Source organism: Nicotiana sylvestris, chromosome 7 (genome assembly GCF_000393655.2).
Source record: "Nicotiana sylvestris chromosome 7, ASM39365v2, whole genome shotgun sequence".
Classification (NCBI taxonomy): Eukaryota; Viridiplantae; Streptophyta; class Magnoliopsida; order Solanales; family Solanaceae; genus Nicotiana; species Nicotiana sylvestris.
This window is the reverse complement of record NC_091063.1, coordinates 39,207,317-39,279,405: the sequence shown is the minus strand read 5'-3', so window position 1 is coordinate 39,279,405 and position 72,089 is coordinate 39,207,317. Positions and strand designations below refer to the sequence as shown.

Sequence of the window (72,089 nt, the reverse complement as noted above, 5' to 3'; positions counted from 1 at the left end):
GAGACTTATCCTCCTCGTTGAAACCCATATATTCGTTGAGCGACTTCCCGTCAAACAACACCTTGAGGTTCCGAACCTTGGTCACTTTGGAGCCCTTTAAGATATGGACTACATTACAATAGAACTCTTTAACCAAGTATTCGTTGGCATCCACACAGGCATCTAAGAAGTGTTCCCAAACTATTCTAGTTTTGAACTATCTCTGCACGTTAGGGTTATGGAGTAAAAGATCTCTATCAATGAAACTCCGCTCCGGTATAAATTTTTTCACCGGCCACCACTCCCTAAATATGTGGTATGCCACCTGGCTCACGAACCTATCCTCCCAAACTTCGGGTTTCCTAGTTTGGGCAATGCCCCTAACCTGAGGCTCACCTCCCCTCAAATACCTCCTCATCCCCTTGCACTTCATCCTCACCTCCGTCTGTACCCTCCCCAGATAATGAAGCTGTGGGGGAGGTGGAGTATTCACCACTGCTGGCTATTGAGCCCTCAGACGACTCAGTAGCAGCATGCCCTGGTGCTTGGGCAGTGGGTGATGAGGGAGGGGTGTCTCCATGTCTGGACCTCACCGGATATGGGATGTATTCTTGGACTGAGTTCGAAGAGATCTCCCGAGAGGTCTCGTACTCACTCCATGACATGCCAATGGCTCTGTCAGCCGCTTTTATGGCCTTCCTCATGTTCTTTATGTTTTGACGAGCCTGGGGAGTGAGTTTAACCATTTTTTGTTTTCTACCCCAGGAAGATTCACCTCTGTCGGGTTGTTTGGAGGTCTTTGTTTAACCATTATCTGCAAACACAATCATCTTACATTGTTAGTATCAATAGAAGCAGAGAGCAACATTTATGCAGAAAGAATTGCAGACAGAATTGAAAAGTTGCAGCCAGGTTACAGAAACAACCCAATGTGGACCGCACAAAATGGAGTGCAGCCGCACAGGGACCACCGTGGACCGCACAATAACGACCGCGGTCCACACATGGATGGGGTTCAGACTACCCTTCCTTTGAATCTGACCAGTGCAGCCTGCATAAAATGGTACCACGGCCGCACTGGGTCAGTGCGGACCGCACAATTAGTAGTGCGGCCGTACTGACCAAGAGTAATCTTTCTGAAGTTTTTCAACGCGGTCCGCACAAAGTGGTACTGCGGACCGTACTAGGTCACCGTGGACCGCACAAAAGTGACTGCGGTTCGCATAGAGTGCCTAGCAGTGGCACTGAGTTAGGGTTCTTAGATTTTTCTTTTAAGTTCAACTTTTACTAATTTATGTCCCTACATATTTACCCAATCCATAAAACTCATTAAGTCCTCATGAATCAACATTACAACCAATCTAACCCAGCTAGCGAACTAATTATGGGAGGAACAAGAATTATAAGCTAAGAAAAATTGAAAATAAAATGAAAATGACAGAATTGAAATAAGAAAATGGAAAATTATGTTACCAGTTGTTATATGAAGTGAGGACTGATCGATGTAAGTAGTTAATTACAAGAAGAAAGGAAGATGACCAGTGCTCTATGCTTCTAAGAGTTAAAATTGTGAAAAGGGTAAAAGGGGGTCCCCAGGGTCTATATATAGAAAAGCCCCTGGGGCCCAATCTCACCTACCAGTGTGGACCGCACAAAATGGAACGTGATCCGCACTGGGCTGTAATGATCAAGCTTGGCCCAGTATCCCACTGCGGTCCGCACAAAATAGATCGCGACCGCAGTGGTCCACCCCGGACCGCACAAAGTGTAGTGTGGTCACAGTGGCAAACTTCAGAGAGGTATCATTTTGGCCTTCACCAGTGCGGACCGCACAAAGTGTAGTACGGTCGCACTGGCAACTTCAGAGACTGAACATTTTCTTCACTATGTCACTGCATCAACACAATCTCTGCAACATCTCGCAACCAGTTAGCCCAAAAATCAATCCTACACTACAAAGAAAATCAAAGAAAACAAGAAGAAAAACACATGGGTTGCCTCTCAAGAAGTGCCTGATTTAACGTCGCAACACGATGCATGTTACCACCACATCACTTGAGATGAAGGAGTGCCACCACGTGGCTGTCATCAAACTTTCCAAGATAATGCTTTACCCGGTGTCCATTAACTCTAAAGACTTCACCATTTTTGTTTTTCAAATCAAAAGCACCAAAAGGGGTCACAAACACAACTTCAAACAGTTCACTCCATTTGGATTTGAGCTTTCCCGGAAACAGACGTAACCAGGAGTTGAACAAGAGGACCAAATCACCTACGTTGAACTCCTTTCCACGAACATATTTGTCATGAAGGTAATTCATCTTGTCCTTATACAAGGACGAACTGGAGTAGGCATGAAATCTAAATTCATCGAGTTCATTGAGTTGTTCAACACGAAGATTAGCTGCAACATCCCATTCAAGATTCAACTTCCTCAAAGCCCACATGGCCTTGTCCTCTAACTCAACCGGAAGATGGCATGCTTTACCAAACACCAACCGATATGGAGACATCCCAATCGGAGTTTTGTAAGCCGTCCGATAAGCCTATATAGTGTCATCCAACCTTTTCGACCAATCGGTACTGTTTGCATTGATCGTCTTTGATAAGATACTTTTGATTTCTCTGTTGGAGACTTCCACTTGACCACTAGCTTGAGGAGGATAAGGGGTCAAAACCTTATGATTGACACCGTACTTGGAAAGCAATGTGTCAAAAGCTTTATTGCAAAAGTAAGACCCCCATCACTAATAATCGCATAAGGAGTGCAAAACCTTGTGAAAATGCTCTTTTTAAGAAATTCAACAACACTACGGGCTTCATTGTTAGGCAAAGCTACGGCTTCAACCCATTTTGAGACATAGTCAATTGCCACGAGAAAGTAAGCATTCCCACAAGAGCTAACAAATGGACCCATGAAATCGATGCCCCAAACATCAAAGATATCCACTTCAAGAATGGTATTGAGAGACATCTCATCCCTTTTTGAAATTCCAACCGCTCTTTGGCAATCGTCAAACCTCTTCACAAAATCACCCACATCTTTGAACAAGGTGGGCCAATAGAATCCACAAATAAGAACTTTCGAGGTGGTCCTCACCCCACCATGGTGGCCACCATAGGGTGAAGAATGGAAAGCCTCTAAGATACTCAATTATTCTTCCTCCGGGACACATCTACGAATCACACCATCCGTCCAAATCTTGAACAAGTATGACTCATCCCAATAAAAATCCAAACTATCCCGCTTGAGCTTCTTTCTTTAGTTAGAAGAGAGCTCACACGAAATTACTCCAGTCATAAGGTAATTGGCAACATCGGCAAACCATGGCATATCATTCATTGACACCGCAAGGAGTTGCTCATCGGAAGATGAATCATCGATCTCAAGGCCATCACAAGGCCTCCCCTCCTCCTCCAAACGGGACAAGTGGTCTGCCACTTGGTTCTCACTACTATTCCGGTCCATAATTTCTAGATCAAACTATTGAAGTAGTAACACCCATCACATCAATCTTGCCTTGGAGTCTTTCTTTGTTATCAAGTACCTAAGAGCGGCATGATCGGTGTGCACTATGACCTTGGCCCCCATAAGATACGGCCGAAACTTTTCCATTGCAAATACTATAGCCAACAACTCTTTCTTGGTGACTGTATATTTACTTTGAACCTCATTCATGGTCTTGCTTGCGTAGTACATCGGATGAAACATCTTGTTAATCCTTTGGCCTAAAACAACCCCAACCACAACATCACTTACGTCACACATGAGCTCGAAAGGCAAACTCCAATTTGGTGCGGTAATGATAGGGGTAGTGGTCAACTTAAGCTTGAGAAGCTCGAATGCTTGCATACATCCCTCATCGAACACAAACTTTGCATCCTTTTCTAGCAACTTGCACAAGGGGTGTACCACTTTTGAAAAATCTTTTATAAACCTCCGGTAAAAACCCACGTGCCCAAGAAAACTCCTCACCCCTTTGACAAAAGTAGGGGGAGGAAGCCTTGAAATCATCTCTATCTTGGCTTTGCCAACTTCAATCCCTTATTTTGAAATATTGTGACCCAACACTATACCCTCTTCAACCATGAAATGACATTTTTCCCAATTGAGTAAGAGGTTTGTGTCTTCACACCGGGCCAACACTCTATCCAAATTACCCAAACACTCTTCAAAGGAATCACCAACCACATTGAAATCATCCATGAAGACCTCCAATATATCCTCCACCATGTCGGTGAAAATAGCCATCATGCATCTTTGGAATGTCGCCGGAGCATTACATAATCCGAACAGCATCCGAGAGAAAGCGAAGGTTCCATACAGACAAGTAAAAGTGGTCTTCTCTTGGTCCTCCGGGGCAATTAAATTGATTATACCCTGAGTACCCATCCAAAAAGCAATAAAAAAAGCATGCCCCACGAGACGATCAAGCATTTGGTCAAGGAATGGCAATGGGAAATGGTCCTTCGGGTCACCTTGTTTAGCTTCCGGTAGTCCATGCAAACCCTCCAACCTGTGACTGTCCGAGTAGGAATAAGTTCATTGTTGTCATTGGTCACCACAGTCATACCACCCTTCTACGGTACACATTACACCGGAGAAGTCCTTGAGCTATCAGAAATGGGGTACACAACCCCGACATCCAACCATTTGATCACTTCTTTCTTCACCACTTCTTGAATAGCCTCGTCCAATATTCTTTGATGCTCCAATGAAGGCTTTGTATCATCCTCCAAGATAATTTTGTGCATACAAAATGCGGGCCTTATTCCCCGAATGTTAGGTAGAGTCCATCCAATTACCCCTTTTTGCTTTTGAAGCACCGCCAAAGTGGCCTCAACCTGCACGTTAGTAAGGCATGTAAGTAAGGATCCTCCACATTGATCATAGCACTAGTATCATCCACAATCACAGCTGTGACAAGGTCTACAAATGAGCACACCTCGGTGCTATTGGGTTGCTTCATAGACTTGCAAACATGGAAAATGACCTTTTCATCTCCCACTCGAAGTGAGCTCACCTGCTTCAACATCAACCAATGTCTTCCCCGTTGCAAGGAAAAGTCTACCCAAGATAATAGGAACCTCATAGACCACTTTACAATCCAAAATGGCTAAGTCGGCCTGCAAAATGAATTTGTCCACCCGGACAAGCACATCATCAATAATGTCGAAAGGTCGCTTCATCGATCGATCCTCCATTTGAAGTCTAATTGAGGTTAGCCTAGGTTTCCCGATACCCAAAGTTTTGAAAATCGAGTAGGCCATTAAATTGATACTAGCTCCCAAGTCACATAGAGCCTTGGCGAAATCCGCACTCCCAATGGTGCAAGGAATGGTGAAAGAACTGGGATCTTCAAGCTTCGGGACCATTGAATGCACTATAGCACTAACTTGGTGAGTCATCTTTATAGTTTCACAATCCATAGAACGCTTCTTTGTAACCAAGTATTTCATGAATTTTGCATAACCCGGCTTTTGTTCAAGTGCCTCCACCAAAAGCACATTAATAGATAAGCTCTTCATCATGTCAATGAACTTTTTAAACTGATTATCATTCTCCTACTTCGCTAGCCTTTGAGGATAAGGTGGAGGTGGCCTTGGCAAAGGAGCCTTGGCTTTTGGCACAACCGGCTCCGGCATGCTAATTATGTGTTCCCTAGACGGGTTCACATTTTCATCAACCACATCTTCAACCACACCTTAGAGAAGTTCATATCACCGCCTCTCCCACTTCTTGTTGTGACCGCCATAACATGGTTGTTCCCACTCTTTGGGTTCACTACCGTATCACTTGGTAGATCACCCTTCGGGGTATTCAATGACTGAGAGATTTGGCCTAATTGCACATCCAAGTTTTGGATAGAGGTGTTGTGAGAAGCTAACTGTGCATCAGAATCTGCATTACTCTTCATCATCTTCTCGAACATCATTTCAATTCTACCCATATCATTACCAGAAGAACTAGGACCTTGAGAAGGGAAAAGAGGTAGATTGTTCGGTTGTTGGTACATTGGGAGCCTTTGAAAGCCTTGCCCCCGGTTGCCTTGGTTTCCATTATTGTTCCACCCGCCTTGATTGCTGTTGTCGCCCCAATTGTTTTTATTTCCATTCCAATTGCCTTAGTTGTTGTTTTTATTACCCTAATTGTTGTTTTTGTTGTTGTTGTTCCAATTGCCACCACCTTGTTGTTGATTGCCCCAATTTCCTTTGGGTCACTATTGTTGGTTTGAAGAGTTACCTCTATTGCCTTGATAGTCGTTGACATATTGTACCTCTTCACTTTGATCATCATAACCATCATTTTGACACCCATCATATTCATCAACAAATTGCTCAGAATTTCCTTGATTTTGTTGCCTCCTTTGCCTTCTCTTGTTGACAAGCATACTAACACCCTCCTTGGCATTCACTTGCGAGGATTCTGAACTTGTTGCAACTATGCCTTATCCAATTGGTTCATAGTAGTAGTAATATCAGTTATCGCTTGCCCGTGGTCGTGCAACTCCTTATGCAAATGGATAACCGTAGGGTCACCTTAAGGCACATTTGCTCTACTCTGCCATGCTGAAAAAGTGTCCGCCATTTCATCAAGTACTTAACATGCCTCATCATAAGAAAGCTTCATAAAATTGCCCCCGCCCAATTGGTTAACAATGCATTGATTTGTAGTATTTATGCCCCGGTAGAAGGTTTGTTGGATCATGGCCTCAGTCATATCATTATTTGGGCACTCCTTCACCATCGTTCTATACTGCTCCTAAATCTCATGCAAAGGTTCCGTTTACTCTTGCTTGAAGGCTAATATTTCATCTCGAAGTGCCGCCATATGACTAGGAGAGAAGAATTTGGCAATAAACTTATCCGCCAACTCATCCCAAATTGTGATAGAATGGTTGGGGAGTCTCTCGAGCCAGTCTAATGCCTTCCCTCGAAGTGAGAACGGTAAAAGTCTCAGTTTCAGCACATCCTCGGATACATTCATCTGCTTGCTCCCCCAACATGTATCTACGAACCCCTTGAGATGTTTGTAGGCATTTTGATTCGCAGCGCCCGTGAAGTATCCACACTGCTCAAGTAAGGTCAACATCACATTGGTTATTTGAAAGTTGCCCGCCCAGATTCTGGGTGGGACAATAGCACTTGCATAACCCTGGTTCAGAAGTATTCTGGGATCCACTCTTGGAGGTGGCGGAGGAGGGTCTAGAATAATGTCATTTGGATTCGCATTGGCATTGCGGCCTCTACGTTGTCCTTGAGGTGCAAGAGGCACCTCATTTTGCTCAAGATCATCTACCTCCTCCCCCGCTATCACGTTTCCAAGAGCGTCATTAGCGTTGTTTAAAGCCATGTTGGTACTTGAGTAGTGACACAAACAAGTAAGTAACAAAGAAGGAAAGAAGAACAATACACAAAACTAACTAAATAGATAGCCAAAACCGTTAGCTCACCGGCAACGACGCCAAAAAGTTGATCGCAACCTACTCCATACTACTAAAAAGTAGGAAGAGAGGGTCGCAATAGCTTTTACCCGATTTGTGGGTCGGGATCGATTTCCACTGGGAGCTAGGAATGGAGTCGAGTATCTATTTAGAGTGAAATTGTGTATTTGTTCCAAATATCACTTCCAATCATTTTTTGTTTTTCTTTAACAAACTACTATTATCAACTACTAATTATAAATGCAACTAGATTATGCTAAACGAGAATTGCTAAAAGTTGTATCTAATGGATAAAAATGCACTAGGGTAGTGACTTTTACCTAGGTGGCTAATTGACGGGTAATTGCTTCTAAGGCACGATTGACATGATTGGAGAAATATACTATAACCGCTGCACAATTTTACCCACTCTCACACCTCTCGGTAGAGAGAGTGATTTTGCCCAATTGACTTTCTCAAGACCAAATGGGTAGGCAAATTTGCTCAAGCAACTAGGGTTCAAGTCAGGTAATTACTCTTTCGAGGTTTAACCATTTAATTGGGACTATCAATTCTCTTGAGTCCATCCCAATTCCTTGTTGGGTCAATTTCAGAGAATTAGGCTCTCTTTCTCAAGAAGATCCAAGTCAACTTAGCACAAACCAGTGTTTCCAACCACCAATTCATAAATTAAACCATAAAATTGACCCAAATAACAAACACCCATAGTCAATCTATCCCTAAATCACAGTACCCATCAATTACCCACACTAGGGTTGAGCCACAATCCTAGCTAATGGGTTTAGCTACTCATGCTTGAAGAGAAAAACAGAGAAATAGATGAAGATAAAGACATATTAATTAAACACTAAAGTAAATACATAGATTTTATCGTTAAAACTAAGTTAAAATGCCCAAAATGGATACAAATGGTCTTCTCACGAGTGCAGCTCAGTTCAGAAAATAGCTGATACCCTAAAAATGGAAAAAGGTTCTATTTATACTAAGCTAGAAAAACCGGACAAAAATGCTCCGGCGTGGTCAGTGCGGACTGCACAAAATGGTGTGCGGCCGTACTAGGCTCTTAACTCTGAAAAATCAACTCTCTGAACCCAGGCTCCGCGGACCGCACAGAATGGACCGTGGCTGCGGAGGCTTCCAATGCGATCCCCGCAGAATGGACTGCGGACCGCACAGGCTTGAACCTTGGCACTTGACATATCTCTGAAGTTTGCTTCTGCGGACCGCATAAAATGCTAGTGCGGCCGCGGTGTCTTCATTGCGGACCACACAATATGTATTGCGGCCGCACTGCTTTGATGCCTTCAAAACTAGCTCTCTGAATCTCCTTAGTGCGGACCGCATAAAGTGTAGTGCGGCCACTTTGTTGATCAAACCTGCAATCAAGCACAACTTATGAGCCTTTTGGGACTATTTTGTAAGAATTTATAATCAGAGCATAAGCAAGAAGGAGCATGAAACACGTCAAAATCCCTAGTTATCACTCAGCATGGTAGATTTTGATATTATCTTGGGCATGGACTGGTTGTCACCCCATTATGCTATTCTTGATTATCACGCCAAAACCTTGACGCTGGCTATGCTAGGTGTACCGCATGTTAAGTGGAGGGGTACTTTAGATCACACTCCCAATAGAGTTATTTTTTTCTTAAAGCTTAGCGTATGGTTGAGAAGGGGTGTGATACGTATTTAGCTTATGTGAGAGATATCAGTATTGATACCCCTTCAGTTGATTCAGTCCCAGTAGTACGGAATTTTGTGTTTCCAGCTGACCTTCCAGGCATGTCGCCTGATAGAGATATTGATTTTGGCATTGATATGTTGCCGGGCACTCAGCCCATTTCTATTCCTCCGTATCGTATGGCTCCTCCTGAGTTGAAGGAGTTGAAGGATCAGTTACTGGAATTGCTTGATAAGGGTTTTATTCCACCCAGTGTATCACCTTGGGGTGCTCCTGTCTTGTTTATGAACAAAAAGGATGGTTCTATGCGTATGTGTATTGATTATCGCCAGTTGAACAAAGTGACAGTTAAAAACTGTTATCCTTTGCCTCATATTGATGATCTGTTTGACCATCTTCAGAGTGCACGGGTGTTTTCTAAGATTGATTTGCGCTCAGGTTACAATCAGTTGAAGATTCGGGAGCTAGATATCCCGGAGACTGCTTTCAGGACTCGGTATGGTCATTACTTGTTCCTTGTTATGTCATTTGTCAATGCCTCAGCAGCCTTTATGCATTTGATACACAGTGTGCTCCGGCCATATCTTGACTCATTCGTCTTTGTTGATGATATTCTGGTGTATTCTCGGAGTCGGGAAGATCATGAGCAACACCTGAGGACTATGCTTCAAACTCTAAGAGAGAAGACGTTATATGCTAAGTTCTCAAAATGTGAGTTTTGGTTGGATTCAGTGGCATTCTTAGGCCACGTGGTATCGAGTGGGGGTATTTAGGTGGATCCAAAGAAGATAGAGGCCGTGCAGAGTTGGACCAGGACATTCTCAGCTACCGAGATATGTAGTTTCCTTGGTTTGGCGGGCTACTACTGTTGTTTTGTAGAGGGGTTTTCATCGATTGCGGCCCCTATGACTAGGTTGACCTAGAAGGATGCTCTGTTCCAGTGGACGAAAGAGTGTAAGGCGAGCTTTCAGAAGCTCAAGACACCTTTGACCACAACCCCAATTTTGATACTGCCTGCAGGTTCGGGGTCTTATACGGTCTATTGTGATGCCTCGAGGATTGGCCTTGGAGCGGTGTTGATGCAGGACGGTAGGGTGATTGCCTACGCGTCCAGACAGTTAAAGATACATGAGAAGAATTACCCTGTTCACGACCTTGAGTTAGCTGCCATTGTTCACGCCCTGAAGATTTGGCGCCATTATTTATACGGGGTTCTATGTGAGATTTATACTGATCATCGGAGCTTGCATTACTTATTCAAGCAAAATGACCTAAATTTGCGCCAGATGAGGTGGTTGGAGTTGTTAAAGGATTATGACATCACTATTTTGTATCACCGGGGCAAGGCCAATATGGTGGCCGATGCTTTGAGTCGCCGAGTAGAGAGTTTGGCTTATTTACCAGCATCGGAGAGGCCTATGGCGATGGATGTTCAGGCCTTAGCCAGCCAGTTTGTGAGATTGAATCGTTCGGAGACTAGTCGGGTTTTAGCTTGCGTGGTTTCTCGGTCTTCCTTATTTGATCGTATCAGGGAGCGGCAGTATGATGGCCCTCATTTGCTTGTCCTCAAGGACAAGGTTCAACACGGTGATGCTAGAGATGTGACTATAGGCGATGATGGGGTATTAAGGATGCAGGGTCGAATTTGTGTACTCAATGTTGATGGGTGATCGCAGCCTACTCCACACTACTAAAAAGTAGGAAGAGAGGGTCGCAATAGCTTTTACCCGATTTGTGGGTTGGGATCAATTTCCACAGAGAGCTAGGAATGGAGTCGAGTATCTATTTAGGTTGGAATTGCGTATTTGTTCCAAATATCACTTCTAATCATTTTTGGGTTTTCTTTATATTCTACTATTATCAAACTACAAATTACAATTGCTACTAGATTAACTATGAGTAAATTGCTACAAGTTGTATCTAATAGATTAAAAGGCACTAGGGTAATGGCATCCTCCTAGGTGGCCAATTGACGGGTAATTGAACCTAAGGCACGATTGACATGATTGGGGAACATGCTATAACCATTGCACAATTTTACCCACTCTCACACTTCTCGGTAGAGAGACTGATTTTGCCCAATTGACTTTCTCAAGACCAATAGGGTAGGCAAATTTGCTCAAGCAACTAGGGTTCAAATCGGGTATTACTCTCTCGAGGTTTAAACCTTTAATTGGGACTATCAATTCTCTTGAGTCCATCCCAATTCCTTGTTAGGTCAATTTCGGAGACTTAGGTTCTCTTTCTCAAGAAGAACCCAAGTCAACTTAACACAAACTAGTGTTTGCAACCACTAATTCATAGATTAAACCATGAAACTGACCCAAATAACAAACACCCATAGTCAATCTAACCTTAAATCACAACACCCATCAATTACCCGCACTAGGGTTGAGCCACAACCCTAGCTAATGGGTCTAGCTACTCATGTTTGAAGAGAAAAATAGAGAAATAGATGAAGATAAAGACATATTAATTAATTGCTAAGGTAAATACAAAGATTCAATGATAAAACTAAGTCAAAATGCCCAAAAGGATAAGAAAAGTCTTCTCACGAGCGCAGCTAATGTTTGATAATATCTAATACCCTATAAATTGAAAAAGGTTCTATTTATACTAAGCTGGAAAAACTGGACAAAAATGCTCCTGCGGGGTCAGTGCGGACCGCATAAAATGGTGTGCGGCCGCACTAGGCTCTTGACTATGCAAATTCAACTCTCTGAACCCAGGCTTCGCGGACCACACAGAATGGACTGCGCCCACGGAGGCATCTAGTGCGGTCCGCACAAACATGACCGCGGACCGCATAGGCTTGATCTTCAGAACTTGGCATCTCTCTGAACTTTGGTTCTGCAGACCGCACAGACTGGTAGTGCAGCCGTGGTGACTTCAGTGCGGGTCGTACACTATCTACTAAAGGCACATTGCTTTAATGCTTGAAAATCCAACTCTCTAAATTTCCCTAGTGCGGACAACACAAAGTGTAGTGCAGCCGCACTAGGCTTGTTTCTCCTGAGTTTTGTCTTGTCTTTGGTACTTGTGCTGGTTTCACTCCTTTTTGAGCTGATCTTTGACATTTCGTCACTTTGTTGATCAAACCTACAATCAAGCACAACTTATGAGCCTTTTGGGACTATTTTATATGAATTTATAATCAAAGCGTAAGCAAGAATGAGCATGAAATGCGTCAAAATCCCTAGTTATCAACTCCCCCAAACATAAGCTTTTGCTTGTCCTCAAGCAAAAAAAATAAGACACACCCCTTAAGGGAAAATCCAAGAATTTTCAGCTATCCTAAAGTAACCTCAACTAGCGTCAATTGGGACCAACAATTGCCCTCAATACAAATGAATCATTAACAACATTTAACTTTTGAAAAACCATGGATCAAGTGTGACACAAGAGCATCAAGAGTTGACTCAACACATCAAAGAACTCTCTCAATTTTTTTTGTCATTGTGGAACCCAAACTCACACATCCTCAACTCTCCCTAGGAAAACCTCACCTTTTTGAATAATGGCACACAAACCGAGGTTAATGGAAATTCACTCATCTCTCTCAAGAAAAAGTCTCAAGTCCCGCTCTAAGTACCATATGCTTTCCCTTTATGTAAGTATCCACTAATGTAAGCTTCATTCAACTCAAGATCATATAGGGCTTTTGTGGAGTCATTGTGAAGGCTTTATGTTCAGGGTAGGAAATATCTTGATCTAAGTGGGTTCCATCTTCCTTTAAACACTTCTTTTGATTCATTTGGCACACTTTTTTTGACTCTTTCAGTCATCTCACTTCTTTCTAAGGGGTTAGAGAGACACGTTGTCACTCTTTCTTATGCAACTCAAACCGTTTCTCCTTTTCACCTTCCACACCTTTCATTCTTTGTTTTTCTTGAATCCCTTTTTATTCTTTTTCACATTGAACATTCTTTTTGTCTTTTGCTTTTTTTTTTCATTGCCTTTCCTTTTCTTCATTTTCGTGTCTTTTACCACTTTGTTGACATCCTCGTCTCTCCCCCCAAATTTATACTTTTGTCATGTTCTCAAGGAAAGATTGGGTGCCAAGAGAGGGTATCTTGTAGAATGGTTATAGGCTTGTATCATGGTTCTTGAAAGAAAAAGGTCTAAGGCTCAAAAGGGTTAAGTAGAGATCATATCATTGGTAGGCAATGGAATTTTTTAAACTATCATTTGGATCAAGGAGAGCCTATAATCACTTCTCAAGTCAAATTTCACTTAATATTTCGCCTCAACAAACATTCAGGGCAAGTTCTAGACCAGTGGCTCAGGACTTGGACTCGCAATTCGATTTCTCACCACACAAGCTAAAGGATCGCTAAAGACATAGAGTCGGGGGCCCATGACAACCTTAGATACGATTTGAGAACACAATGGTACCGAAAAACCACTTGATGATTATCGGTCAACACAAGAGTCTCAAGGTCACGACTTTCACCATCCTAAACACAACATTTTGTCTTTGACCATGGGATCAAAGGCAAATGTGCTAGGCCCAAGTGAAGCTTTGCTTGAGGTATCCTTAACTACAAACTACTAAAAACAAAAACAAAAACAAAAACGGACTCAAACCCTTAAGAACGTTGTCACGCCATCCATCATTGGAAAGAGCCACCCAGTTCACACAACACTCTACCTTTGGAAAAAACTGTGGCATTAAGAAACCAAAGTTTATTAAAAACGTCCAAAACAAAACAAAAAACTACGAACATAAATAAGAAGCTATAAATGAAATTTTTTTGCGGAAAAAAAGAATGAATATATACAATAAGGAGTTTGAATATACAACGGGGGATGAATATATACAATATGATGTAGCTTTATATACAAATCCAAGGAAAGATAAAAAAAATTCGATAAAAGTAACTAAATATAAAATTATATACAGACCAAATGAAAAATCAAGAAAGCATAAAGATATCAATATATACAGTCATCCATAAATGTGTAGGGCTCACCCCCTCAAATAAAATTTGGCATTGTCCCCAATGCCAACTAGTCTAAATAAGCACCAAAAATAATAGAAAAAGGATATAGAAGACTCACTAAGCCGTGTCTGTCTGCATAGGATCATGGATAGTCCCCGGGTCCTCAATGTGCTCGGAAACCTTAGACTGGTTCCCGGTGGTCTTCTCTACTGCTACTGAAACTTGGGCTTAGACCTCGACAGGCTGTGGAACTGGTAAATCCTATGATTGACTGGAGGAAGCCTCCAGTGGGTCCGCCAACTGGATGATGGCATTATCTGCTCTAGGGATCTTCCTCCTATTCGGAGGCCTCTGGGTCTGCTCCGGCTGTGGATGAGCTGTTGGGACTGGATCATCAAGTAACAGGTCCAAAGGCAGCTGGTCTGCCTTCAGTCTATCTACATCTGCCCATAGCTCTTTCACAGACTCCTTAGAGGCCCGTGTCTTTCTAAGCTTCTTGTGCTCCCAAGCAAGCTCCTTGAGAGCTTTGCTGTGTGAATCAACTGCCTTGATCAGTGTCGCCTGAGTAGTGAGGATTTTCTTCTGGTTCTCAAGTATCTCTTTCAAATCATCCTCTATCGACTGGGGAACCTGAGGGGCTGGATGAGCTGACTGAGCCTCTACCGTGGTAGTCAATGTGGACAACTTGGATGAGGCAATCTGCATCCAGTTGTTTATACTCAGCAAGGCCTGGCTCAGCCAGTGGGCAGTGATGGGATGGGCCCGGGTAGATGGGATCTCCGGGCCTGCTGATGTGGAAGGGCCAGGAGGAATGGCTGAAGATGTGGAGGTCCCAGGAGGCATGTCAGCAGAAATGGAGGTAGGCTCAGCAGGGACCTCTACCACAACTGGCTCTTCAGACTAGCCAATTGGGGCAGAAGCAGAGGCTTTGTAGTTCTTGTCCTTGGGGTTGTCATTCCCCTTCAAGCTATACCAGGAAAATGGGGTTGTCACCTTGACCTTGATGTCATATGGCCTCGGCTCCACCTCTAGATATGTGAAGTACTCAATGAAGAAGCTGGGGAAAGGGTAGTTCCGGTCATGCTCTGCTCCCACAATGGTGATAACTCTGGACATCACATTCCCCATATTGATAGGGTATCCCGCCATAATGGAAGCAACCAAAATAGCCGGTGGAGAGGAAGGGTCTGGTCATGAGTGATCAGGTCCAATTGGCTGCAAACAAAGGTCTCCCAACCCCTCCCCTCAAAGTTTAAGGTCCTCCGCAATATTTTGACCCCCACAGTCAACCAATCAGGAACGGTACTCGAGATTGCCAGGTACTGAGCTAACCATAGATGGACCTCCTCGCCCATCTCCATCTTTTCCATATATAGAGTCTCACCCTCCTCATTGAAACCCAAATATTCGTTTATTGACTTCCCATCGAACAAAACTTTTAAATTACAAACTTTGGTCACTTTGGAGCACTTTTTGATGTGATCTACATTGCAATAAAACTCTTTGACCAAATGCTCGTTGGCATCGACACAATCATCTAAGAAGTGTTCCCAACCCACTCGAGTTCTGAATTGTCTTTGCACGTTAGGGTTGAGGGGTAATAGATCTCTGTCAATGAAACTCCGCTCCGGTATCAACTTTCTCATCGACCACCACTCCCTAAACTTGTGGTATGCCACCTGGCTCACAAACATACCTCCCAACATCGGGCTTTCTAGTTCGGGCAATGCCTCCAACCTGAGGCTCACCACCCTCAGCTACCTCCTCATCCCCCTGTACCTCCTTCTCACCGCAGCCTGCACCCTCCCTGGATAATAAAGTAGTTGGGGAGGTGGAGTATTCACCACTGCCGGCTGCTGAGCCCTCAAACAACTCAGTAGAAATATGCCCTTGTGCTTGGGTAGTGGGTGATGAGGGAGGGGTGTCTTTATGTCTGGCCCTCTTCGGATACGGGATGTATTATGGGATTGAGTCCGAAGAGATCTCCCGAGAGGGATCGTACTCACTCCTCGACATGTCAATGGCTTTATCAGCCACTTTTATGGCCTTCCTCATGATCTTGATATTTTGCCTAGCTTGGGGAGTGAGTCTGACCATTTTCAGTTTTTCACCCCGTGAAGATTCACTTCTTCCGAGTTGTTTTGACCCCTTGCCTCGTTGTTTAACCATTATCTACAAACACAATCATCTAGCATTGTTAGTATCAACAGAAGCAGTGGGAACATTGGTGTAGAAAGAATTGCAGAACAGACTTAAAATATTGCAGACATGTTGCAGGAATTGCCAGTGCGGACCGCACAAAATGGAGTGCGGCCGCACAGAGGCTAGTGCGGTCCACACAAAAACTACTGCGTCCGCACTGGGATTGGGTTCAGACTACCCATCCTCTGAATTTGAGCAGTGTGGCCCGCACAAAGTGGTACTGCGGCCACACTAGGCTAGTGTGGATCACACAAAGTGTAGTGCAGCCGCACTGCCCAAGAGTTATCTTTCAGAAGTTCATCAGTGCGGTCCACACAAAATGGCACTGCGGACCGCATTAGGGCACCGCGGATCGCACAAAAACAACTGCGGTCCGCACTACATGCCTAAATTTGGAACTGAGTTAGGGTTCATCATTTTTTGCTTTTAAGTCCTAATTTGTCCCTAATTTATGTCCCTACATGTTTACCCAGTCCAGTACACTAACTAAGTAGATAAGAATCAAAAATCTAACTACCCTAACCTAACAAATTAAGACATTACGGGAGAAGGAAGAAACAAAAACTAAGAAAAAATGAAAATTAAATGCAAGTGACAAAATTAAACAAGTAAAGAGGAAGATTAAAGTACCAGATTGTGAGGTGAATTGAATCAAATGAGTTTCAACAAGTAATTACGTGCAAGTGAGAAGATGAATAGTGTTTAATTTCTTAGAGGTTTCAAATTTGCGAAAAATGGTAACAGGGGGTCCTCAGGGTCTATTTATAGAAAAGCCCCTAGGGCCCAGCCTCACCTACCAGTACGGACCACACAAAATGGACCGCGGTCCGCACTGCCTTTTTTAGCACAAGTTTGAGAAGGCAACCTTCTACGGTCCGCAAAAACAAACTGCGGCTGTAGAGGTCCACCGCGGACCACACAAAATGTAGTGCGGCCGCGGTGGCAAACTTCAGAGAAGCTTCATCATACCCATGCCAGTGCGGTCCGCACAGAATGTACTGCGGCCGTACTGGAAACTTCAGAGACCTGCACATTTGTCCATCATGCCTTACACTGCATCAACATAACCTTGCAATATCTAATAACCAATTAGCCCAAAAATCAATCCTATACTACAAAGAAAATCAAAGAAAATGACAAGAAGAAAAAGACATGGGTTGCCTCCCAAGAAGCGCCTGATTTAACGTCGCGGCACGACGCATGTTACCACCACATCACTTGAGATAAAGGAGCGCCACCACGTGGCTGTCACCAAACTTTCCAAGATAATGCTTTACCCGATGCCCATTAACTCTAAAGGCTTCACCGTTTTTGTTTTTCAAATCAAGAGCACCAAAAGGGGTCACAAATACAACTTCAAACAGTCTACTCCATTTTGATTTAAGCTTTCCTGGAAATAGACGTAACTGGGAGTTGAACAAGAGAACCAAATCACCAACTTTGAACTCCTTTCCACGAGCATATTTGTCATGAAGGTATTTCATCTTGTCCTTATACAAGGACGAACTAGAGTAGGCATGGAATCTAAATACATCAAGTTCATTGAGTTGTTTAACACGAAGATTAGCTGCAACATCCCATTCCAAATTCAACTTCCTCAAAGACCACATGGTCTTATGCTCTAACTCAACCGGAAGATGGCATGCTTTACCAAACACCAACCGATATAGAGACATCCCAATCGGAGTTTTGTAAGCCGTCTGATAAGCCCATAGAGTGCCATCCAACTTCTTTGACCAATTGGTCCTATAAGTATTGATCGTCTTTGACAAGATACTCTTGATTTCCCTATTGGAGACTTCCACTTGACCACTAGCTTGAGGATGATAAGGGGTCTAAACCTTATGATTGACACCGTACTTGGAAAGTAACGGGTCGAAAGCTTTATTGCAAAAGTGAGACCCCCCCCCCATCACTAATAATCGCACGAGGAGTGCCAAACCTTGTGAAAATGTTTTTTTTTTAAGAAATGCAACAACACTCCAGGCTTCATTGTTAGTCAAAGTCACGGCTTCAACCCCTTTTGAGACATAGTCAACTGCCACAAGAATGTAAGTATTCCCACAAGAGCTAACAAATGGACCCATAAAATCGATGCCCCAAACATCAAAGATAACCACTTCAAGAATGGTATTGAGAGGCATGTCATCCCTTTTTAAAATTCCACCCACTCTTTGGCAATCGTCACACCTGAATACAAAATCACCCGCATCTTTGAATAAGGTTGGCCAATAGAATCCACAACTAAGAACTTTCGAGGTGGCTGTCACCCCACCGTTATGGACACCATAGGGTGAAGAATGGCAAGCCTCTAAGATACTCAATTGTTCTTCCTACGGGACACATCTACGAATTTCACCATTCGTGTAAATCTTGAACAAGTATGGCTCATCCCAATAGAAAATCCAAACTATCCCGCTTGAGCTTCTTCCTTTGGTTAGAAGAGAGATCACACGGGATTACTCCAGTCACAAGGTAATTGCCAACATCGGCAAACCATGGCATATCATTCATTGACATCGCAAGGAGTTGTTCGTCAGGAAATGAATCATTGATCTCAAGGCTATCACAAGGCCTCCCCTCCTCCTCCAAATGGGACAAGTGGTCCGCCACTTGGTTCTCACTACCTTTTCAGTCCATAATTTCTAGATCAAACTCTTGAAGTAATAACACCCATCGCATCAATCTTGCCTTAGAGTCTTTCTTTGTCATCAAGTACCTAAGAGCGGCATGATCGGTGTGCACTATGACCTTAGTCCCTATAAGATACGGAAGAAACTTTCCCATTGCAAATACTATAGCCAACAACTCTTTTTCGGTAACCGTATAGTTCCTTTGAGCCTCATTCATGGTCTTGCTTGCGTAGTACACTGGATGAAACATCTTGTTAACCTTTTGACCCAAGACATCCCCATTCCCAATTGAGAACGAGGTTTGTATCTTCATATCGGGCCAATACTCTATCCAAATTTCTCAAACATTCTTCAAAGGAATCACCAACCACACTGAAATCATCCATGAAGACCTCCAATATATCTTCCACCATGTCGGTGAAAATAGCCATCATGCATCTTTGGAATGTCGCCGGAGCATTACACTATCCGAACGGCATCCGAGAGAAAGCGAAGGTTACATACCGACAAGTAAAGGTGGTCTTCTATTGGTCCTTCCGGGCAATTAAGATTTGATTATACCTCGAGTACACATCCAAAAAGCAATAAAAAGCACGCCCCGCGAGATGATCAAGCATTTGGTCAAGGAATGGCAATGGGAAATGGTCCTTTCGGGTCACCTTGTTTAGCTTCTGGTAGTCCATAAAAACCCTCCAACCTGTGACTGTCCGAGTAGGAATAAGTTCATTGTTTTCATTGGTCACCACAGTCATACCACCCTTCTTCGGTACACATTGCACCGGAGAAGTCCTTGAGCTATCAGAAATGGGGTACACAACCCCGACATCCAACCATTTGATCACTTCTTTCTTCACCACTTCTTGCATAGCCTCGTTCAATCTTCTTTGATGCTCCAAGGAAGGCTTTGCATCATCCTCCAAGATAACTTCGTGCATATAAAATGCGGGGCTTATTCGCCGAATGTCAGCTAAAGTCCATCCAATTGCCCTTTTCCGCTTTTTAAGCACCGCCAAAGTGGCCTCAACTTGTATGTTAGTTAGGCAAGAAGAAAGAATAACTGGTAAAGTAAAATTTGAGCCTAATAATTCATACCTGAGGTTTGGAGGAAGTGGTTTCAACTCAACACCGGTGGCTCCTCAATTGATGGTTTTGTTGGTGGAGTTTCCCGGTTTTCAAGATCCAAAGACAATTTTCTAGGCTCATAAGAATAAGAGCCCATCCCATGTAAGGAATTCATGCATTCCACTCTACTTGCATCCTCATTGACATAAAGATTTAATAGCACGGCCTCAAGAGGATCCTCCACGTTGATCATAGTACTGGTATCATCCACAATCACAACTGCGACAAGGTCTACAAATGAGCTCACCTCGGTGCTATTGGGTTGCTTCATAGACTTGCAAACATGGAAAATAACCTTTTCATCTCCCACACGGAAAGTGAGCTCACCCGTTTCAACATCAACCAATGCCTTCCCCGTTGCAAGGAAAGGCCTTCCCAAGATAATAGGAACCTCATAGTCCACCTCATAATCCAGAATCACAAAGTCGTCCGGCAATATGAATTTGTCCACTCGGACAAGCACGCCATCAATAATGCCCAAGTGTTGGTTCATCGATCGATCCACCATTTGAAGTCTCATTGAGGTTGGCCTAGGTTGCCCGATACCTAAAGTTTTGAAATCCGAGTAGGGCATTAAATTGGTAATAGCTCCCAAGTCATATAAAGCCTTGGCAAAATCCGCATTCTCAATGGTGCAAGGAATGGTGAAAGCATCGGGATCTTCAAGCTTCGGGGCCATTGAATGCACTATAGCACTAACTTGGTGAGTCATCTTTATAGTTTCACAATCCATAGAACGCTTCTTGGTAACCAAGTCTTTCATGAATTTTGCATAACCCGGCATTTGTTCAAGTGCCTCCACCAAAGGCACATTAATAGATAAGCTCTTCATCATGTCAATGAACCTTTTAAACTGATTATCATTCTTCTGCTTTGTGGGCCTTTGAGGATAAGGTGGAGGTGGCATTAGCAAAGGAGCCTTGATTTTTGGCACAACCGTCTCCGGCATGTCAATTATGTGTTTCCTAGATGGGTTCACATCATTTTGGGTTTCCACCTCGCCTTCTTGAATATCAATCTTCACTTCCTTGTTCACATTTTCATCAACCACATCTTCAACTACCAAAGGGACTTCGTCATCTTGCAACTCAACATCACCATCCACGACTTGCTTTTGCTTAGAGGCATTCACATCACCGCCTCTCGCACTTCTTGTTGTGACTGCCATAACATGATTGTTCCCACCCTTTGGGTTCACTAACGTATCACTTGGTAGAGCACCCTTCGGGCGAGTATTCAATAACTGAGAGATTTGGCCTAATTGCACCTCCAAGTTTCGGATAGAGGTGTTGTGAGAAGCTAAGTGTGCATCAGAATCCGCATTCCTCTTCATCATCTGCTCGAACTTCATTTCAATTCTGCTCATATCATTACCAAAATAACTAGGATCTTGAGAAGGGAAAAGGGGTGGATTGTTCGGTTGTTGGTACATTAGGGGCCATTAAAAGCCTTGCTCCGGGTTGCCTTGGTTTCCATTGTTATTCCACCCACCTTGACTATTATTGTTGCCCCAATTGTTATTATTTCCATTCCAATTGCCTTGGTTGTTGTTTTGATTACCCCAATTGTTGTTTTGGTTGTTGTTGTTCCAATTACCACCACCTTGTTGTTGATTACCCCAATTTCCTTGGGGTCGCCAGTGTTGGTTTGAAGAGTTGCCTCTATTTCCTTGATAGTTTTTGACATATTGTACCTCTTCACTTTGATCATCATAACCATCATTTTGAAACCCATCACATGTATCATCATACTGCTCAAAATTCCCTTGATTTTGTTGCATCATTTGCCTTCTCTTGTTGACAAGCATACTAACACCCTCCATGGCATTCACTTGGTGAGGATTCTGAACTTGTTTCAATTGCGCCTTAGCCAATTGGTTCATAGTAGTAGTACACTCAGCTATTGCTTGCCTGTGATCATGTAATTCCTTGTGCAAATAGATAATCGTATGGTCACCTTGAGGCACATTTGCTCTACTCTGCCATGCTGAAGAAGTGTCCGCCATTTCATCAAGTACATCACATGCCTCATCATAAGAAAACTTCATAAAATTGCCCCCGGCCAATTGGTTAACAATGTATTCATTTGTATTATTTATGCCCGGTAGAAGGTTTGTTGGATTATGGCCTCAGTCATATCATTATTTGGGCACTCCTTCACCATTGTTCTATACCGCTCCCAAATCTCATGCAAAGGTTCTGTTGGCTCTTGCTTGAAGGCTAATATTTCATCTCGAAGTGTTGCCATATCACTAGGAGAGAAGAATTTGGCAATAAACTTATCCGCCAACTCATCCCAAGTTGTGATAGAATGGTTGGGAGTCTCTCGAGCCAGTATAATGCCTTACCCCGAAGTGAGAACGGGAAAAGTCTCAATCTCATCACATCCTCGAATACATTTATCTGCTTTCTCCCCCAACATGCCTTGAGATGTTTGTAGGCATTTTGATTCGCAACGCCCGTGAAATACCCACGCTGCTCAAGTAAGGTCAACATCACATTGGTTATCTAAAGGTTGCATGCCCGGATTCTGGGTGGGACAATAGCACTTGCATAACCCTGGTTCGTAAGTATTCTGGGAGCCACTCTTGGAGGTGGCAGAGGAGGGTCTAGAATATTGTCATTTGGATTCGCATTGGCATTGTGGCCTCTACGTTGTCCTTGAGGTGCAAGAGGCACCTCATTTTGCTCAAGATCATCTACCTCCTCCCCCGCTATCACGTTTCCAAGAGGGTCATTAGTGTTGTTTAAAGCCATGTTGGTACTTGAGTAGTGACACAAACAAGTAAGTAACAAAGAAGGAAAGAAGAACAATACACAAAACTAACTAAATAGATAGACAAAACCGTTAGCTCCCCGGCAACGGCGCCAAAAAGTTGATCGCAACCTACTCCATACTACTAAAAAGTAGGAAGAGAGGGTCGCAATAGCTTTTACCCAATTTGTGGGTCGGGATCGATTTCCACAGAGATCTAGAAATGGAGTCGAGTATCTATTTATGTTGGAATTGTGTATTTGTTCCAAATATCACTTCTAATCATTTTTGGGTTTTCTTTATTTTCTACTATTATTAAACTACAAATTACAATTGCTACTAGATTAACTACGAGTAAATTGCTACAAGTTGTATCTAATAGTTTAAAAGGCACTAGGGTAATGACATCCTCCTAGGTGGCCAATTGACGGGTAATTAAACCTAAGGCACGATTGACATGATTGGGGAATATGCTATAACCATTGCACAATTTTACCTACTCTTACACCTCTCGGTAGAGAGAGTGATTTTGCCCTATTGACTTTCTCAAGACTAATAGGATAGGCAAATTTGCTCAAGCAACTGGGGTTCAAGTCGGGTATTACTCTCTCGAGGTTTAACTCTTTAATTGGGACTATCAATTCTCTTGAGTCCATCCCAATTCCTTGTTGGGTCAATTTCAGAGACTTAGGCTTTCTTTCTCAAGAAGAACCCAAGTCAATTTGGCATAAACCAGTGTTTACAACTACTAATTCATAGATTAAACCATGAAATTGACCCAAATAACAAATACCCATAGTCAATCTAACCTTAAATAACAACACCCATCATTTGCCCATACTAAGGTTGAGCCACAACCCTAACTAATGGGTCTAGCTACTCATGCTTGAAGAGAAAAATAGAGAAATAGATGAAGATAAAGATATATTAATTAATTGCTAAGGTAAATACAAAGATTCAATGATAAAAACTAAGTAAAAATGCCCAAAATGGCTAAGAAAAGTCTTCTCACGAGCGCAACTAACGTTTGATAATATCTGATACCCTAAAAATGGAAAAAGGTTCTATTTATACTAAGCTGGAAAAATTGGACAAAAATGCCCCTGCGGGGTCAGTGCGGACCGCATAAAATGGTGTGCGACCGCACTAGGATCTTGACTCTGCAAATTCAACTCTCTTAACCCAAGCTACGCGGACCGCACAGAATGGACTGCGGCCGCGGAGGCATCTAGTGCGGTCCGCATAAACATGACCGCACAGGCTTGATCTTCAAAACTTGGCATCGCTCTGAACTTTGGTTCTGCGGACCGCATAGACTAGTCGTGCGGCTGTGGTACCTTCAGTGCAGGCCGCACACTATTTACTATAGCCGCATTGCTTTAATGCTTGAAAATCCAACTCTCTGAATCTCCTTAGTGCGGACCGCACAAAGTGTAGTGCGACCGCACTAGGCCTGTTTCTCTTGAGTTTTGTCTTGTTTTTGGTACTTGTGCCGGTTTCACTCCTTTTTGAGCCGATTTTTGACATCTCGTCACTTTGTTGATCAAACCTGCAATCAAGCACAACTTATGAGCCTTTTGGGACTATTTTGTATGAATTTATATTCAAATCGTAAGCAAGAAGGATCATGAAATGCGTCAAAATCCCTAGTTATCAATGGGCTTCGAGAGTTGATTCCAGAGGAGGCCCATAGCTCGCGGTATTCCTTTCATCTGGGTGTCGCGAAGATGTATCAGGATTTGAGGCAGCACTACTGGTGGAGGCAGATGAAGAAGGCTATAGTTGGATTTATAGCTCGGTGCCTCAACTGTCAGTAGGTGAAGTATGAGCACTAGAGACCGGGTGGGTTACTTCAATAGATAGAGATTCCGGAGTGGAAGTGGGAGCGGATCACCATGAACTTTGTAGTTAGGCTCCCACGGACTTTAAGGAAGTTTGATGCTATTTGGGTGATTGTGGATCGGCTGACCAATTCCGCTCATTTCATTCATGTGTGTACTACTTATTTATATCCAGGAGATTTTTCATCTACATGGTATCCCAGTTTCCATTATTTCAGATAGAGGTACTCAGTTCATATCACGGTTCTGGAGGGCCGTTTAGCATGATTTGGGTACTCGGGTAGAGTTGAGTATAGCATTTCACCCTCAGACGGATGGGCAGTCCGAGGACACTATTCAGATTCTTGAGGATATGCTCCGTGTATGTGTGATTGAGTTTGGAGGGTCTTGGGAGAAGTTCTTACCATTAGCGGAGTTTACTTACAACAATAGCTATCAGTCCAGCATTCAGATGGCACTGTATGAAGCTTTATATGGTAGGTGGTGTAGATCTCCGGTGGGTTGGTTTGAGCCGGGTGAGGCTAGACTATTGGGCACAGATTTGGTTCAGGATGCTTTGGATAAAGTTAAGGTGATTTAGGATAGACTCCATACAGCCCAGTCCAGACAGAAGAGCTACGTGGATCGGAAGGTTCGTGATGTTTCCTCTATGGTTGGAAAGCGGGTTCTTCTTCGGGTTTCACCTATGAAGGGCGTTATGATATTTGGGAAGAAAGGGAAGTTGAGTCCGAGGTTTGTTGGCCATTTTGAGATATTGAGGCATGTTGGGGAGGTTGCTTATGAGCTTTCCTTACCTCCCAGCTTGGCCGGAGTTCATCCGGTATTTCATGTTTTGATGCTCTAGAGGTATCACGGTGATCCGTCGCACGTGCTAGATATTAGTTCAGTCCATTTAGACAAGGATCTATCCTATGTTGAGGACCCAGTGGCGATATTAGATAGGCATATTAGAAAGCTGAGGTCAAAGAACATTCCATCAGTAAAGGTTTAGTGGCGGGGTCAGGCGGTCGAGGAGGCGACGTGGGAGACCAAGCAGGATATGCACAACAGTTACCCTCATCTTTTCACTACTTCAGGTATGTCTCTATGCTCGTTCGAGCACGAACGAATGTTTAAGTGTAGGAGGATGTGACGAACTGGTCATCCCTGATTAACTGCTTTCCCCGAGTTTATGTTTGTTATTTTGATTTGCCGGGATGTTCGGTTTTGAGTTTCGGAAAGTTTTGGGACACTTAGTCCCTAAATGAGAGCTTAAGTGTTGGAAAGTTGATCGTAGTCAGAACAGTATGAAGACAACCTCGGAATGGAAATCTGATGGTTCTGTTAGCTCCGTTGGGTGATTTCGGGCTTAGGGACGTGTTCGGATTGTGTTTTGGAGCTCCGTAGCTAATTTAGTCTTGAAATGCCGAAATTTGAATTTTTAAAGTTTCTGGTTCGATAGCGAGATTTTGATCCAAGGGTCAGAATGGAATTCCAGAAGTTGGAGTAGCTCCGCAGTGTTGAATGTGACGTGTGTGCAAAATTTCAGGTCATTCAGACGAGGTTGGATAGACTTTTTGATCGAAAGAGTGTATTTAGAGTTTTTGGAATTCTTAGGTTTGAATCCGATGAGAAATAGGTGTTTTAATGTTGTTTTGTGTGTTCTGAATGTTGGAACAAATTCGAATGAGGTTTTAGGATGTATTGGTATGTTTGGTTGATGTCCCGGGGGCCTCGGGTGAGTTTCGAGTGGTCAATCGGACCATTTGATGATGTTTGGAGTTGCAAAATTACAGGTTCAGCTGTTGCAGATATTTACTCTTTACGTTCGTGAGTGGACCCTCGCGTTCGCGAAGAGTCAGGGGAAGATAGTGGAATTTTAGCCTTCGCGTTCGCGAGGAAGGCTCCGCATTCGCGAAGGGATGGATGTTCGTGCTTTGCGTTCGCGAGAATGGCAGCACGTTCGCATAGAGTAATTGGTCAGCGGGGTCTGAGGTCGAGTTTGTTCATCGCGTTCGCGAGAGAGGGAGTGCGTTCGCGAAGGGTAAGTCTGAGGAATCATCATGTTCGCGAGTATTTTTGTCGAGTTCGCATAAGAGGATTTTGGTCAAAGTCATTTTTGTGCTTCGCGAGGCGTTGACCGCATTCGCGAAGAAGGAATACATGGGCAGACTTTTAAAACCCAAAATAGAGTGTTTGAACTATAATTCATATTTTGGACTTGAGAGCTTGGGAGATTGTGATTTTTGAAGAGATTTTCACCTGGGGGATTGTGTAAGTGATTCCTACTCGGTTTAGATTAATTTTCATAAATCTACACTTGAATCCATTCTTTAATTTCGAAATTTTGATGGAAATTGGGGGAAAAGTTCTTAGACCAAGAAATTGAGTTTTGATTGGGACTTTGACATCAGATTGGGATAATTTTGATACGGGTAGACTCGTGAGAGTGTGAGGATTCTGAAAACATAAATTTTACCCGATTCCGATATGTGGGGATGAGGGGCATTTTGGTCATTTTACATAATTTCGTGCATTAGCTTAGAATTTAATTGTAGAATCAGTTACTTGAAGTGTTATTTACATTATGCAATTGAATTGAATAGATTTGGGTCATTTGAAGTCGAGTACACGTGGCAAGAATGTGGTCTCGGGTTAATTTTTGAGTCGGTTCGAGGTAAGTGACTTGTCTAACCTTGTGTCCACCTTCCCCTTAGGATATGATATATTTGATAATTGAAATGCCTTGTACGTGAGGTGACGAGTGCGTACTTGAGCTAATTGTTGAAAAATTCGGTTTTACTTTAAGTATTTCAATTGAGTTTCTTTTTCCTGTTTTATTCTACTTGCGAATTTAGCCTGTTGTAGTTTAGAAAAGCATGTTTAGTTTACTTAACTGCATATTTGCTTAAAATACCTTAATTGCATTACGTGAAGCATGTCAGGCTAGAATTAACTGTTTACTTGTTACAAAATTAGCATTAAATGGAGTATTTTTGTGTTGCTTCTGTGTGTTTTTAATTTGGGACTACGGGACGGCATCCCGGGAGATCCCCTGTACGTATTTATGATCTGGACTGAGGTGCGGGATACCAAGAGATCCCTGACACGTATATTGAGGATACCAAGAGATCATCGGGATACCAACAGATCCCCAACATATATTGAAGGTACCAAGAGATCCCCGGGATACCAAGAGATCCCCAACATATATTGAGGATACCAAGAGATCCCCGGTTATCATCCTTGTTATGAGTGGTACTTCCTTGTGGTTTGCCTTCATTCTCTATTTCCGTTAAGGTACTCTTATTATCATGTATAGATTCTTACTGTAGATTCTCAATTGTACTGCTTATCTTATCCTCTCATCTTTATATTTATTTAATTTCAGTAGGGCCCTGACCTTCCTCGTCACTACCCAACCGAGGTTAGGCTTGGCACCTTACTGAGTACTGTTGTGGTGTACTCATGCCCCTTCTGCGCATGTTTTTCATGTGCAGATCCAGGTACCGCTACTCAAGCCTACCATCCTTGAGGGAAGCGACTGATTTAGAGACTTCGAGGTACATCTGCTGCGTCCGCAGACCGATGAGTCCCTTTCTATTCCTGCTTTTTAGTATTTAGCCCTTCTGTACTTTCTGTTCTTATTAGACATTCTGGAGTTAGAGTTATGTAGTATTTTTATTAGCTTGTGATTCGTGGGTTTTCGGGTCTTGGATTTATGTATTGGTATTGAGAGTTAAACATAGTGTATGCCGAGCGGCACATTTAAACATTGTTATTACTTTATTTCTGTTTTAAATAGTTTTACTTCCGCAAATTTTGGTTTTTCTTCCGCAAATTTAGGTTTACCTAGTCATAGAGACTAGGTGCCGTCACGATGGTTCACAGAGGGCGAACCGGGGTCGTGACATCTATCTTTTTTCTTTTTCTTCCTCTTTACAAATATTTTGGGTCTTCCTTTTTTTCTTTACCAAAAACATTTGTGACTATTTTGATTTTATTTATTTCAAAATCATAGTACAAGAACAAGAGTACAGCAGAAAAGTTCCAGTTTTATGCTGCAAGGTCAAAAGAAGGTTGTCGTCATAATGATTTATTTGTTGCTTATCAAAAGATATCTTTACTTCAATTATGTACAATATTATCTCTCAACATGCACAACTAACTTTAGTTTATATCTTTTTCTTCATATAATTGGTAGCTTTAAGATGAAATTTATTTAGTTTTTCATAATTAGAGTATTATATAGTTTAGTACTATTTAGATCTTTATCAATTAGATGACACTTAAATAAACTTCATATAATATATAGAAGTATCTGCTCAAAATAAACCAAAATTATAAAATTAACCCAATAGTAATATACTATATAAGTGTTTTTGCTCTCATAAAAAGGGAATAATATCTAAATTAGTCATTAGCATAATGGTCTTTTGATAAATTATGTATATTTTTAAAACCGCGCGAATTGACTAGTTTTAATATGAAAAGATGAACAAAATAAAAAGGGGCGTAAGTCTTGTCCATTAGATACATGTCACTTCAAAAACAATTTCCAAATGCCTTAATCAATGAAGTCATAATTAAAGTTGTTGTCTGAAATTTAAACATAATTATTTCTCTGTAATTGCAATGAGGTGAATTATTATTGGTATGAAACATCTTACGTCAGAAATTAGATGACAAAAGTCAAACGCCGCGTAAAATCTTATCACTAATGGTCTTTGTAACAAGTTCAAGTGGAAGGGGCCAAGGGGGTTGGAATTGTTGCAGCTACAGCTACGAAATTATATGGAAATTTTCAAGAAAAACCAACACATGATAGGTACGTCTTATGCTATTGACAATTTCAAGGAATTCGAAATTTCTTTTTGTTTATTTTTCATCTAATCTATTTCATCCATCAGTTTTATTAAAGATACAGGACTATACATGAGACCAATACACATAAATCATAATATTTCTCGTCCCAACAAAAACAAAATAGAGATTCAAAATACATGGAATAGAATGATTCACTATAAATCTATAATTTTAGATAAATGTTTTATCTAATCAACTATGTTCATCGACTTAAAAAATATTTTTCTTGAACTGGGAGTCTATTCGAAATAGCTTTTCTATCTAAAAAAAGGTAGAGATAAGGTTTTCGTACACCTCAACCTTCCCAAACCCAATTTTTAAGATCACACCGGATATGTTATTTGTGTTCATCGGCACATAATATGCCAACAATAGACTTACTAAGAGATATTTGACAAAATTATATGTAAGAGGAACAAAAACACGATAGAGATTCAAGGTAACGCGTATGATATTTTGGTTTCAATTAGAATATTAATTTATTGTTTTTTAATATTATGCAAATTTAAAATTTTGGGCAAAAGTAATGTAAATTGCAGGCTTTCATAGACAAACATGTATAGGGAATATTTGAAAGTGGCAGTAGTCATTGCTATCTGGAATTAAAGTCTAAAACAAACTTTCACGCACTAATTTCATGTTCCAGCGTTTCACTCCCACCAATTATTCTACTCTTCCAATAACCAGATAACTTAAATTAGACGGAAAGCTTGTAATTAACTTCTAAAATCACATACTTCATGATACAATGAACAGAGACTGTCATTACAGAGTTAAGTCTTATATTCATTTACTTATTGGGTTATGCGACTATTATTTATGATATTTACTAATATAAGGCAAGTCCCAAATTCAACATTAATGTATGGACTTTTTGATGACATGGGGATAACAAGGCTCACTAAGTTAGTATTTAAGCCTTAATAAAAACTTACTACTAGTATTTATTGAAAACATAATATACACACCATGATACATAACTACACACCCTATGACGATCTCCTTAACAATCAAATCATTTACAACATATATAGACATTTGACCATTGAAGAAGTTCTTAAAGTCAGGACCATGAATTCATCTTAAATTGTTTCTAGGCCATATGCTTTAATTATCTAATTTGAACACAAAGTGGCATGGCAACAGTGTGGTCTAATGCTCCCTTCTCATTGAAGAGTAATTAATATAGCAAACACATGCAACTTTTATGTGACATCTTTCATACGCTTGGAGTTTACTTATCAATGCATATATAAATCTAATGACTTATAGAAAAGACAATAATTGCAAAAGTAAGATCTAATACTTAGTAGAAGCTGATTCGATTAGAAAGAAATCTTGATACATTATGTTTAAGTTGTTCCCAAGCATCAAATCTCAAAACTTGAAGTGAATTCTGAAAGAGATTTTGCGGATACATATTTCTCATCTCCATTTTCCCATCCTAACTCATCGCGGTTGATTATTTAGATAGTAGAGTAGACCATTTCTAACAGATTATCTAGAATGTAAACCTAGTGTCGGCTAGGCATAGATCGATAAAAGGAGAAGAAAAAGAGAGCATTTTCAATTTCAAGCAGAAGTGTAGACCAGTTCCCTTACAACTAATAGCAGAGCTTCAGAAGTTTGCAGGAAACATAACAAAGCTTCAGAAGTTTGCATGTTAAAATAACAAAGCTTCGGAAGACATGACAAATATACAATGCATCTAAAGATCTCATATATACCAGATTCAGACTACTAACATGACTCCTTATTCAGCAATAGATGGTATTCGAGTCACAATGCACTTTAACTCTTTAGTTTTTCAGACCATTCACGAAACACAGATAGAAAAGCTGGGCCTGATCACTTAACCTCACCATCCTCTCTGAGAACCACCAGATGAATGTCCATTCAACCTGTCTAAGACAGCATTAAAATCGACAGGCTGACCACTTTCCTCAAGCCTTTGGATCACATTAATAACATGATCAGCGCGGTAGCCCATACTCACCATCTTTTCAATCAGCTCTTTGAATGGATGGTTCCGCACCAACTGAGGTGGACGAACCATCAGATTTGCACTGGGGGTAGGCTGCGGATTTTGGGGAGGGAAGCTGGAGGGAGGATAACCACTTTGTGAGAAATTTGGTTGTGGTGGTGGATGGCCCCTTGTGCCTTCACCATCATACATCACATATGCATTTCCTGGAGAAAGTGTTGGATGAGCTCCATTAGCTGCATACCCATCGCCCACTGCACCAAATGAAGGCTTAAGATGCGGCGCCACAGGCTGTTGCTGAAGGGGCCTGCCAGACCTATCATACCCATAAGACATTGCTTCGGGACGGCTAGCAACTGGTTGAGATATTCCAGAAAATGGCACTTGCATTGGCATACTATTGGGTGCCGTCTCAGGAGGAGGATTAGGCTGACTGGGCGGATAAGAGGGATAAACAGCAGGTGATGTAGGTCTAGCTTGCTGTTGCATACTTGGTATTTGTGAATGTTGAACCTGTTGAGGCACCTGTTGGGCCCACTGCTGCTGATATTGGGGCACTGACTGGACTTGTGGTGTCTGATTCACCTGAGGTGGCGCTGGCTGTGGTGGTACTTGCATTTGAGGATTTCGATACTGGGAGTCAGATGACAAATACTGGCCTTGAGGAAACTGAGTTGGAGCTTGTTGATTTACCATCTGAGGAGAGGGTAAATAATATCCTTGTGACTGGGGCATACTTTGGGATGGAATTGGTTGCGGAGGCTGCACTGGTAGCTGTTGTGGCTGCTCCACAGGTCGGTTAGTAAGAGAAGCCTGGGGTGCCACTTGATGAGGTAGTGCAAGAGCCAGTTGCTGTCCATGCCCTTCAGGTGAGTTATCACTTTTTTTAGCATCAGACAGGTGTTGAGCATTCTTCTCGTCATTCTGCTGAGAAATGCTGGATGAAGTTGAGTCTTTCTGTGCGAGCTGAAGCTTGGCCAGCTCCTTTTGAGTTTCAGCAAGTTCTTGTTTATCTCTTAGAATCTGCACAGATCGGTGGACCTGCAGGATGAACAGTTTAGTAAATCAATAGTTATTTAAGTTTTTGAATGGAATCAACAGCTATTTAAGTTATAGACACAATGTGATGGAAAAACCATTGAACACCAAAGAGCAACTTGAAAATTGCCAGTGGGCAAGAACGAAATCATCCATATGCCTTAGAACCAACAAAAGCACAAGTTTAGAGGCATAAGAATATCAGAAAGTGCATCTAGAGCTTCAAGCACAAAATCAACAAAAAAGACCAACAAAAAAGCACGTCTCTGCAGAGAAATAGGAAAGAAAAATATTCCAAGTCAATCGGCATTATTGGTGTCTCTGTTATAATGGGGAGTTATTCTACTCACAACAGATTTCCTCCAAACTAGACCAACCCAAATCAGATAAATAGTGAATTTTGTCAACTGGCCACGTTAACTAATGGAGAAGATGTCTAGTTTAAAAAAATTCTCTACGTGCAGTCACATTTAAAAGCTAAAAACAGATCTGCACCACACAAACTTATCCAGAAACTGCAGGTCCAAGAAAATTCAGCAGACATAAAGCTGCTAATTTCAAGTAAAAATCAAGAAACACATTCCCCTATATGTATCTCAGTTACACTATACCGAAATGTGTGCTGCCTTATATAAGTAACAGGTCAATTTTTAAACTAATTTAAGACATAAGGGAGTGGTAAGCTTTTAAGAGTCTAACTTTATGTAATCCCCCCCCCCCCCCAAAGCCGTGAACTAACCTCTTGCACATGCTTCTCAAGAGCCTTCAGTTTTGAATCTGCCTCACCATGATCCCGAACTAAATCAGAGCGCATTTCTCCAATAGACTTATCAAGATTGTAACAGTATAATTCCAACTGCGACAAGCGTGAGCTTATTCCCTCTAGGAAACGCATGAGATTGTCAGCATATTTCTTCATGGTCTTCTCAACAGTAGATATCATGTCTTGATTGAAGGAAGATTCTTCTGGTGGACTATATGCTGGAGCAGGAAACATTGATGACCTTGTCATTCTGCTTTTGTGGAACTCCTACTCAATACAAGAGCAAAATTAAGTTAAAATTCTTAAAAAGCAATGCTTCTACAAATTTATACCCTAATTGAGTTATACTGAATTAAAAAGGTTAGATTAGATGAATATAGTAGCATGGATCTTTGTATCAATACTCGCAAAGATTACATAAGCATTATTGTGGAGTAGAACTTAATCCTTATGGTAACGCGAAATTGGTCCAAATAAGGCCCATTAATGCAACTATTTGATGGTCACTTTCAAAGTGCTAGATAAAACCCAGGCGCAAGTTTCACCATCAGACCTTAAAACCAGTTCAACCCAAGGATATGTGCACCAATGATTTTTTTCCATCAATACTGCGCCAGATGATTTTTTTTAATCAATACTGTGCTAAATGAATGATTTCAATGAAATACAACTTCTTGTACCATATAAAGATTGGCATGACAGAGTACCCCCCCGGGGGGGGGGGGGGGCCTTCTCATCCTGGTCAAACTTTAGTCACCTGTTTTTGCAGTTTCATTTCTTCGATTTGTTTATTCGATCGAAAAAAAAAAAATGAGAGAGAGAGGAGAAGAATCCATAGGGAAGAAGAGGCTAGATCATCATTTGGGAAAAGGGAAGGTAATGGAGAGGCATCAATGCTTTTAGCTCCCAGCTTACACGACAATATCTCAAGAATGGACTATTACTAGCTGAACCAACTGCGAACCAAGTGTTGAGTCAGTAAACCTTTGGCTCTTGAAAATCACAAAACATTCTCAACACAGTCTTTATAATTTCTCTTCTATAATCTCAGTTCCTAGAATTTTTGAAGCAAAGAAAGATATCAATGAAAAGTTTAACATGGAGCAAGAGAAGAACAAGATAATAATACCAAAAAATGAAAGCACGGAAATGAAGGTGAGGTTGTATCAAAAATGGAAATCAAACTCTTTCTTCAACAAATGCACATAAGCCAGAGAATGGCAAGCACCACCAACAATGATGCAAACAACATTTAGTTTAACCAAAAGCATCTTTCCACAGACCGGTCAAGTTGGGGGAAGAACCCAATTAGCAACCAATCAGACACAAAAATGTCGAGCTGACAGGGTCAGGTATCACAGCAATAACCATATAAAAAATGAACGCTCTTTTAGTCCCTTTGCTTTAAAGTAGCATATGTTTCAATGTTCTTCCTATTTCCAAAATATAGTATCTCATTTTCTCAGCCAATCCTAGAAACCGAAGCACGAGCTACAGCTATTCCTTACCAGCAAAAGATTTCATTTCCATAGCTAAATGCAACAGAGACACAAAAAGAACATAAAACTAGCTTTGATCAAGGGCATTCACTTGAGGCACAAAATCCGTACCAAATTCCTAATTAAGCAACTATTAGCATAATCCAACAGCAAATTCACTAAATTTCCCCGTATATCTCAAAACCCTAAAGATCAACTAGCATAACTAACCAAAAACTTTCACCTTATATTACATAACTAGGGGGAAAAAATAAACAGCACCTTAGCAGAATTGGGAGCGATCACAGGATCAGAATGGGTTCCATTAGATGGGTCTTGATTAGCAGCATAGTCTTCATAAGAACACAAAATACCATCCGACCCGAAATTAAAACCCGCATTGTTTGGTCTCCCCGATGAGCCAGATGCCATTTTTCAACGATCCAAAACCTAGGGTTTCGCTTCTATTATCAAATTAACCCAAAAAAATAACCTAGAAAAAGGGATAAAGTTTGTTTCTGGGTAGAGAGATAGAGGTATATTTTGGGAATAGTATAGTTGCTTTAGCTTCACTGCTAAACAGGAAGGTCCGTCGTACTGTAATTTGTAGATTCGTACAACTACTACTGCACTTCGTATTTATTCATACTTGTACTTATATTTATTTTTCTGTTCACATTCTTTTCATATATGTTTTGACTTTTTTTATTTTTTTCTTACCGTGAAAACTATGGTTTGCTGAAATTAAGAAAACAAAGAAAGAAATAGGTTAAATATTAGGATAAGCCTAATGACCGACCTCGGAAAATAAAAATGACCGACCACGACGATTATGTGGTAGGTTATATGTTTTCTATATTATTATTACTACTATTAGTACCCGCGCGGATGCGCGGACACTAATCATGTTAAATATTTAAGTTATTTGGATTTTATTTAAATAATCTTAAAATTTACACTTTCTCGAGAAATATAGATAATCATTGGATATTAACGACATGAAAAAAATCAACCATTTCTTCTATTTTTCTTTTTTGATATCATTCTTGCCGGTGTCATTGGATCCTAAAAATAGTCGGGAAGCAAAATAATAACTCATACTTATGGCAAAACAATTAAATGTTGAGACAATGAATGACTTTTGGATAAGACTTAACTCTTTTACTACTACTTGAACTCTTATTTGGTGTGTTGATATCTCTTAAAAATTATTTCTTTCTTAAAATTTCAATTTTTAAAGCATTATTTTTCAATAATAATTATTTTTATAATAATGTAATTGAAAATATTATTCTTAATTCAAAACTCATTTTAGTTAGCTATCTAAAAATATAAAAAATTCTTTAGCTAGTGATTTTTTTTACTCCATTTTGATATTTGATATTAACCATGTTAAATATCTGAGTTATTTGAATATGTAAATAACCTTAACATTTAAACCTTCTAACTAATTATAGATAATCGTCATATATTAATTAAGAAACACTACATGAAAAAAGACTAACATTTTCTCAATTCTCGTAGTGATAATTTTATTTTTGCACTATTCTCATAGGTGTCATTGGAACCTAAAAATAGCCACAAAGTGAAATAATAACTCATATTTATGGAAAAGCACAAAGGTTGACACGATATAAACGATTCTTTGATTACGACGTGACTCTTACATTAAGACTTGAATTCTTATTTGGTATGATTTTATCTTTCAAAAATATTTCTATTTTGAAATTTCAATTTCTAAAACTTTATATATATTATAATAATGAGTATCTTTATAATGATGCAAGTGAAAATATTATCCTTAATTTAAAATCCACTTTAATTGTCTATCTAAAATTTTAAATGATTCTTTGACCGGATTTATTTCAGTATGACTCCATCTTAAGTTTATCGATATCTCTAGCCACGGAATTTGAATTTTTAATACCCTATATACAAAAAATTTGTTCTTTGAATCATTAAATGTTAAATTAGTTAATTATTATTATAAAATATTGCATATCTTGTCTTAAATTGTCAAATAGTTTAATTTTTCGACATCATACTTAGCTTAACCTCAATGCAAACTACTCAAATTACATTCCAATTCAAATTCGAATATCATATCAGTTTGTTAGTAATAGTGAATTTTTAAAAATGACACATAATATAAATTAAAAAAAATATTCTAAGATATCCTTATCTTATAATCTATGTATTTGAGTTGAAAAAAAAATATTTGAAATTGATGAGATTAACTTTCAAAATTTTTATACTCAACAAAGATGAAACATAAGAAGAAATTTATTGTCATCTTTTATGTCACGCCCCAACTTCGGGAGGCGCGACCGGCTCAGTCGAGTGATCCCAACTGAGCAAGCCTTATCAAACACTACCTGCCCAACTCAATATGAATAATAAAACCATGCTTCCGTTTATTTAAACAAGGGAAGATAGTACATCCCACATTACTAGTTCATTTTAATCACCACATTAAACCGTAAATGAGTTCCGAGATTCCATATATTTATACTTTAGAGAAACAGGAGTTAGAATTACAACATAGTTAGTACACCCATCCAACACCCGCACATGACCCACACATATGTCTACGGAGCCTCTAAGAATACAAAAGATAAATGTGACAACGCCGGCAACAAGGCCCCGGTTATACCTCAAAAGTGAAGGTCTACAATAAAAAGAGGTGCAATATGGCCCCTTGAAGGAGGAAAGGGCTCACCAAGTTCTTGAGAAGAAGGATGCTCCACTACACACGATCGGCACTATCCGCAATGGAGCCACCTACACTCATTTAAAAATGTAGCACCCCCAGCAAAAGGGATGTTAGTACCATAGAATAGTACTAGTATGTATAACTAAACTCCATCTAGTTAGAAAGAACTATACAAGAATAGGAATTCACAAGTACACAAATATAACTCAAACTTCGAACGATTACCGCATTATCAGTCAAAAGAATTGTACAACTTTCACATCGTTTTTCCATAGCTTTTAGTTTGGGGCATTCCATACTATTCGCATTTATTTCCAATACCACCGCTATATTGAGCGGAGTCCGATCTCGATCCGATCGGCTAGGTTGCCTCATTCGAGACATACACTCCAATCACAATCTCGTTTTCCTTTTTTCCGGAATTTATTCACAATACCACCGCTATCTTGAACGGAGTCCGATCTCGGCACGATCGGCTAGGCCGCCTTGCCAAGGCGTTGTTCCCTTCTCAGTAATCATTTCATTTCACATATATCATTTCATAGGCACTTGGGCCCACCACTTATCACATCATTCATGGCACTAGGCCGCATTTTACATTATTCCCAATTCCAATATTAGCTTTGCCATTTAGGACAAAAGGTGCACACAAGAGCAACTTTAAATTGTAAGCATGGATATGACTTCACATAGATAGCACAACATATTCAACCGCAATCTCGATTTAGGGTCTAAACATTTCAATACATAATTCATACCTTTGCCCTTTTCAAGTTGTCAAGATAGCACATTGATCATGTTGAGACACATTTTTCACACATAAGGTTACAACACTAATTCATGTAAAATAACAAGCAATGCAACAATTCAACTTTAATCTTACCATGTTCATATAATCACCGATGAATCTCAATTTCTAAAAGATCGGGTTTTAGCCATACATGCCTCAACCGAGCTTTCCTTAATCCTATAACATTCCGGAATGTTCGCACTTCAATCTATTTAAGCAACATAGCACAATTTAACTTATAATCAAGAAAAGATCATAATCTAAGCTCTCTTGAGCATTTTACCGAGCAGTTAGTGTTCATTAAGGCCTTATGGTTCTTTTATGAAAGATTACACTAGCCCATTACCCATGCCTCTTCTTTTATAATTCCTCATACTCTTCAAGAACACATGAATGCAATGTAAACCCCCTTACCCCCATGAATTACCTCATTAATGACCCTTTGTAGCTATGTGTAAAAATGAGAGCTGAGGTGATGAAGCCTTACCTCTTGGGATGAGGGTTTAGGTCCCTCACTTGATTATCCTCAATGATTTACCAAGGATTCATGGAGTAATTTGATGGGAAGCACTTCCCCTCTCTTAGACCCTCCTCTCTATCTCTAAAAATGTCAGGAAATGGGCTCAAAATGAGCTATTGCATAGGATATAACGACAGGGAGTCGGGTTTAAAATTTAGAAAACTGGAGCTCCGACTCGGATCTATGCGATCGCAAAGCTGACATGCCGCCGGCATAATGGACTGCAAAAATGCTCCCCAAAACCTGAACACACTGTCTGGGTATGCGGCAGAAATGCGGTCTGCATACCCGTTCTACGGTCGCATAATGCACAGCAGAACTGCCCCTTACAAAATCCCAAGGGAAAATATGCGACGACTATGCGGTCCGCATATTGGTTATGCAATCGCATACTCGACCACATAGTCGACCTCAAATTTGACCAACACACTGACTCATTTTGCGGCGACTATGCGGCCCGCATACCTGTTATGTGACCGCATAATCACACTTTTCTGGAAAACATTATTTCTTGACTTTTTTGTGCATAGATCAGTCCAAAAAGGTCCGAACTACGCATCTCTAACACATGATCCTAATTGCCACTACAAGCTTTCGGGCTTAGAGTGAAAATTTTCACGGGGCCTCACATTTTATTTCTCGCTTTTAGATTTTTGTAACATTTTTTCAATATATATTTTCTTTTATCTTATTTTTTATGTCATTATTAATTAATTTATTTCACTATAAAAGGATGAGTTTTAATAAAAATTGTCTTCATATGAACTTTAATTATATTTTTAGTCTTTAGTTGAAATTATTTCATATTTTTCTTTTGCTTTATCTAATCAGCCTAAATAGGTGCTCACCCGACCACTTAAATTAAAAAATTGAATGATGTGTAATTTATATATAATCCATATATAATATGTGTATAATCGTGTGTTGTCGGTTTATCATCTATTTATATTAGCTATAAAAAGTAAACAATAAATATGACCGGATATTATGTAAATATTCTATAAGATTTCAGTTTTTTGAGTTTATCCATTATATAACTTCTATTATAATAATTTTAAAACTATATCTTATATTTTTATTATCTTTGAATTAAAAAAAAAAGTAAAGAGTTTTTTCGAAATGATTTGTTTACATTTTAAAAAACATATTTCACGTCATACCAATTTTTTCTTTATATATACTATTTGTTACACTTAAAAGTCGCTATAGAAACTATCAATTAGAAACCAATTTATCTCTTGTTGACTTTAAAAAAAATCTTTTGCATAATCTAATGATTCAAAACTAATATTATTCAACGAAAAAAATATTATACCCTTGCAATATTGGCTTGACTACAGCTAAATGAAGGGGTTTCAGCTTATACCCTTCAATTCCTTGAATGTGCTAAATTGAAATTAATGATAGCAATTGTATAGCCAAAGTTTTGTTATTTGTTTGATGTCCATTTATACAAATTGACTCTTCAAACAAATTCTTCAAGAAGAAAAAAGAAACAACTTTTTTTTAATATTGACTGATTTTGTGATGTTTCTTTCTTCGGCATGTATGTTTACTTTATTATATATATAAGTAAGCTTTTATTTGATTTTGTAAACTTTTTTTTTTGTTATTTAGAAAACATAGACGTGTAGTCTATATATTACAATTATTTTAAAAGAATTTCGTTTTATTCAAATCTAGCTACAGTGTTTTAAAGAACTATAATTATAGGATTTTAAATGTGAAATTGTTTTATAGTTATATGGAGTAGTTTTTTTTTGCTAGAGGCGAAGTAGTTTTAAATAATTAGAAAAGATAACAAAAGTTCCTAATGTGATTGCATATGATCATTAACCGAATTAAGTATGATAACATGATAAAAAAGATAAAATTTATTTTTAATTTAAATTTGAATTTTAGAACCTTAACTATAAATTCAAAAATATCTTTTAATTCAAATTCCGTGTGTGTGTATATATATATTATATTTGTAGTTAACTAAAATAGTCAAATATAGAATAAAGTTACCATATACTATTGATATTTATTAGCTTGCCGCTTGGCTTAACCATAATGTCAATTATATATGGTAACTTTCTTGCTTTAATATATATAGATTATTATTTTGTCATTTTTGCCTTTCTTTATTGCATTCTTTTGCCTAAATCCCTTTCTGTATTAATGTATACGGTAGAAATCGGGCTACCCAATTTATAGGCTCGAGAGGTCGTCCAAAGCCCGAGTCCAAGTAAGGTCGAGTTCGAGCTCGAGGGACCAGATCCGAGTTCGAAGACAGAATGCAATTCTTGGAGATAGGAGTACGAGGAACACCGAAGCCGAGTATGCTCGAACCCGAAATAGTACCGTCATGAATTTGTAATAGAATGAGCTAGATTCCTGCCACGTCCCCAAGATCATGGCGTAAATCCCGAAATAGGATCGTATGATTCCGTACTAGGCGATTAGACAGTTGTATCAAGATATTCCTTGCTGTAAATAAAAAGATACCTTATTTAGGGTTCTCCTATTATATAAAGGGGACCCCAATCATTTTGTAACATCATCTCATCATTAGCAAGAATACACCATTCTACTTTTCTCTTACTCTTCATCAGAACCGTCCTTTACTTCTATTGTTCTACTTTATTGCTCTTAATCCATCTCGAGGTCACTAAGCTCGAGGTCACTTCTGCTGAGTAACATTGGTTCGATTCACTTGTTTCTTTCATTTCTACTTCATATTTCTTGACTATCAATTGGTATTGAACTAAATCACATATCTTTAAAACCACTAATCAAATTTAATTGTTACTCGTATTTTCGAGGTAAACAGTTTGGCGCCCACCGTGGGGCTAAAGATAATAGTGATTATTTCACTACTGATTCTGATAACATACGTTATTTTTACACTTGTTCTTGTCGGAGATTCTTTGTTTTCAGGTTAAAACATGTCAGACTCAAAAAACACTCACGTGCACGACGATGATGGTCTTGGATTTCATGGGGAAAACAACAATGTAGGAGTCGGTGCAGCACCGATAAACCCCGGAGGAAGTGTACGCAGGGAGATCAAATATGATGGCCAAGCAACACAAGGAATAGGAGTTGGGGGAGTCAGTCTCCAAGTGATATTCGAGATACTGCAAGCTCAACAGATTGCCATCGCCCAACTTTAGAGTCAAAATAAAACTCGGAGTATAGCTGAACCGTGGAACACTCGACGTGCTGAACCCGCACCAGAGAGATCAAACGGAGATGGCTCGGGGATTGACCCCACAGTTATGAGGATGCTTGAGGAACTCACCAAGAGAATGGAGTCTGGGGAGAAGAAGATCAAGGATAATAACAAGTAAATGGAGACTTATAACTCCCGTGTTGATCAAATACCAGGGGAACCCCCGATCTTAGAAGGACTAGATTCTAAAAAGCTCATACAAAGACTCTTCCCCCTAGTTCGTATCCAAAGCCAATTCCCAAGAAATTATGTATGCTCGAGATTCCCAAGTATAACGGACAACCAATCCGAATAAACACGTCACCTCGTATATGTATGCCATCAAAGGAAACGACTTGGAAGATGACGAAATTTAATCCGTACTCTATCAAAGAGTGCCTTGATATGGTATCATAAATTACCCCCTAATTCTATTGATTCGTTTGCTATACTTGCAAATTATTTTGTATAAGCACACGCAGGAGCCATTAAAATTGCAACGATGAAGTCAGACCTTTTCAAGGTAAGGCAGAAAGAAAACGAGATGCTTAGGGAATTTGTATCTCGGTTCCAAGGGAATTTGTATATCGCTTCCAAGCGGAGAGAATGGATTTGCCTCACGTCACCGATGATTGGGCCGTTCAAGCTCACTCAAGGTCTCAACACTCGGAGTTCTATAACTTCTCATCAGTTGAAGCAAAGTTTGCTTGAGTACCCGGATGACACTTGGGCCAACGTGCATAATCGGTATCAGTAGAAGATTAGAGTCGCAGATGATCAACTAGGGACTCATTGGGTGTTAGTTTATCCTAGCAGGACCATGGGTAGGATCAAAGGGGACGTCGATCGAGAGCCAAGGTCGAATAGAGATCGATATCAACCGTACAACGGAGACCATAGAGGCAGCGGGTCTGGTCGAAGCTTCGCCAAAATGAGAGGAGAAACGGTCAAGGTCAAAATTCACGAGGGCCTGATGCCGAGGAAGATCACATTAAATATCCAAAATCCGAATAAAGGTACGACCCCATTCCGATTCTCTCTATTTTTTCGACTAAAACTTACAGGCTATCAACAAGGATCGACACGAAGCTTTGAATCTTAAAGCACGCGTTGCACTTTGTTTCCCTTAGACCAGTTTTTGTCCCAAATGGGTTTTTCTGACATGGTTTTTAACGAGGCAACCATTGTTCGTGCTGACTTAGGGCAGTTTAACGGTATCCGAGTTCCCTAAAATAAGCCTCAAGATCTGGGAGGCATTACCCTTGAATGTTCGCTTTATTGCAAGGAAGTTACTTCATGACAACGGGGTCTCGATAGGAAAATGTTGTGATAGGTTTTAAATATTCTTGCCTTATGTTTTTATGATCTAACAAACTTACTGTTAAGAAACAGATAGGGAACCTGACTTACTTGGACTATACTACAAGCTTAATGGATTCCAGCTAAAGGTGAACTGCTACAGCTTCAGGAGCTAGGAACCCAAATAAGGACCTGATACCCTTGTGGTTTCTACATAGCATTACAAAGTCAATTGGACACAGCTAGAAACGAAGTGACTGCCTGCACTGTTTCTGCCGCACTGCACTGTTTCCAGCTCCCACTCATTCTCTGACCAACTAAAGTGCTCACATCATTTCAAATGATGTGATCTAGGTGTACCAATAATGAGTTTATACAAAAACATCACTTAAATGTTTCAGTTTCTCGTTCAAGCATTTTGCCAAAAATAGAGAAATCAATCCTCGCGAGCTTGAAGAACAAAGTTGAACGCAACTACGAACCAATTCCTAAAGTTAGCTTGTTTTGTCCTAGTTGAGTTGTAACTTTGTAATTGTACTTAATGTATCTCCTAAATTGTTTAGCTAGAAGCATTGATTAGGAATCCTCTTGTTAATCTGTAAACTCCTTGAGTTTTTGTTGTGACTAGGTTTAGTCATAAGAAAAAGTCTTTGTAACTGTAAAGTGACAAAGTGGCTTATGGTGAGAGCATCACAAGTTAGTAAAAGTCTTTGTAACTAGGAAGTCACAAAGTGGCTTGTGGTAAGAGTACCACAAGTTAGTTGAGTAAATTCTTTATAATGGAGTCATTATAAAGTGGCTTGTAATAGGTTTTTATAAGTTAGTGAAGTTGAAAGCCTACAGGTGTAGGTCGTGGTTTTTTGATCCCCTTGTGTGGGATTTTTCCACGTAAAAATCCTCTGCCTTATTTACGTATAGTTTTATTAGCATTCTCAGCAGAATCTCGTAGAGAACCAGGTACTCTATTGTTTGGTGGACTGACACAAACTAACAATTGGTATCAGAGCGGGTTCCTCCTATCAGGCTAACACCTAGGAAGGATCCTCATGGTTGCTCCACCAAATTTTGAATAAGGTCAATCTACATACCGACCACCTAGGTTCAATGGACAATACTATGGGTGGTGGAAAACAAAAATGCATGATTTTATCATGGCTAAGGATTCCGAGTTATGGGATATCATATGCGATGGTCCTTATGTTCCAACCAAGGTGCTGGAAGAACTTCCATTTTCAATGGCAAAAACTAGTAAAGAGTACACTGAAGCAGACAAAAAAGTTGTAGAGAAGAATTTTCGTGCCAAGAAAATTCTAGTATGTAGAATAGGACCTGAAGAGTACAATAAAATCTCCACCTGCGACACTGCCAAGGAGATATGGGAAACTTTGCAAAAAGCTCATGAGGGAACAACACAAGTAAAATATTCTAAGATTGATATGATCACTACCGAGTATGAACTCTTCAAAATGAGGGACAATGAATCCATTCAAGATGTACACACAAGATTCACTTCCATCATAAATGAGTTACACTCACTTGGTAAAACTATTCCTAGAAACAAGCTAGTGAGGAAAATCCTCAACATTCTTCCTAGCTCTTGGGAAAGCAAAGTGAATGCTATTACTAAATCAAAGGACTTACAAGAGCTGACCATAGAAGAGCTGATCAAAAACTTGAAGACCAACGAGTTGAAGAGGAAGATAGATAGTGAAAAAAGAGAACCAAAGAAGTAAAAGAACCTGGAACTTAAAGTTGATAACAATGATTCAAGTGATGAAGACAGTGACATGGCTTACCTAACCAAAAGGTTTCAGAAGATGGTCAGAAGAAATGGAAAAATGCTAAAAAGGGACAGCTCTAACAAACCAAAGAACTATGATCTTTGTTACAAGTGTGGAAAGCCTGGACACTTCACGAAGGACTGTCCTCTCTTGAAGCAAGAATTCTCCAAGAATTACCATGAGAAAATAGCCAACAAACCATGTTCCTTTCAAGGACTTCAAGAGAAAAAGATCCGATGTCAATATGATGAGACATACTCTTGCAACATAGAGGGATTCCTCTAATGAGTCTGAGATGAACCTGATACTGGTGATAGTTCCATGATGGCAGTTGAAGGGGAGGAGATTGAATATGACTCAACTTTTGCTTTGACGGCTCAATCAGATGATGATGAAGACGATGGCAACAAAGAGGTAAATTTCAGGGATGTTTAGAGAAAGCTGAAATCCTATTCTCCAAAAAAACTCATGTCTTTAGCTAATGTATTAATTAATGTTTTTCATAGTCTTGTGGAGGATAGGGATTCTTTGACCTTAGAATTAGGAGAATTTGAACAAACTATAGACGACTTAGTGGTTGTAGTTACTGACCATAAGAGAACCATTGAAATCTTTAGAAAAGAAAAGGATGATCTTCTGGCAAAAATTACAGACCTAAGGGAAACAATAGTGAAACCATGGACTAAGTCAAAATCTGAAAATTCTGGAAAAGGAAAGGAGATAGCCAGTGAGGAACACATTAGGCTTGAAAATGAGGTGAAAGCTATGAGAACTAGGATATGTGTTGAAATTGAGAAAAACGAGCAACTCTACACTAATCTAGAAAGAGTAAAGAATGATCGTGAAAAATCCCTAAAATGGACTTGGTCCTCAGAAGCTACCACTGCTATGCATACTAATGATTGTGAAAACAGGCAGGGAATAGGGTTCCAAAGGGAAAAAACTCCTCACAACCCTCACAGCAAGTACGTCACTGTTTCTGATAACTGGTCTTGTACCCAATGTGGGAACACTAGACACTTCAAAGAAGATCTCCAGGTCAGGAATCAATCTGTTCAGAAAAACAAATTGTTTGCGGAAAAGGTGACTACAAAAGAGGAACTAGGTTCCACTCACAAAAAACGCACATTGACTGCATGGACTAAGAGAACTCTTATTCATCCTTTTGCCTACTACAAGGGACCCAAACTTGCTTGGGTTCCTAAAACTAACTCGTAATCTCTTGTGTAGGGAACAAATAAAGGAAACTTTCAACAATGGTTCATGGATAGTGGATGTTCAAAGCACATGACTGGGAACACCATGGACTTTCTTTTACTAAAAGCCCTACAAGGAGGGAGTGTATCCTTTGGCAATGGAAAAAGGGGTCACTCACTCATTTTATTGAAAATATGTACTATGTCAATGGCCTTAAGTATAGTCTCTTGAGTGTCTCTCAAATCTATGATAAAGGAAACAAGGTGAAATTCTTGTCCAAAATATGTACAGTTATTGATCTTGTGAATAGTGAAGTAGTACTTGTGGCCAAAAGATACAAGAACATCTATGTTGCTGATTTTGAGTCCTTACAGAGTGGTTGATGCAGTTCAGGGAACTCCACTAGCACATGAGAGAAGAACAGAGGAAAACCAGCCATCTATACCCTCTTCCTCTTAGAATGAACCTTAGACGTCCAACTAGAGACACCAAAGCTCTCATCCGATGGACAAAATTATTACTCCTCTAGATTCTGGAGTACAAACCAGGTCAAGAGCTAGAAATTCACTTGCCTTCTTAGCTTTTCTCTCCCAGATAGAACCCAAGAATATCAAGGAAGCCTTTAAAGATGCAGATTAGATTATAGCCATGCAAGACAAGATACATCAGTTTGAGAGAAACAATGTGTGGCACTTGGTACCTAGACCCTCAGATCGAACCATTATAGGAACCAGCTGGGTATTCAAAAACAAGCTCGATGAACATGGAATTACCACAAGGAACAAGGTCAAGCTAGTGGTTCAAGGCTACAATCAAAAGGAAGGAATTAACTATGATGAAACATTTGCCCCAGTGGCTCGCATGGAAGCTATTAGAATCCTAATCGCTTTTGCATCTCATATGGAATTCACCTTGTTCCAAATGGATGTCAAGAGTGCATTTTTGAATGGACTTCTTAAGGAAGAAGTCTATGTGAAGCAACCTCCAGGGTTTAAATGTCATGAGCACCCTAAATATGTATTTAAACTGGACAAAGTCTTATATGGACTGAAGCAGGCTCCTCGAGCTTGGTATGAAAGGCTGTCAAAGTTCCTCCTGGAAAATGGCTTTAAAAGAAAAAAAATGACAACACTCTTTTCTTAAAGAAATAAGGAAGGAACCTGCTCATTGTTCATTTCTATGTTGATGATATCATTTTTGGAGCAACAACTGATTCTCTGTGTGAAGAATTTGCAAAACTCATGGGAAGTGAATTTGAAATGAGCATGATGGGGGAACTGAACTTCTTCTTGGGTCTTCAAGTAAAATAGTCCCCAAAGGGTATATCCATTTGTCAGCAAAAATACATCAGGGAGCTCTTAAAGAGGTTTGACATGGAAGTATCAAAAGTGATAGAAACTCCCATTGCTACTTCTACTCGACTGGATATGGATGAAACTGGATCTCCTGTGAATCAAACCATGTATAGAGGCATTATTGGGTCTCTCCTCTATCTTACTGCTAGCAGACCTGATATTGTTTTTAGTGTGGGCCTGTGTGCAAGGTTTCAATCAAATCCCAAGGAATCTCACTTGAAGGCTGCCAAAAGAATACTGAGATATCTCAAAGGAACATAGGACCTGGTGTTGTATTATCCCTCAGGTGACAGTTTTAATCTCATTGGTTATGCTGATGCAAATTATGCAGGTTATCTTATAGATAGGAAAATTACTTCTGGAATGGCTCACTTTTTAGGATCATGTCTTATCTCTTGGGGCACAAGGAAGCAAAATTTAGTGGCTCTTTCAATAGCTGAAGCTGAATATGTAGCTGCAGCATCCTGTTGTGCTCGACTTTTATGGATCAAGCAACAACTAGAGGACTTTGGGGTACTCACTGAGAGTGTGCCCCTTCTATGTGACAACACCAGTGCACTCAACATGGCTAAGAATCCAGTTCAACACAAAAGGACAAAACATATTGATGTGAGGCATCACTTTCTGTGGGACAATGTGGAGAAAGGGCTGATATGTATGAAGTTCTGCTGCACAAAAAAATCAAATTGCAGATATTTTCACCAAGGCACTAAGTAGGTAACAGTTTGAAAGAAACAGAGTGAAGTTAGGGCTTTAAAAGCCCAATTGAGAACCTGATCCCTCTTTATCTGGCTATGAAAATCACCTTCAAGAAATAACTGGCTAAAAGTGTTTTCTGGCCATGTCTAACTCACTTTAATACCGTTGCAGGTAAACACGCATGATGAGTATAGAAGTTGTAGATGCAGTGCATGAATGATAAAATAGGATTGATTCTTTTAAAAAAAAGGTCAAGAACCTGGTTCTTGTACCAAAGGTTAGTAGTTCTATGCATCCTTTAATACATGTCTTAAAAAAGGGTAGAAAACACAACTGCCATGTCATTCAAATTTTCAGATCCTGCTATCATGTCTCTTCATTTCAAATTGTTTCATCTCCCTCTGAAACATTGCACTTCTCCATGCCCAACCACTGTTTCAGAACCAGTGCCTCTTCCTCTCTCATCATAATTATCTTCTCCTCATAAAACCCCTTCTATGTTCTCCCTAACCATAAGTCCTCTATTAGAATTTCCCAAAAGCAATGTCACACCATTTTTTCAATGGCTGATACAAACTCCGACCTCCCTGCCTCAATCGTAACTACTACTGATAAACCTGTGGAGACTTCCGCTCCTACTAAGGTTTTCTTCCCACTCTTACTCTTCCCGCTCAGGTCACACCTCACCCTGTTTCCCCGCCTCTCTCTATTTCAGAAAACCCTAAAATTGTGGCTCTATCCTCTCTATCTTCTGAGGATCCCACCAGTCAAAGACCAAGTGGAGAACAAGGTCAAAACCCTGAGGTCATAGAGAGTTCTGTCATCATTGATACCGATTCCGTGGTGGCAGTAGTACTATTTGAGGAAGAGAAAAATGTTGTAACCGTCTTTGTGGTGTCTGCTGGTGGTGTACTGCATAATATCATCTCTCAGAAAAAAGAGGTACAAGGTATGAGGGACGAATGAGCCATTGTAACTGTTGAAGGGGATGCACCAACAGATACTACTAGGCCATCACATGAGGAACCTGATCCCTCTCCATAGGACCCAGGTCAGGGCTTTTATTCCTAGGACAGTTCTGTTCCTGCATTCACTATGCCCTTGGAAATACAATTACCTGAAATGAGATCCAATGATGAGGAGGACCTAGATAATGTGGCTCTTGATGTATTCATAGTTAAGCAGAAGGTTGTGTCCACTATTGAGTCTGAAACCAAACGACCTACTACCAGGCTTCAAGCTAAGGTGGCCTACGATTCTGCCCTTCAAAAGAGCAAGAAAAGTAGTAAGAAGAAAAGGAGAAAGTTGGTGAAAGACAGTGTACCTGTAAGTGATGAGGCGATCCCTGTAGTAGAGGTGGAAGAGGAAACCCCAGATGAACCTGGTACACTGGTTAGATGGACTTCGAAAAAGAAGAAGCCTGTTTCAATAGAGAAGGGGTCAACCACTAGGTCCAAGTTGAAGGAGGTGGTGAGTGAGTTCTCGATGTCTGATGAGGATGTATTAGTCAAATCCAAGGGAAAAGGAAAATTACGTGGTGAGAAGTCCGGCAAATGCAAGTCTAAAATTTTTGAAGAACCTGGTTCTGTGAAGAGAATGAGAAGTGAAGTCAGCCTTGGCTCTGAACGCCTGAGGCATCAAAAAGTTCTGCTGGGTCGTATGTTTGATCAGTAATCTCTAAGATGGTTGGTATGCGCCAAATTCTGGAAATGGTCGAGTTTTAACATTGGGCGCATCTATTCCAAATAGATGCACCTAAGGTATATGAGGATGAGGTACAAAGCTTCTTTGCTAGCCTCTTTCCCATTGAAATTGACCACATTTGTGCTTTGGTCAATGGAGTGGCCATCGTGTTCGATGTAAAGTTTCTTGGAGAGATTCCTAAAGCTCCTACAGCCGGTGTGTCTAGTGTAAAAGATGTGTGTCAGTTTAACTTCAGAAATGTCGTGGTAAAAGACAATGCAAACCAGAAGGGGGACCAAATCCATAAGAAAGCGTTACTTCCTGTCTATCAGTTGCTGTTCGAATTGGTTAACAAAGTTCAATTGCCTCGAGCTGAGAGGAGGTCAGTGACTTGTAAGTCTGACCTGTTCTTGATGGAGCAACTGGACAGTTTTACTCCTGTGAGTCTGCCTGCTATTATGATTGAACACATGCAAAAGGTTGCCACCCTCAAAGATGGTAATCATGGCCTTCCCTACGGGTTCCTGCTTACTCGAGTGTTTAAATTCTTTGAAATACCACTGGGGACAGGCAAGGTGAGGACTAAGAAGCAGATTTTCTCACATACCACTTTGAAAGAATGCGAGTGCATAGAAAAGAAGGGGGGTAGGAAGTACATCAACCGTCTTACAACTTATTAATGCTCAAAACAGTGCAGCTGAGGAAATTCGTCGGTTGAAGGTCAGGAATGCTATCCTGGAATGTCATCAAGCCCAAGAGGTTCCGGTGTCAACTGATGAAGTAACTTGGTTGACAAAGGATAATGCTGATCTCAGGGCGCAAGTAGAGAACCTGAAAGCAGAACTGCTTAATGAGCAAAAGTCGGGAAATGTTCGAATAGACCTTGTTCTCCAAACACTTGCTGCAGCTTCCAAGCCCTTTACTCCTAGTGCCTCCTAAGTATCCCTTCAGTGACCAGTTTATGGAAATGTTTGTTAAGTTTTTTTGTTGTTTTGGCAGATGTCTTTGTTTTCTTTTTTTATGTGGTTGGGATAAAACACTACTGCTCCCGTTTTAACAAGTCCAATGTTGCCTTTTGCTTTTTTAAAGCAAAGGCATATTAAAGTTCTATTAATATCAATTCTATCCTCTTTTATTATATCAATAATTTACTTCTGTGTTTCTATTCTCTATTATGTTTGTGTGCACATATGTGGTATGAGTTAGCTTAGCTGGACTTCTTTGTGTTGTTCTTCTGTATGTGTTTTTTTAATGATGCCAAAAGGAGGAAAAATAATAGAATTATATGATCATCAACTCAGGGGGAGCACATGTGTACGAAAGGGCATACAGTCAGGGGGAACCTGTGTTCTCTTGTTACTTAATCTGGTTCTTACTGCTCTAAATCCACTCTATAAATGTTAAAGTTTTTCATCATCAAAAAGGGGAAAATTGATAGGTTTTAAATGTTCTTGCCTTATGTTTTGATGATCTAACAAACTTACTGTTAAGAACCAGATAGGGAACCTGACCTACTTGGATTATACTGCAAGCTTAACGTATTCCAGCTAAAGGTGAACTGCTACAACTTCAAGAGCTAGGAGCCCAAATAATGACCTGATACCCTTGTGGTTTCTACATAGCAGTACAAAGTCAATTGGACACAACTGGAAACGAAGTGACTGCCTGCACTGTTTCTGCCACACTGCACTGTTTCCAGCGCCTACTCATTCTCTGACCAACTAAAGTGCTCACATCATTTCAAGTGATGTGATCAAGGTGTACCAACAATGAGTTTATACAAAAACATCACTTGAATATCTTAGTTTCGCATTCAAGCATCTTGCCAAAAACAGAGAAATCAATCCTCACGAGCTTGAAGAACAAAGTTGAACGCAACTACAGACCAGTTCCTAAAGTTAGCTTGTTGTTGTCCTAGTTGAGTTGTAACTTTGTAATTGTACTTAATGTATCTCCTAGATTGCTTAGCTACAAGCGTTGATTAGGAATCCTTTTCTAAATCCGTACACTCCTTGAGTTTATGTTGTGACTAGGTTTAGTCATAAACAAAAGTCATAGTAATTGTAAAGTGACAAAGTGGCTTGTGGTGAGAGCATCACAAGTTAGTAAAAGTCTTTGTAACTAGGAAGTCACAAAGTGGCTTGTGGTAAGAGCACCACAAGTTAGTTGAGTAAATTCTTTGTAATGGAGTCAATACAAAGTGGCTTATAATAGGTTTTCACAAGTTAGTGAAGTTGAAAGCCTACAAGTGTAGGTCGTGGTTTTTTTTATCCCCTTGTGTGGGATTTTTCCACGTAAAAATCCTCTGCCTTATTTATGTACAATTTTATTAGCATTCTCAACAGAATCTCGTAGAGAACTAGGTACTCTATTGTTTGGTGGACTCACACAAACTAACATGTTGTAAGGCTCAAATGGTCATATGAGCCATGCCGATATAAGTTACTCGAGCCCTAACATCAAACATGCGCACATGTAAAATCGTCTATTGAGAGAAATATCTTTCCTTGCCGATATACCATGCTTCTAGAAATTTTTTCTATTTCATACCCTTGCTTTATTATGTAAATAGGCTTGAGGGCCGATCACAACGGAAGTTCAAACTGCTAACATTTCGAGACCATAAGACCTTAAAGGCGATCCTCAATTTTACAGGCCATGGCCACCCCACTCAGGGACTGATTCTTCGGTCAAGCTCGAAGTGATACGAAAGATAAGCCCAAAGGTTAAGTTCCGAACTAAAAAGGCTACGACTGAGTAAATGCTGATCGAGGATGTTTGAAATCCATAACAAATACAAAAGCCAAGGGCTATCTTAACCCGAGTTCGAGCAAACTCTCATTCGGGAGCTATCTACGAAGCCTAAAGGCTAACTTTACTTCGGGTTCGAGCAAATCCTCGCTCGATCATAAAAGCCCAAGGGCTATCTTAACCCAAGTACGAACATACCTCAAACACTCGGGGACTACCTACTCGAGCTATCGAAGTTCGAAATCATAAGACCTCAAAGAGGCACCCCCGATATACTGTCCAATGCCATCATACTCGGGGACTAACCTTTCGGACAAGTTCAAAAGGCTACCGGGGTACAAGTCTAAGAGACATACCCGAAGGCTACGACCATATTAAAAGACTATGACCATATTAAAAACTACGGTCATGTAACAGGTTATGGCCGAAATAATGCGGCTCAGAGACATCTGACTTCCGCCATAAATTAAAGGCCTTCAAATACTTTGAAAAATCGGTTAAACTCGGCTACCCTTGGCAAAAGCAAAAAAGGGCTTCGATAAAATTAGCCCTCGAATAATTAAAGGCTCGATAACATCAGCCTTTGAAAAAGCCTCAAGAGGCATTAACACGAACGGGTTCTGATCGATTGAACCCTCGAAAAACCTAACGGGTACAAAAAACACTTGCTAAGGCTTAGAAATTTTCAATATGTCTTTTAGCCAAAAAAGGGAAAAATTATAGCTGCTTTAGAGGCCGAATCAGCCCAATATAAAAGAGCCTAAGGGCCAGCCTAAAAGAGCCCAGGGGCCGATATAAAAGAGCCTAAATGCCAACCTAAAAGAGCCTAAGGGCCAATATAAAGAAGCCTATGGTCTAACTTTATTTCGGGTTCGAGCAAGTCCTCACTCGATCATAAAAGCCCAAGGGCATTCTTAATCCGAGTTCGAACGAACCCTCACTCGGGGACTATCCATAAAGCCTAAGGGCTAACTTCATTTCGAGTTTGAGAAAATCCTCACTCGACTATAAAGCCTAAGGGCTATTTTCATTTCGAGTTCGAGCAAGTACTCCCTCGATTACTAAGCCCAAGGGCTACCCTAGTTCGAGAAAATTCTCACTCGAGGACTATTTTTCGAGCCCAAGGGCCACCTCATCTCAAGTTCAAGTATGTCCTCACTTGGACATAAGGCCTAAAGGCTATTTTTTCAAGTTCGAGCATACACTCACTTAACTATCAAGCCCAAGAGCTACCTTACCTCATCGACTGTTGAGCCTAAGAGCTACTTAAACTCAAGTTCGAATGGTCATTCGGGGACCATTGATCAGAAACATTCGAGGGTAGAACTTATTATCGGTCATTACCATCTCAAACTTTGGACATTCAAAGGGAATTTTATGCGAAGGCGCTTTGACCCGCGCAAAAGGGTAACAGGTTCATAAGCCGTGGAAGGAAAAAAAGGCTTTGTATAAACCTCTTTGCAAGAAGTTATAGGTCACGATCGAGAGTTCCTCGCAAGGGCCGATCAACCTTGAAAGCAAAAAAATTACTAAGAGCATGAAACCTAAGCAACACGGTCCTTATTGGCAAGAGTGTCTTCGTTTCTTCAGAATCTTCCCCGCCGCCGGACTCGCTAAATGTTCTCGAAGTTTTCCTCGGGAAAAGTCAGCTTCCAAGCTTTCGTTTCCTCAGTCGCTTGCGTCACGATGATGATGTCGTGACAAATCGGGGTAAAATCAAGGACTCAATTCATTTTTTGTCGTTATATTCTAAGAAACATGGGGACTATCTGTATACGGTAAAAATCAGGGCTACCCGATTCATAGGCTCGAGACGTCGTCTAAAGCTTGAGTCCAAGTAAGGTCGAGTTTGAGCTCGAGGGACCAGATCCGAGTTCGAAGACAGAATGCAATGCTTGGAGATAGGAGTACGAGGAACACCGAAGCTGAGTATGCTCGACCCCAATAAGCTAAATTCCCAAGATCATCCCCAAGATCATAGCACAAATCCCTGAATAGGATCGTACGATTCCATACTAGGCAGTTAGACAGCTGTATCAAGAATATTCCTTGTTGTAAATAGAAAGATACTTTATTTAGGGTTCCCCTATTATATAAAGGGGACCCCAATCTTTTTGTAACACCATCTCATTATTGGCAAGAATACACCATTCTACTTTTCTTTTACTGTTCATCAGAACCGTCCTTTACTTCTATTGTTCTTACTTATTGCTCTTAATCCATCTCGAGGTCACTAAGCTCGAGGTCACTTCTGCTGTGTAACATTGGTTCGATTCACTTGTTTCTTTCATATTTCTTTGGTATTGAACTAAATCACATATCTTTAAAACCACTAATCAAATTTAATTGTTACACGTATTTTCGAGGTAGACAATTACATTCCATTTTACTATTGAATTTTTTTGTGTTTGTAGTGAAACAATAAAGAAGAATATTGCTAAGTAAGAGTGAGAGAGAAGTTTTATTGATTTGGGATGAATTATAATTGTCACGACCCGGATTTCCCACCCTCGGGAATCGTGATGGCGCCTACTAATGTGAGCTAGGTAAGACAATCCTTAACACCTTAATTCATTAACAAATAACTTCTTTAACGATTATCAGTGATATCATGAAAATAGAGGAATTTAATAAATGTACGGAAGACTTAAATTAAAGAAACTGAACAATAATACGAAAATCAACATATGCATCTACCCAAGAACTGGTGTCAGTTTACTCACAAACTTCTAAGAGTACTAAATACAACCGTTTGAAAGAAAAATATAATCTGTTTGTCTCGAATGCATGAGATAACAGTCTGAAATAAAGATAGAGGAGACGACGGGCCTGCGGACGCTTGCAAGGCTACCTCGGTGTCTCACTGGACTGAAAGCTGGCTCTCGCGCTACCGCTGCTGTCCAAGACCTAGATCTGTGCAAAAGAGCACAGAGTGTAGTATCATACAACCGACCCCATGTACTGGTAAGTGTCTGGACTAATCTCGACGAGGTAGTGACGAGGCTAGGACCAGACTCCAGATATACATGTGCAGTCATATACTATATGGCGGGAAAGTAAACAGGTAATAAGCAATCAGAGCTGGGAAAGGGGAAACATGCTCTGGGGGTAGCAGATAAAACAGAGTATCAAAGAATTGTAAGGAAACTACAATTTAACTTCTAACACGGATAAAGAGAAATAAGGCAACTTTCACTTTCAGTTTCATCTTGTTGCAGGCGTGCAACCCGATCCTATTTCTCATATCTTGTAGTAGGCGTACCACCCGCTCCTATTTCAGTATATCTTGTGGTGGGCATACAACCCACTCCCATTTCATTATATCTGTTACGCGGCGCCTTCCTGAGATTCCTTGGAAGGGCGACGTAAGGCTAAGCAACTGATGTCAGTGCAGTTGTTGTCCGCCAACTGAGGTCCCCTCCGTACGCTAGACTAGATTGTCAGTGCCGTATGAGAAAACCAATGTCAAGAGAAATTGAGAGAACAGGAATGAGAATTGAGAATGAAAGAAAGCTTGATTTCATTAATATAAGCTATTACAGAAAGGCAACGCGGTGTCGAGGGGGAGAGACACCAGTACAGAGAATTGTTTGCTTGCTAGAAAGTTTGATTGTTTGGTCCCCCTTAATAATGCTTAAAAAAAATAATCCAAAGCTACAAGACTAGACTTGATTAAGCTAGAGAAACATAATGGAAGTACATGGAATAAAACTACTCTATATTTACAATGAAAAAGACTTAGTTTGCTATAAGGTAGAAAACAGGTCCGTTGTCGGCAGCATAGTCTTTGGCATCAGGGTCTGCGCGCGCGGCGTTGTCTGCGCGCGCGGCGCTGTTGGCATCTGCCTGCGGTTGGGCGCTGGCGAGGGATATCGGTGGGGCGACAGAGGCACATGCGCGCTTGTCACTTGGCGCGGCCAAGACCACGGGGCCGTCCGTGGCGCTAGGCATTGGAAGGCTTGCTAGGACGCCACGGGGCGCGCCCAAGGGGTCATGGGGCACGGCTGGAAAGCCGCCCATGACATTATCCCCCACCTGAGTTGGCGACATCCTCGGCGCCTTACTTGCAAGATAATCTTCAATTAGGCTCTTGTAGGCTTTGAGGTTTGTTCCCCTCTCCCAAGTGTTCTCCTCTGCATCACAGCCCTGCCATTTCACCAAGAACTCTTGGTGATCTTTCCTTGAGGCATGAATCACTCTATCATCAAGGATAGCTTCAACACGCCTTTTCCCGGTTGAATTGGGCCCTCGAATACTGGGTATTGTGAGCTGGCTCCTTGAAGGATCCTCTGTATCTTCCCGAAAAGGTTTCAGGAGGCTGACATGAAAAACAGGATGAATTTTCCACCAAGCTGGGGTATCCACCCGGTATGCAACTTTCCCAATACGCCTTTCAATGGACAAGGGTCCAATATATTTTTGCAATAAGCGAGGGTCATGGACCCCTGCAAATAAGTAACGTTTTGGAATTTTGACCATCACTTTGTCTCCTACTTGGTATTCAACAAAGCGACGATTCTGATCAGCATGCCTCTTCATCCGCTTTTGAGCCTTGACAAGATAGCTCCGCACTATCTCCAAATTTTGCTTCCACTCTTTAGAGAAGCTAGCAGCTCGAGGAGATTTAGACATATTTGGTGCATTGACTGTGTGTGGGAGTAGCGGTTGCTGTCCGGTAACAATTTCAAAAGCGCTTTTGTTTGTACTAGAGCTCTTTTGTGAATTGAAACACAGTTGAGCAGCATCCAGAAGCTTCACCCAATTCTTCTGCGATCCGGTTACAAAATGACGCAAATATTCCTCCAACATACCATTGAACCGCTCCGTCTGGCCATCAGATTGCGGATGAAAACTTGAGCTGTGATTCAGCTTCGACCCAAGACACTTAAAGAGTTGGGTCCAAAAGTTGCTAGTGAAGCGTGAGTCACGATCACTAACAATATCTTTGGGTAGGCCCCAATATTTGACGACATGAGAGAAGAAGAGTCGAGCTGTATCTTCTGCTGATATATATTGTGGGGCAGCAATAAAGGTAGCATATTTGGAAAACCGATCTACCACAACCAAGATAGTTGTTAGATCTCCGACCTTGGGCAATCCGGTGATGAAATCCAGGGAAACACTTTCCCAAGGTCTCTTTGGGACAGCTAGTGGTTCCAAGAGTCCCGCCTGTGTTAAGCGGTCTGACTTGTCCTTCTGGCAAACTAGACAAGTCTTCACATACTGAGCAACGTCATCGGCCATTTGAGGCCAATAATATGCACGGCGAAGTAACGCCATGGTGCGTTCTTCACCGGGATGGCCGACCCACAGAGTATCATGACATTCCGCCAGAAGAGTCCTTCGTAGATCTCCTCCTTTAGGAACATAAAGTTGGTTCCCTTTCACCTTCAGAAAACCATCTTCCATGTAGAACTGGCGAGTCTTGCCTTGTCCTACCAAATCAACCAAATACTGTGCAGCAGGGTCTTTGATGAGTAGATCTTGTATCTGGTCCTTGATGGAGGTGGCTACTTCGCTCCCCCTTAGGGTGGAGAGTAAGCACACCGATGCTAGATCAGCTCTCCGACTGAGCGCATCAGCAACATGATTGGTCTTCCCACTTCGGTATTCCAGGTTGAAGTGGAATTCAGCTAGGAGTTCCTGCCACCTGGCCTGTCGACCATTCAACTTCGGCTGGGTCATGAAATGGCTAACAGCTGTGTTGTCTGTCTTGACCACGAACGGGGTTCCCAGCAGATAGTGCCTCCAGAGGCGCAAGCAGTGGACGACAGCCAATAATTCTTTCTCATGGGCGGCATAGCGCCGCTCTGCATCTTTTAGCTTCCGGCTCTCGTACGCCACAGGATGCCCTTCTTGTAGCAAGACGCCACCGAGGGCATAGTCAGATGCATCTGTTTGTACTTCGAATGGCTTGGCCAGATCAGGAAGGGCCAAGACGGGGCTACTAGACATAGCCGCTTTCAATGCGTTAAAGGCCTCCGCTCGCTTGGGTCCCCATTCCCAAGGCGTGATCTTCTTGAGGAGTTCTGTCAATGGTACTGCAATGAGGGAGTAGTTTTTCACGAATCGCCGATAGAAATTGCATAGACCAAGGAACGCCCTCAAGGCATGGATATCCTTAGGTGGCGGCCAATCTGTGATTGCCTGAATCTTCTGCTGGTCCATCTTGATTCGCCCTTCCCCAATGACATGTCCGAGGAAGTCAATTTGCTTTTGAGCAAAGGAGCACTTAGATAGCTTCGCATATAGTTCATGCTCCCGCAATCGAGCTAGGACCTTCCGCAAGTGCATCAGGTGTTCCTCCAATGTTTTGCTATATACCACAATGTCATCCAAGTAGACCACCACGAATTCATCAATGTACTCTCGGAAGACTTGGTTCATCAAAGTGCAAAATGTAGCTGGGGCGTTAGTCAAGCCGAATGGCATAACCAGGAAATTGTACGACCCATATCTTGTCACACAGGTCGTCTTATGCTCATCACCCTCTGCAATCCGAACTTGCCAATAACCTGTCTTCAGGTCTATTTTGGTGAACACTGTCGCACCACCCAGTCTATCGAACAAGTCTGCCATTAACGGAATAGGGTACTTGTTCTTCACAGTAATTTTGTTTAGAGCCCGATAGTCCACACAGAGTCGTAGACTACCATCATGTTTCTTTTGGAATAGCACAGGGGACCCGTATGGGGATTTGGAGGGCACGATAATCCCTGTGTCTAGCATTTCCGTCAATTGTCTCCGAAGCTCGGTGAGTTCGGGTTGTGACATTCTGTAAGGCGCCCGGGCAGGTGGCTTCGCGCCCGGCACCAGCTCAATTTCATGATCCACAGTGCGCCTAGGCGGTAGTCGCTTTGGCATGTCTTGTGGCATGACATCTTCAAACTCTAGTAGTAGCTCCTTCACGGGTTCAGGAATGGGACCCGAGGAGCATTCTACATCTTCGATGCAGAGGGTTGCCAGGAACGTGGGTTCATTTCTTTTGACCCCCTTCTTCAACTGCAAGGCCGAGATGTTTTCAACGGCCATCTTCATAGGAATGCACGGGATAATGCAGGGATTGGTCCCGTTTGCTCCCATCATCAGTAACATGTCAGCATACGGTACAGACATGGTGTTGGTTTGCCTTAGGAATTCCAATCCAACTATCAACTCGAAGTCATCTATGATCACCACGCGCAGGTTGAATTTTCCTTCGTAAGGGCCAAGCTTCATCGGTACTTCTTTGGCTATTCCACCCACTGGCTGGGGAGGTGAGTTGATAGCTTTGACACGGCCTCTACCTTTCCCTACAACTAGACCAAGGCGCTCCACCTGAGTCGAGGCTAAGTAGTTGTGGGTAGCACCCGTGTCTACCATTGCCCGAATGGGCTTGCCATTCACCTTCATCTCAACAAACATTAAGGTCCTCTCGTGCTTAAGAGGAGTCTCGTCATCCGCCTTCTTTTTCCCTTTCTTGGTGACTGGACATGGGTCCTTCTTCTTACGGATACCAGCACTAGTCTCTGCTAATGCTTCAGAAATGGAGCCAACAATTGCATTGAAAGCACTTACTGGTTCAGTCTGATCCGCATCGTCTGAATCGTCATCCGTCCCATCATCAAAAGTCTGATAGGTGTTGATCTGTGCATGTGGGCACTCATTGTTCCAATGTGGTCCGCCGCAATGACGACATCCTGAAGGAGGCTTCCTCCCCCGATCATTGTTGTTAGACGCAGCACTGTTGCTGCCTGTGGAGGGAGCCTTAGGTTTGGTTGAGCTCCGATCTTCCCCACTTCTGCTAGGGCCACCATTGCTAGACTGGCCCCCTTTGAATCCCGCTCGGGCAGGCGGTTGAGTCCTATCCTTCCGAGCTTCCATTTGATAGTCCCCAAGACATTCAGCTGCTTGGATCGCCTTGGGCAAGGTATCTACCCGTTGTCTTTGTAGCTCCATACGGGCATAAGGTTTTAGCCCTTCTAGGAAAGTGAAGAGCTTGTCTTTGTCCCCCATGTCGCGTATGCTTAGCATGAGCGCGAAGAATTCCCGCACGTAGTCCCGCACAGATTTGGTATGGCGGAGCTCCCGTAGCTTTCTCCTTGAATTGTATTCAACATTTTCAGGGAAGAACTGTAGGCGGATGGCTGCCTTCAGTTCTGCCCATGTTTCGAGAGCATCTTCACCGGCCTTGATGGCTTCGTATTTCACCCGCCACCAGAGTTTAGCATCACCCTGAAGATACATGGCAGCAGTTGCTACCTTCTTAGCTTCTTCTAGGCCCCCAACAGCATCGAAATATTGTTCGACATCAAAGATGAAGTTCTCCACTTCCTTGGCATTCCTGGCTCCACTGTATGGCTTTGGCTCAGAAATTTTCAGTTTTTGTGTTGCGGAAGTGGGGTTTGCAGCGCCCCCGATCTGGTTTCCACCGCCTCGCAGTAGGCCCTGTAAAGCAGCATTGACAACATTGAGCTTGTCTGTCAAGTCGTCAATAGTTTGTTGCATGGCAGTCACCCTGTCTGCCTCTTGTGCCCTGTAAGCTAAATCCTCGGCACGCTCCTGTTGGAGTCCCTCGAATTTGCCAAAAATTTCGGCTGCCTCTGTGGCTGCCGTTTGCCGATCTCCCTCGGAGTCACGACTGATGTTTTCTATGTCAACTTCGGCCTGGAGCACCCTGCGGTCCAGGTCATCCAACCTTTGCCCTAGGCTGGTTCTTAGTTCAGGCACCGTATCCATGATGGGCAGTAATCCGTCAACCGTCTGTTCAAGGGCCGCAATGCGGTCCCCATGATTCACCATGGTCAGAAATGGTGGTAATGGCAATGCGTTCCCTCGTCCGATGTCGAGCCTAGGCTCTGATACCAACTGTTACGCGGCGCCTTCCTGAGATTCCTTGGAAGGGCGACGTAAGGCTAAGCAACTGATGTCAGTGCAGTTGCTGTCCGCCAACTGAGGTCCCCTCCGTACGCTAGACTAGATTGTCAGTGCCGTACGGGAAAACCAATGTCAAGAGAAATTGAGAGAACAGGAATGAGAATTGAGAATGAAAGAAAGCTTGATTGCATTAATGAAAGCTATTACAGAAAGGCAACGCGGTGTCGAGGGGGAGAGACACCAGTACAGAGAATTGTTTGCTTGCTAGAAAGTTTGATTGTTTGGTCCCCCTTAATAATGCTTAAAAAAAATAATCCAAAGCTACAAGACTAGACTTGATTAAGCTAGAGAAACATAATGGAAGTACATGGAATAAAACTACTCTATATTTACAATGAAAAAGACTTAGTTTGCTATAAGGCAGAAAACAGGTCCGTTGTCGGCAGCATAGTCTTTGGCATCAGGGTCTGCGCGCGTGGCATTGTTGGCATCTGCCTGCGGTTGGGCGCTGGCGAGGGATATCGGTGGGGCGACAGAGGCACATGCGCGCTTGTCACTTGGCGCGGCCAAGACCACGGGGCCGTCCGTGGCGCTAGGCATTGGAAGGCTTGCTAGGACGCCACGGGGCGCGCCCAAGGGGTCATGGGGCACGGATGGAAAGCCGCCCATGACATATCTCGTGGTAAGCGTACCACTCGCTCTCATTTCATCATATCTTGTGGTAGGCGTACCACCCGCTCCCATTTCATTATATCTCATGGTAGGCGTACCACCTGCTCCCATTTCATTATATCTTGTGGTAGGCGTACCACCCGCTCCCATTTTATTATATCTTATGGTAGGGTACCACCCTCCCTTTTACATTTCATCACACAATCACAAGAAATTCCGACAAGGGAGAATCAGCTATAACCAACCTCAACTCAACTTGTACTCAGTTCAATTATTGAAAATGCTCAATCATAGAAGATCATTAAGTAAAGCACCCAAGTGTCATTTAAGAACACAATAACTTTCAATTTAAGACTCTCGGTTATGCTTGACACCAACGTATATATACTCATCACCATGCCTATACGTCGTACTCAACAAGAAGCAACTAGCAAGTATGACTCAACTCCTAATCCCTCAAGCTAGGGTTAGACCAAACACTTACCTCGATGCCTTGATCACCACGCAAGTCTCAACTATAGCTTTACCCCTTAATTTCACCACAGATCTGCTCGAATCTAGTCACAAGTTACTTAATTACATCAATAAGTGCTAAATGAATCAATCCCAATGCATGAAAATGAGTTTTCTAAAGTTTTACCCAAAAGTTAGAAATACTCCCCCCCCCCCCCGGGCCCACGTGGTCGAAACCCGAGGTTCGGACCAAAATCCGATTACCCATTCCCCCACGAATCCAAATATATAATTTGTTTTGAAATCGAACCTCAAATTGATGTCCAAGTCCCCAATTTTAGAAAACCTAGGTTCTACGCAAAATACCCAATTTCCCCTATGAAAATCTTTGATTTGAAGTTGAAATCATGTTAAAAGATGTTAAGGAGTGAAGAAAATGAGTTAGAAATCACTTACCAACACTTTGGAGAAGAAAAGTTATTTGAAAAATCGCCTCTTTCTTTTTGTGGTTTTGAAAAAGTGAAAAATAACTGAAATTCCTTTTTATTTATACCCCTCTTAGACCCCCAATGTGGACCGCATCAAATTGACCGCAGCCGCACAGCCTCCACCGCGGACCGCACAAAGACGACCGCGACCACGCTGGCCCCTCCCTGAAGACCTGCAGTTCAGCACCCTGGGCGGACCACACAAAGCCGACTGCGACCGCACAACCTCCACCGCGGACTGCACAAAGGCGACCACGGCCGCGCTGGCCCCTCCCTGAAGACATGCAGTTCAGCACCCTGGGCGGACCGCACAAAGGCGACTGCGGCCGCACAACCTCCACCACGGACCACACAAAGGTGACCGCGGCCATGTTGCCCCTCCCTGAAGACCTGCAGTTCAGCACCCTGGGCGGACTGCACAAAGGCGACTGCGGCCGTACAACCTCCACCGCGGACTGCACAAAGGCGACCGCAGCCACGCTGGCCCCTTCGCGGTCGCACACGATTTCTCACGGACCGCACTAGAGGGTTCAGAGACTGCAACTTCCTGAACCTGCACATCTTACTTTCTAAGCCTAAGGCAATCCGGAGCCCACTCGAAACTCACCCGAACCCTCGAAACTCCAACCCAACTATACACACAACCTCAAAAATATCCTACGGACATATTCGTGTACTCAAATGACCAAAATAACATCACGAGCATCGAATTAAACCTCGAGATCAATAAAAAATTTCAAAACTCTTTTAAACATCAAATTTCTCAATTAGGGCCCGAATCACGTCAAACGACGTCCGTTTTTAACCAAATTTCGCAGGAATGACTCAAGTCATATATTAGATCTGTACCGGGCGCCGGAACCAAATTACGGGCCCGATACCAACTCGTTCTAATAAATTTCATTTCAATTTCCTTAGACATTTTCAGAAAAACAATTTCTTTAAAAAAATACACTTCTCGGGCTAGGGACCTCGGATCCGATTCCGGGCATACGCCCGAGTCCCATATTTTCCTACGGACCCTCCGGGACTGTTAAATCACAGGTTCGGGTCCATTTACCCAAAATGTTGACCAAAGTCAAATTTATTCATTTTAACATCAAACTTAGCATTTTCACAAAATTTTATATTTAGGCTTTCCGGCTACGCGCCCGGACTGCGCATGAAAATTGAGGCGACTCCAAATGAGGTTTTCAAGGCCTCGGAAGCACATAATGGGTAAGAAAATAGGTGAAGACCCCTTTGGGTCGTCACATTCTTCACCTCTAAAACAACCATTCATCCTCGAACGGACAGAAGAAGGAAGTACCTGAGTTGAGGAATAAATGAGGATAACGGCACTGCATATCGGACTTGGACTCCCAGGTCGATGCCTTAGGAGGCTGACCTCTCCACCGAACACGAGCAGAAGGGAAACTCTTGGATCTCAACTGACGAACTTGCCGGTCTAGAATAGCTACCGGCTCCTCTTCATATGACAAGTCCTTGTCCAACTGGACAGTGCTGAAATCTAATATGTGGGATGGATCGTCGTGATACCTTCGAAGCATGGACACATGAAAAACTGGATGCACGGCTGATAAGCTCGGTGCCAACACAAGTCTATAAGCCACCTCTCCCACTCGATAAAGAATCTCAAACGGACCAATGAACCTAGGGCTAAGCTTGCCCTTCTTCCCAAATCTCATCACGCCCTTCATAGGCGACACTCGGAGCAATACCTGCTCACCAACCATAAAGCCACATCTCAAACCTTGCGATCTACATAGCTCTTTTGCCTGGACTGGCTGTACATAGTCTATCCAGAATGATCCTGACCTTGTCCAAGGGCTCCTGAACCAGATCCGTACCTAACAACCGAGCCTCCCCCAGCTCAAACCATCCAACCAGGGATCAACATCGCTTACCATACAAAGCCTCATAAGGAACCATTTGGATACTCGACTGGTAGCTGTTGTTGTAGGAAAACTCTGCTAAAGGCAAAAACGGATCCCACGAACCTCCAAAATCAATGACACAAGCTCGGAGCATATCCTCTAGAATCTGAATAGTCCGCTCGGACTGGCCGTTCGTCTGGGGATGAAAGGTTGTACTCAACTCCACCTGAGTGCCCAACTCTCGCTGAACTGCTCTCTAACGCGAGGTAAACTGCGTACCTCGGTCCGAAATGATAGACACAGGCACACCATGAAGGCGAACAATCTCTCGGATATAGATCTCAGCTAACCTCTTAGATGAATATGAGACTGCCACAGGAATGAAATGCGCTGACTTGGTCAGCCTATCAACAATGACCCAAACTACGTCGAACTTCTTCCAAGTCAGCAGAAGTCCAGTAACGAAGTTCATAGTGATCCGCTCCCACTTCCACTCGGGAAGCTCAATCCTCTGAAACAATCCACCAGGCCTCTGATGCTCATACTTAACCTACTGACAATTCAAACATCGACCCACATATGCAACAATATCCTTCTTCATTCTACGCCACCAATAATGTTGCCACATATCTTGATACATCTTCGCGGCGCCTGGATGAATAAAGTACCGAGAACTATGGGCCTCCTCTAAAATCAACTCTCGAAGCCCATCCACATTAGGCACACAAACTCGCCCCTGCAATCTCAAAACTCCACCATCACCTAAGGTAACCTACTTGGCACCTCCATGCTGCACTGTGTCTCTAAGGACACACAAATGGGGATCATCAAACTGTCGATCACGAATGCGCTCCAATAATGAAGAATGAGCGATCGTGCAAGCTAATGCTCAACTAGGCTTAGAAATATCCAACCTCTCGAATCGATTGGCTAAAGCCTGAACATCCAAAGCAAGTAGCCTCACATCGAACGGAATATAAGCAAGACTACCCATGCTGGCTGACTTTCTACTCAGAGCATCGGCCACCACGTTGGCCTTTCCCGAGTGATATAAGATAGTGATATCATAATCCTTCAACAACTCCAACCATCTCCTCTGCCTCAAATTCAACTCTTTGTGCTTGAACAAACACTGAAGACTCTTGTAATCAGTGAACACCTCACATGTCACGCCATACAGATAATGACTCCAAATCTTCAATGCGTGAACAATGGCTGCCAACTCTAAATCATGGACCAGATAGTTCTTCTCATGAATCTTCAACTGCCTCGAAGCATAGGAAATGACCTTGCCATCCTGCATCAACATTGTACCAAGCCCAATACTGGAAGCATCACAATAGACTGTGTAAGGCCCTGAACCTATAAGCAATACTAACACCAGCACCGTAGTCAGAGCTGTTTTGAGCTTCTAAAATCTCGCCTTACACTCATCCGACCATCTGAACTGGGCACCCTTCTGGGTCAACCTGGTCATCGGGGTTGTAATAGATGAGAACTCCTCCACGAACCAACGATAGTAGCCTGCCAATCCCAAGAAACTTCGAATCTCTGTAGCTGATGTTGGTCTAGGCCAGTTCTTGACTGCCTCAATCTTCTTCGGATCGACCTGAATACCCTCTGCTGATACATCATGACCCAGAAATGCAACTAAACTCAGCCAGAACTCACACTTTGAGAACTTAGCATATAATTGACTATCCTTCAGAGTCTAAAGAACCACTCTGAGATGCTGCTCGTGCTCCTCCTGGCTGCAGAAATATATCAAAATATCATCAATGAAGACTATCCCGAACGAGTTCAAATAAGGCCTGAACACTCGGTTCATCAAATCCATAAAAGTCGCTGGGGCATTTGTCAACCCAAATGATATGACCAAGAATTCATAATACTCGTACCGAGTGCGGAAAGCTGTATTAGGGACATCAGATGCCCTAATCCTCAACTGATGGTAGCCAAATCTCATGTCGATCTTTGAAAATACCTTGGCACCATGAAGTTGATCGAACAAATCATCGATCCTCGACAGTGGATACTTATTCTTGATGGTGACCTTGTTCAACTGCCGGTAATCAATGCACATTCTCATCGAACCATCCTTTTTCTTAACAAAAAACAACGGCGCACCCCAAGGCGAAACACTGGGTCTAATGAAACCCTTCTCAAGTATTTCCTGCAACTGCTCCTTCAACTCTTTCAACTCAGGCGGGGCCATGCAATACGGCGGAATAGAAATGGATTGAGTGCCTAGAGCCAAATCAATGCAAAAGTCAATATCCCTGTCTGGCGGCATACCTGACAGGTCTGAAGGGAATACCTTAGGAAACTCATGAACCACGAGCACAGAATCAATAGAGGAAACCTCCACACTAGAATCACGAACATAAGCTAAATAGGCCAAGTACCCCTTCTCGACCATACTCCGAGCCTTGACATAAGAAATGACGCTACTGGTAGAATGACCAGGAGTTCCTTTCCACTCTAAACGAGGCAAACCCGGTAAAGCTAAGGTCACAGTCTTGGCGTGACAGTCCAAGATAGCGTGGTAAGGTGATAGCCAATCCATCCCCAATATGACATCGAAATCGACCATGTCTAAAAGCAACAAATCCACACGAGTCTCAAGACCCCCAATCACAACTACACAAGAGCGATAGACTTGATCTACCACAATAGAATCACCCACCGGCATAGACACATAAACAGGAATACTCAACGAATTACTAGGCATGACCAGATACAGTACAAAATAAGATGACACATACAAGTATGTAGACCCTGGATCAAATAACACTGAAGCATCTCTATCACAAACTAGAACTGTACATGTAATAACTGCATCTAAAGTCTCAGCCTCGGGCCTGGCTGGGAGAGCATAACATCGGGGCTGGGCCCCACCACCCTGAACTACCTCTCTGGGATGGCCTGCTGCTTACTGGCCTCTGCCTCTAGCGGCCAGAGATTCCTCCTCTAGGACCTCTACCTCCACCTCTAGCACCTCCACCCCCACCTCTAGGTGGCTGGACGGGTTATGGAACATCTGGTGCTTGAACCATAGCACGGGAACCCAGATGCGGAGAATTACTCGAAGCCCGAGGGCAATACCTAGCAATGTGCCTCGTGTCGCCATAAGTAAAACAAGCCTTCGGCTGCTGGGGTTGATGACCCTGAAAACTCTGAAGCGGTAGTGCATTAATAGGTGTTGGGGGTGCACTGAAGGACTGCTGATCAGAATACTGAATCGGAGGACCACAGCTACCTGAAGCACCGTGAAAAACCTGAAGAGCTAACTGAAAGGGCCTAGGAGGATGGCCTCTACCATATGAATCGCTACCTCCAGACGAGGTACCACTGAATCTACCTGATTGACGGGGACTCTTATCCAACCCCTGACCACCTCCCTACGACAGAACCATCTTAACTCTGCGGGCAACATTGTCCGCCTCCTGAAAAGTGATCTCACTCCCGGCCTCCTTGGCCATCTGAAGAAGAATCGGCTGAATAAGACCGTCGATAAACCTCCTCACCCTCTCTCTCTCGGTAGTAAGTATGACAAGAGCATGGCGAGCTAAGTCGATGAACCTGGTCTCATACTGGGTGACCGTCATAGAACCCTGTTGGAGGCGCTCGAACTGCCTTCGATAGGCCTCTCTCTGAGTAACAGGGAGAAACTTCTCTAGAAATAATACTATAAACTGCTCCCAAGTCAAAGATGGAGACCCGACTGGCCTAGCTAAGCAATAATCCCTCCACCATGTTTTGGCGGATCCAGACAAGTGGAATGTAGCAAAATCAACCCCATTGATCTCAACAATACCCATGCTCCTGAGAACCTCATGACAGCTATATAGAAAATCCTGGGGATCCTCGGAAGAAGCACCGCTGAAAGTAGTAGTGAAGAGCTTGGTGAACTTATCCAGCCTCCACAAAGCATCGGTAGACATAGCCGCTCCATCACCGGTCTGAGCTACTACACCTGGCTAGACTACTCCAACTGGCTGAACCGCTGGAGTCTGAATCTGAGGAGCTACCTGCTCCGGAGTGCGTGTAGCAGGAGTCTGAGCCCCTCCTCCAGCCTGAGAAGTGGCTGGTGCTACAGGAAGCAAACCTGCTCGGGTGACACTCTCCATGAGGCCCACCAATCGGACCAAAGCATTCTGAAAAACTGGGGTAGCAATAAACCCCTCTAGGACCTGAGCTGGGCCCACCAGAACTGCTGGGGCCGGAATCTCCTCCTCAAAATTAACCTGAGGCTCCTCCACTGGTGCTACTGCTCGGGGCTGAACTCTGCCCCTACCTCCGCCTCTAGCATGACTTCGGCTTTACCCCTAGTGGGAGCTGCTGTTGGGGGCTCGGGCTGCTGAGCGGTAGATGAGGAAGCACATGTTCTCGCCATCTGCGAGAGAACAGAGTAGAAATCCAATTAGCATTTTAGGAACAAATCGGCACGACAAGAAAGACAAATGTGAGATTTTCCTAACTCTGTAGCCTCTGGGGATAAATACAGACATCTCCATACCGATCCCTTAGACTCTACTGAGCTTATCCGTGAGTTGTGAGACCTATATAACCTAGAGCTCTGATACCAACTTGTCACGACCCGGATTTCCCACCCTTGGGAGTCGTGATGGCGCCTACTAATGTGATCTAGGCAAGCCAATCCTTAACAACTTATCTCATTAACAAATCACTTCTTTAATGATTATCAGTGATAGCATGAAAATAGCGGAATTTAATAAATAAATGTACGGAAGACAAATTAAAGAAACTGAACAATAATACGGAAATCAACATTTACCTCTACCCAAGAACTGGTGTCACATTACTCACTAACTTCTAAGAGTACTAAATACAACCGTTTGAAAGAAAAATATAAATTGTTTGTCTTGAATGCATGAGATAACAGACTGAAATAAAGATAGAGGAGACGCTGGGCCTGCGGACGCTTGCAAGGCTACCTTGGTGTCTCATTGGACTGAAAGCTGGCTCCTGCGCTACTGCTGTTGTCCAAGACCTGGATCTGTGAAAAAGAGCACAGAGTGTAGTATCAGCATAACCGACCCCATGTGCTGGTAAGTGTCTGGCCTAACCCCGGTGAGGTAGTGACGAGGCTAGGACCAGACTCCAGATAAACCTGTGCAGTCATATACTATATGGCCGAAAAGTAAATAGGTAATAAGCAATCAAAGCTGGGAAAAAGGAAACAGGCTCCGGGGGTAGCAGATAAAACAGAGTATCAAAGAATAGTAAGGAAACTACAATTTAACTTCTAACACGGATAAAGAGAAATAAGGCAACTTTCACTTTCAGTTTCATCTTGTTATAGGCATGCAACCCGATCCCATTTCTCATATCTTGTGGTAGGCGTATCACCCGCTCCCATTTCAGTATATCTTGTGGTAGATGTACCACCCGCTCCCATTTCATTATATCTTGTGGTAGGCGTAGCACCCGCTCTCATTTCATTATATCTTGTGGTAGGCGTACCACCCGCTCCCTTTTACATTTTATCACACAATTACAAGAAATCCAGCAAGGGAGAATTAGCTATAACCAACCTCAACTCAACTTGTACTCAGTTCAATTATTGAAAATGCTCAATCATAGAAGATCATTAAGTAAAGCACCCAAGTGTCATTTAAGAACACAACAACTTTCAATTTAAGACTCACGGTCATGCTTGACACCAACGTATAGATACTCGTCACCATGCCTATACGTAGTACTCAACAAGAAGCAACTAGCAAGTATGACTCAACTCCTAATCCCTCAAGCTAGGGTTAGACCAAACACTTACCTCGATGCCTTGATCACCACGCAAGTCTGAACTATAGCTTTACCCCTTGATTCTACCACAAATCCCCTCGAATCTAGTCACAAGTTATTTAATTGCATCAATAAGTACTAAATGAATCAATCCCAATGCATGAAATGAGTTTTCTAAAATTTTACCCAAAAGTCAGAAATCACCCCCCCCCCCCGGGCCCACGTGGTCGAAACCCGAGATTCGGACCAAAATCCGATTACCTATTCCCCTACAAATTCAAATATATAATTTGTTTTGAAATCGAACCTCAAATTGAGGTCCAAATCCCCAGTTTTAGAAAACCTAGGTTCTACCTAAAACACCCAATTTCCCCTATGAAAATCTTTGATTTGAAGTTGAAATCATGTTAAAAGATGTTAAGGAGTGAAGAAAATGAGTTAGAAATCACTTACCAACGTTTTGGAGAAGAAAGGCTTTTTGAAAAATCGCCTCTTATGTTTTGGGGTTTTGAAAAAGTGAAAAATAACTGAAATTCCCGTTTAGTTATACCCCTCTCGGACCCCCAGTGCGGACCACATCAAATGGACCGCGGCCGCACAGCCTCCACCGCGGACTGCACAAAGGCGACCGCGGTCGCACTGGCCCCTCCCTGAAGACCTGCAGTTCAGCACCCTAGGCGGACCGCACAAAGACGACTGCGGCCGCACAACCTCCATCGCGGACCGCACAAAGGCGACCGCGGCCGCGCTGGCCCCTCCGCGGTTACACGCGATTTCTCGCGGACCGCACTAGAGGGTTCAGAGACTGCAACTTCCTAAACTTGCATATCTGACTTTCTAAGCCTAAGGCATTCCGGAGCCCACTCGAAATTCACCCGAGCCTTCGAAACTCCAACCCAAGTATACACACAATATCAAAAATATCCTACGGACATATTCGTGTACTCAAATGACCAAAATAACATCACGAGCATCAAATTAAACCTCGAGATCAATAAAATTTCTCAAAACTCTTTTAAACATCAAATTTCTCAATTAAGGTTCGAATCACGTCAAACGACGTCCGTTTTTAACCAAATTTCACAGGAATGACTCAAGTCATATATAAGACCTGTATCAGGTGCTAGAACCAATTTACGGGCCCAATACCAACTCGTTCTAATCAAATTTCATTTCAATTTCCTTAGACATTTTCAGAAAAATAATTTCCTTAAAAAAATTCACTTCTCGGGCTAGGGACCTCGGATTCCAATTCCGGGCATACGCTCGAGTCCCATATTTTCCT

General features: G+C 42.0%; 4 protein-coding genes across 4 annotated transcripts; 2 read left to right on the top strand and 2 right to left on the bottom strand.

Moving 5' to 3' along the window:
- Positions 1-2,030: 2,030 nt before the first annotated feature.
- On the bottom strand, positions 2,031-3,448 carry LOC138873018 (uncharacterized). Its single transcript, XM_070151448.1, has 3 exons — positions 3,262-3,448; positions 2,658-2,928; positions 2,031-2,322 (listed from the first exon to the last, which is right to left on the bottom strand). The coding sequence occupies exons 1-3, from the start codon at positions 3,446-3,448 to the stop codon at positions 2,031-2,033; spliced, it is 750 nt and encodes a 249-aa protein (XP_070007549.1).
- Positions 3,449-30,986: 27,538 nt separating this feature from the next.
- On the bottom strand, positions 30,987-35,336 carry LOC104231644 (uncharacterized). The gene is made up of 3 exons (XM_009784674.2): positions 34,991-35,336; positions 33,207-33,497; positions 30,987-32,470 (listed from the first exon to the last, which is right to left on the bottom strand). The coding sequence occupies exons 1-3, from the start codon at positions 35,138-35,140 to the stop codon at positions 31,304-31,306; spliced, it is 1,608 nt and encodes a 535-aa protein (XP_009782976.1). The 5' UTR covers positions 35,141-35,336; the 3' UTR covers positions 30,987-31,303.
- Positions 35,337-44,362: 9,026 nt separating this feature from the next.
- On the top strand, positions 44,363-44,959 carry LOC138873017 (uncharacterized). The gene has a single exon (XM_070151447.1). The coding sequence runs from the start codon at positions 44,363-44,365 to the stop codon at positions 44,957-44,959; it is 597 nt and encodes a 198-aa protein (XP_070007548.1).
- Positions 44,960-45,043: 84 nt separating this feature from the next.
- LOC138873016 (uncharacterized) lies at positions 45,044-46,663 on the top strand. Its single transcript, XM_070151446.1, has 4 exons — positions 45,044-45,245; positions 45,339-45,421; positions 45,524-46,221; positions 46,579-46,663. Exons 1-4 carry the CDS (start codon positions 45,044-45,046, stop codon positions 46,661-46,663), a joined length of 1,068 nt encoding a protein of 355 aa, XP_070007547.1.
- The last annotated feature ends 25,426 nt before the right edge of the window (positions 46,664-72,089 follow it).

Coding starts and splice junctions, on each gene's coding strand:
- LOC138873018 (XM_070151448.1), bottom strand. CDS start 3,448: ATGGACCGGAATAGTAGTGAGAACCAAGTGGCAGACCACTTGTCCCGT. Junction 2,929..3,261: donor TATGACTGGAGTAATTTCGT/GTGAGCTCTCTT, acceptor CCATTCTTGAAG/TGGATATCTTTGATGTTTGG. Junction 2,323..2,657: donor AGTACGGTGTCAATCATAAG/GTTTTGACCCCT, acceptor TGCCTACTCCAG/TTCGTCCTTGTATAAGGACA.
- LOC138873017 (XM_070151447.1), top strand. CDS start 44,363: ATGCATGATTTTATCATGGCTAAGGATTCCGAGTTATGGGATATCATA.
- LOC138873016 (XM_070151446.1), top strand. CDS start 45,044: ATGGTCAGAAGAAATGGAAAAATGCTAAAAAGGGACAGCTCTAACAAA. Junction 45,246..45,338: donor TCAAGAGAAAAAGATCCGAT/GTCAATATGATG, acceptor CCATGATGGCAG/TTGAAGGGGAGGAGATTGAA. Junction 46,222..46,578: donor TGGGTTCCTAAAACTAACTC/GTAATCTCTTGT, acceptor GAGTCCTTACAG/AGTGGTTGATGCAGTTCAGG.
- LOC104231644 (XM_009784674.2), bottom strand. CDS start 35,140: ATGGCATCTGGCTCATCGGGGAGACCAAACAATGCGGGTTTTAATTTC. Junction 33,498..34,990: donor TCGCTCCCAATTCTGCTAAG/GTGCTGTTTATT, acceptor TGTATTGAGTAG/GAGTTCCACAAAAGCAGAAT. Junction 32,471..33,206: donor TTGAGAAGCATGTGCAAGAG/GTTAGTTCACGG, acceptor TTCATCCTGCAG/GTCCACCGATCTGTGCAGAT.